At 43.9% G+C, this 71810-nt stretch overlaps 1 protein-coding gene across 1 annotated transcript; it reads right to left on the bottom strand.

Moving 5' to 3' along the window:
* Positions 1-17339: 17339 nt before the first annotated feature.
* GDA (guanine deaminase) lies at positions 17340-56121 on the bottom strand. Its single transcript, XM_054178814.1, has 14 exons — positions 55999-56121; positions 50579-50667; positions 48063-48234; positions 45515-45602; positions 44239-44344; positions 39720-39747; positions 36495-36602; positions 35246-35353; positions 32499-32596; positions 31698-31765; positions 31091-31237; positions 19706-19824; positions 18623-18650; positions 17340-17628 (listed from the first exon to the last, which is right to left on the bottom strand). The coding sequence occupies exons 1-14, from the start codon at positions 56119-56121 to the stop codon at positions 17558-17560; spliced, it is 1353 nt and encodes a 450-aa protein (XP_054034789.1). The 3' UTR covers positions 17340-17557.
* Positions 56122-71810: the final 15689 nt, after the last annotated feature.

The raw sequence follows: 71810 nt of genomic DNA, 5'->3' as shown, positions 1-71810 counted from the left end.
CCAATTTCAGTTCCAACTGGGCCTTTGCCTCTCTAATTTTATTCCTACATAATCTAACCACTTCCTTGAACATACCTCAAGAAGCCTTCCCCTCCTTCCAAAGGTGATACTGCCTCTTTTTTCCCCTTAAATCCTCCAGGAGTTGCTTGCTCATCCAGGCCGGTCGCCTTCCCCACTGGCTCATCTTTTGGCACATGGGGACCGCCAGTTCCTGTGCCTTCAAGAGCTCCTGTTTGAAGTAGGTCCAACCCTCCTGGACCCCTCGGTTCATGAGGGTTGGTACCCAGGGAATTTTACGAATAAGTTTCTTAAAGAGGCTGAAGTTTGGCCTCTGGAAGTCCAAGGTGAAGGTTCTGTTCGTACTCCTCCCTATCTCCCTGCATATTGAAAACTTCACTATCTCATGGTCACTGCACCCTAGGCAGCCTCCCACGGTCACATCCCCCACTAGCCCTTCCCTATTGGAGAGCAGCAGGTCAAGCAGAGCCTGACCCCTGGTAGGCTCGCTTAACAGCTGCGTCAGGAAACAGTCCTCCATTCACTCCAGGAATCTTCTGGACTGCCTCCTCTCTGCTGAGTTAAGTTCCCAGCAGATATCTGGCAGGTTGAAGTCCCCCACGAGGACAAGATCTGATGATCTTGAAACAGCCTCCAGTTTTTTGTAGAATAATTCATCAACCTCCTCATCCTGGTTGGGTGGTCTATAACAGACTCCAACCAGGATGTCAGATTTGTTGGGCTGCCCTCTGATTTTAACCCATAGGCTCTCAATTCCCTCTTCTTCCACCTCATGTTCTGAGGCAGAAAGTGTCTCCCTAATATACAAAGCCACCCCTCCACCTCTTCTCCCTCGCCTATCCCTCCTAAAGAGCCTGTAGCCCCCCAGTGTAGCACTCCAATCGTGCCTGTTGTCCCACCATGTTTCTGAGATGGCAACTACATCATAGTTGCCCTGGTGGATTAGGACCTCCAGCTCCTCTTGCTTATTGCCCAGGCTGCATGCATTGGTGTACATGCACTGCAGCTGGGCTCCCAACCTCTCAATTGACCCTACCTTGTGCCCTACTCTTACCTCTGCAGAGGGACCGATGTCTTCACCCACCCCCTTCAGACCTAGTTTAAAGCCCTCCTAATGAGCCCTGCCAACTCCAGTGCTAGGACTCTTTGCCCCTTCTAGATAAATGCACCCCATCAGGACCTAGCAGGTCAGGTGCTGTAAAAGTTGCCCCATGATCAAAGAAACCAAAGTTCCTCCGCTGGCACCATCCCCTGAGCCACTTGTTGATGGTGTGGGTTCTCCCGTTCCTCTCAGTGTACTCCCCTGCCAGTGAGGGAACTGAGCGGAATATCACTTGAGCTCCTGCCCCATCAATCAATTGCCCAAGGGCCCTGAACTCCTTCTTAATTGCCCTGGTGCCCTTCCTGTCGATCTCATCACTCCCAGCCTGTATTACCAGTAGAGGGTAATAGTCAGAGGGACTGATGAGCTTGGGGATTCCCCTTGCAATGTCCCTTACCTGCGCCCCGGGTAGAGAGCAGACCTCCCTGTGGGATGGGTTGGGACGACATATGGGTCCCTCAGTACCCCCCAGGAGAGAGTCCCCAACAGCTATAACCCTTCTCCTTTTCTTTGTGGAGCTGGTCGTTATAGCTGGTGGGAACTGCTTGGCCTTAGGCTTGGCCTTAAGCTGCTCCCTGGAGCTGGTTGTTACAGCCGGCGGGTACCGCTTGGCCTTGATCTCCCCTCTGGATGGCTGCTCCTCAGCCCTCTCATCCCCACCACCCTCAGCCTGCAGGGCCTCATACTTATTATGCAAGGGCAGCGGAGGAGGAGGAGAGGGCCGGGGTGGATTTCTCTTGGCACCCTTGGCAGGGACCCGTGTCCATCCCTCTCCATTTTCAGGGGCCCATCCCTCAGCAGGGGAGATCTGCAGACCTTCTCCCACAAATCTAACTCCCTTTCGCTTTCCCTTATTGACCTCAGCCTAGTCACCTCCTCCTTCAGCTCAGCCACTTCATCCTTCAGCTCAGCCAGCAGGCTGAGGAGAAAGTTCACCTGCTCACACCTGACACAAGTGTCCTCTCCCTCTCCCTCTCCCTCTATTCCAACTGCCAGGCTGAAGCACTCTCTGCAGCTGGCAGCCTGGACTCCAGCATGCTGGAGAAACAACTCTGTCTGGGTAGATGCTGTTTTTCTACCCTTGGTCCGAGTAATGAACATGGTGCAGTGTATGAGTGAAAACAAAAACAATTTTTTTGTGTGTGTTTTTTTTTTTTTTAAAGCAGCCAAAAGGCTACCGAGCCAAACTGGCACCGCCCGCACAGCCCAGCTGGGATTTAAATCTCCCGCGGCTGACGGGAGATTTGTTACGATATTCCCCTCCGTGTCCACCAAGGAGTGGAGGTTGTCCTTGATCCTCCTCTTGCTATTAATATATTTGTAGAAGGATTTTTTGCTGTCCTTCACAGCAGAGGCCAGTCTAAGCTCTAAATGGGCTTTTGCCTCTCTAATTTTTTTCCTGCATGACCTAGCAACATCCTTAAACATTCCATGGGTTACCTCTCCTTTGTTCCAAAGATGATACATCCTCTTTTTTTACCTTAATTTGTTCAGAAGTTTATTGCCCATCCAGGCTGGCAGTCTACCCCTGCGGCTCATCTTCCGGCACATTGGCACAGCCTGTTCCTGCGCCTTCAAGAATTCTTTCTTGAAGTAGGTCCAGCTCTCCTGGACCCCTTTGTTTTTAAGGGCTGTTTCCCAAGGAACCTTCTGAGTTAGTCTGCCCTCTGGAAGTCCAGAGTGGAGGTTTTGTTGCTGCCCCTCTAGCTTGACTGCATATTGAAAACTCAATTATTTCATGGTCACTGTACCCCAGACAGCCTCCAACCACCACATCTCCCACCAGCCCTTCTCTATTGGCAAAAATAAGGTCAAGGAAAGCCTTACCCCTTGTAGGCTCGCTCAGCAGCTGGGATAAGAAGCTATCCTCCATACACTCTATGAACCATCTAGACTGCATCCTCTGTGCTGTCTTAAGTTCTCAGCAGATATCAGGCAGTCACCCATAAGAACAAGGTCTGGCAAAGATCTTGAGATACCCTGTAGCTGCCTATAAAATAATTCGTCAACCTCTACATCCTGGTTGGGTGGTCTATAACAGACTCCAACCAGGATGTCTGCCCTGCTGGTCTTCCCTCTAATTTTCACCCACAGGCACTCAACCTGATCATCCTTGATCTCTAGTTCCATGTTGTCTAGAGCCTCCCTAATTTACAGTGCCAGCTTTCCACCCCTTCTCTCTCACCTGTCTCTCCTGAAGAGCCTTTAGCCATCAGTTTAAGGACTCCAGTCATGTGAGTCATCCTGCCAGGTTTCTGTGATGGCACCTACATCATAACTTTCCTGCTGTAACAAGGCTTCCAGCTCCTCTTGTTTATTGCCCATACTGTGTGCATTAGTGTACATGCAGTTCAGCTGGGCTGCTGGTTTCACCCCTGACTCCAGCTTACCACCCTCAGACTTCTGTCTATGGGGACTGGTTTCAGCCTCTTCCCCCTTCAAATCTAGTTTAAAGCCCTGTTGATGTATCACACCAATAAATCTGGTAATAAAGACACATCAAAATCTGTAATTTTTTATTCTGGAAAAAGAGTGCCTGAAATAGCATCATGCATCCTAAGCAGAGTTTGCAAACCCCTTGTGGTGGGTTGAGAGAGAAGGCCCAGCTTCCCCTTCCCCACTAACTAGGAATGGAAAAAAAACCACAACTAGCTCAGCCAGTGAAGCAAAAGGGAATGCTGTATTTACAAAAGCAATTTGGGACGCAGGGAATTTATGTACACAAATATACAAGATTTACAATATATACAGAAATATACAGCAAAGAAACAAAAACAGGAACAAGACCCCTGGCAGAGGGGGGTCCCCCTCTCTCTCCCCCCTACCTCCCTTTTTCCCAAAGAGGGTTAGAAAGAGACAGAAAGCAGTTATAAGGAAAGAAGAATTTTAGTAGCAAGAAATATTAGTGCCAGATTAAGCTTAAGATCGTACTCCACCTACCTACCAATGAAATTAGTTTAGAATACAGCATATTTACAAAACATTTAGCCAGCACTGTCCCTTTCTTAAAGGCACAGCCTCAAACACACCCCTGCAATGAGTGTGCCTAAATTCCCCAGGGAGGAGGTGAGTTCTATACATTTCTATCAATTTTCCATGCATTTTGCTCCTCACTGTACTTCATTATATCTCAGAATATATATCTCTTTGCAAGAGACCTCAAAGATCATCCAGTCCAACACTTGACCCAGCACTGAAGGGTCAACACTAAACCATGTCCCTAAGCACCAGGTTCACACAGCACTTGAACACCCCCAGAGGTGGTGACTCCACCACTGCCCTTGGCAGACCATTCCAATGTTTGATAACTGTGACAGGTTAGGCTGTGCCTTTAAGAGAAGGACAGCTGCAGAATTCTCTAGCTTAATGTTTAGGTGTAAAAAGGAAAACAAAGATTAATTGTAAATGAATTTCATTGGTGTCTTGGTCCGGAGAGGGAAGGAGACTCAGTTCTTTTGAATATTCCCGTGTTGTGAAATTAATGGCACAAAGCGAGGCCAAAATATCAACAGCTAGACTATTTATTATATAAATAAAATGGAAATAAGAAGGGGAGAGGGAGAAGATAGAGAGGGAGGGAGAGAAGAGAGAGAGAGAAGAGGAATCATATTACCACACCCCTCACCCACCCCAAGACAGTTTGAGTCTGTGGAGGAAAGGTGCTGGGTTTGTAGAGAAAGGGTGCTGAGGCTTTGGCTGGAGATGCGATGTGATCCCTCTGGGCAGCCTGGGTCTGTAGTTCTCTACAGACAGCTCCATGAGTAGCAGCAAGCAGGACTTAGGACACGGAGAGAGGGTTCAGTCTGCTTCCTTCCTTCTCAGCGGCATGGTCCTCCTTCAGCGTTTTTCTCTCTGCATTTTTCTTCCTCTGCGTTTTTCTTCCCCCTGAGCCAGTAGTGGTCAAGTATTTTATACAGTTTTTAGTCCTTAGGTATGTGTCCGAGCATTGTCCCTCAGGAATTCAGGAGCCAGGAAATCATAAGTATCCAGATATCGTTCCCCAGGAAGTCTTTTTGTGTATTCATGTGAGTTTGGACAGTGGTCTGGATGGAGGTGGGGGGGGGCTCCGCCTCCTTCCTCTCCATCTCCCTGCCTACCCACTTATCACACATCAGGAGACAGGTGGAGAGTCCATTGACTCATCACTTTCCCTTCCTGGGGCTATCTGATAGCTGTCTTGAAGGCGTGATGGCTGGGTCCTTGGGTCATTGTTATAGGCCAGCTGCAGTCCAGTGTTATCAGATGCAATCGCAAGGTGAATTGCATCCAGGATTGGTACTGTCTGGGCAAGCAGCAAGTGATTTTATCTTTGTTGAGTCACACCAGAAGTAGACTCTTACAATTGGTCAGATGTGAGATGTACCATAGCAAATATCTCTCACATTGTTTTCTCTCGATCACTCCATCTTCAGGCTGTCTGACTTTTTGCTTTTTAGCCAGAGAGCATGCAACTGACCTTGGAATGAAACTGATGAGATAAGGAAACTAACTTTCTTAGCAACTGCTTTGAGCTAATGAATTTCCCTTAACATCCTTTTCTCTCTCTTTTTCCTTTTTCACCTAATTAACTACTAGGGGAAAGGGGAGGAGGGGGAGAGAGGTTTGGGGGGAACCCAAGTGGGGATTCTCCACGGGAGGATTGGTGTTTGTTTTCTTTCCTGTAAATTCTTGTATAATATTGTAAATACTGTATATTTTGTACATATTCATTGCATTCCATTGTAGAGTGTAGTTCTGCTTGTAAAATACAGCTTTCCATTCACTTCTCCAACTGAGTTTAGCTGTGCTTTATTGTTAGTGCATGTGGGCTAAAGCATCACACCACTACAATAACCCTTTCAGTGAAGAAGTATTTCCTAATATCTAGCCTAAACCTCCCCTGATGCAGTTTGTAACTATTTCCTCTAGTCCTGTTGCTTGTCATCAAGGAGAAGAGACTGTTCCCTCCTCACTCCAGCCTCCCTTCAGGTTGCTATAGAGAGCAATAAGATTTCCCTTCAGCCTTCTCTTCTCTAGACTGAACTGCCCCTACTCCCTCAGGTGCTCCTCATAGGCCATGTGCTTCAAGCCCTTCATGAACCTTGTTGGCTTTCTCTGGACACGCTCCAGCACCTCAATATCTTTCCTATACTGAGGGGCTCAGAACTGAACACAATACTCAAAATGTGGACTCACCAATGCTGAGTACAAGAGGATGGTCACTACCTTGTTCATGCTGGCCACAGTGTTTCTATACAAGCCAGGATGCCATTGGTTTTCTTGACCACTGATGACTCAGGACACACCAGTGACTCATGTTCAGTCAACTGTCAACCAATACCTGCCAGGTTCCTCTCCAAGCTGCAGTTTTCCAACCACACATCCCCAAGTCTATAGCTTACCTATGAGGTAAGCTATAGAGGTCTATGAGGTTGTTGTGACCCAAGTGCAGAAGCTGGCACTTAGCCTTGTTGAACTTCATACAATTAGCCTTGGCCCATCAGTCTAACCTGTCCAGATCCCTCTAGCAGGTTGACATAGCCACACAGCTTGGTGTCATCTGCAAACTTACTAAGGGTGCATTTAGTCCCTGCATCCAGATCAGTAATAAAGATATAGAGGAAAGGGCACAGTATGGAACCCTGGGGGACACCACTAGTGACTGGGCGCCAGCCAGACTTAACTCCATTCACCACCACTCTTTGGGCCTAGCCAGACAGGCTTTTATCCAGTGCAGAGTGCACCTATGCAAGCCTTGTGCTATGAATTTCTGAAGGAGAAAACTGTGGGAGACAGTGTCAAAGGCTTTACTAAAGTCCAGGTAGACAATGTCCACAGCCCTTCCTGTGTCCAGTAGGCAGGTCACCTTGTTATAGAAAGAGATCAGATTAATCAGATAGGACCTGCCCTTCATAAACCCATGCTGACTGGGACTGATCACCTGGTTATCTTGTGTGTGCCACATGATGGCATTCAAGATGACCTGCTCCATGACCTTTCCTGTCACCGAGATCAGACTACAGTCCTGTAGTTCCCTGGATCATCCTTCTGGCCCTTCTTGTAGATGGGCATCACATTTGCCAGCCTCCAGTCAACTGGGACCTCCCCAGATAGCCAGGACTGTAGACTGGTGAGTGGCTTGGTGAGCACATCTGCCAGCCCCTTAAGTACCCTTGGGTGGTCCCATAGACTTGTGCATATCTAAGTGCCATAATAGGCTGTTGATAATTTCCTCCTGGACTATGGGGGCTGATTTCTGCTCCCCATCCCTGTCTTCCAGTTCCAGTGGCTGAACCCTCAAGAAGCAGTTGGTGTCACTGATAAATACTGAGGCAAAGAAACCGTTCAGCAGCTCAGCCTTTCCTTTTTCTTTGGTTACCCCGTTCCCTTCTGCATCCACTAATGGATGGATGTTCTCTCTAACTCTTCTTTTACTGCTGAGATATTTATAAAACCACTTTTTGTTATCTTTAATGACACTGACCAGATTGAGTTGTAGTTGAACTTTGGCTAATTTTCGCCCTACATATCCTTGCAAGAGCCTTGCACTCTTCCTGAGTTGCCTACCTCTACTTCCACAGCCAGTAGACTTTCCTCTTCTTCCTGAGTTCTACCCAAAGCTATCTGCTGAGCCAAGATGGTCTTCTGCCCTGCTGGCTCATTTTCTGATGTACAGGGACAGCTTGTTCCTGTGCCATGAAGACTTCCCTCTTGAGGAATGTCCAGCCTTCTTGGACTCCCTTTTCCTTCAGGACTATCTTCCAGGGGATGCCACCAACCAGTCCCCTAAACAAATCAAAGTCTGCCTTCCAGAAGTTCAAGGATGTAGTTCTACTGACTCCCTTCTGACTTCACTAAGAATAGAAAACACCATCTCATGGTCTCTGTGTCCAAGACAGACACCAACCTTTACATCTCTTACTAGTCCTAGAATTCATCTTGTGGGTCTTCCTCAATCTATATGAGCTGTCTACTGAGGGGATGAAGGAGAATATTACTTGTGCTCCCACTCCCTAGACCAGCTGACCCAGGACCCTGAATTCCCTCTTGACAGCCCTCAGTTTTCTTTTTTCTAGTTCATCATTACCTACCTGGAAGGTCAGTGGGCCACACCAGGGTGGGGAACTCTCTTGCCACATCCTTAACTTGGGTCCCAGGGAGATAGCAGACTTCCCTGTGGGATGGGTCAGGATGGCAAATCAGTCCCTCTGTCCCTCTCAGAAGGGAATCACCACCACCATAACCCTTCTCTTTTTCTTGGTAGAGACAAGTCTTGATATGTGGTGCTGATTGACTTACCTTTGGTAGCTCCTTGGGATCATTTCCATCTTTGTTACTGTTTGACTGTCTCTCAGAGTCCAGAGTCCCATACCTGTTATGTAGGGTCAGCTGGGAATGTGTAGGAGGCCATGATGGGAGTCACCTGCTGTGCAAAGCAGGGACCTGTTTCCATTCACCCTCATTATAGAATCACAGAATGGCTTAGGTTGGAAGGGACCTTAGAGATCATCTACTCCAACCTCACTGCCATGAGGAGGGATGCCTCTCTCCTAGACTTGATTGCTCAAGGACTCATCCATTATGAGTTCTGACTGATGGTTTGAGTATGTTTTGGGGAAACCAGGACATAACTCCACCAGTCTGTCTCTGATGCACACTCCCTGATGCTTCTCAACCTGCTCACCTGCTCTTGGAGTTCAGTTACCAAGTGTAGGAGCTTGCTGTCTTTCTCCTTCAAAGTCAAACACAGAAACAGATGAGGGCTCATGTAAACACAAGGCCTCTTTATTTTGTTTTAACAATACATGACTTCCCATTTAGCATTATCAAAACCAAGCAGAACAGTGGAAACCACACATAGTGTTTTTCCTCATACATTGTCCTTCCTTGAAACTACACGACTACAAGAGGAAAGATAAATTCAACAATAACTCCAGTTAGGCTTTTTTTTCAAAAACAGAAGAACCAGAGCCTATGCACAACAGGTGATGAGCAAACAAAACCAAACACCAAGGTTCAGAATCAAAAAAGCTTAGTCCAGTGAGATGAGAGCTCTCCTTTGGGAAAAGAAAGTTCATCTTAAAGCAAGGGCTGCAGACTTACTCAGCTATGGAGTACATGCAACCACTTTTTAAAAGTTTCATGAGCAACAGCTGTTAAATGAACACACAATCCAGCTTCGAAGCCACAAGGCCAGACAGAATGCAGAGATCAAAGCCTTCAGTTGTCTCTAACACTGGTCCCTTTTACTGAAAGCTTCTTTCCAGGGAGATTTTGTACCTAAATATGCCTAGGAGTACTTGGCTAAGCAAGGCTTTAGTGACTTAAGTGCTGATCAAGGTATAACATGTTTTTATCAGCTGCTCACAGTTTACATCCTGATTTTGGTTGGGTTTACCTGTTACCAGCTATTCATGATATTAAGCCAAATCACTGAGTCTAAGAGCTGTTCAAACATAACAACATCTAACTGATGGGACAGGTATTTTGAGTGGAAGTAATAAGTGGGTGGGTGCATGCAAGATTGTCTTTTATCCTTACTCTTCTCCCAACTCCAATCATTTAGCATAGTAATTTTCAAACTAAAACCAGCTGGATGAGAGACCACAATCTAGATCCACAATCAAAGCAAATAAATACTTCTGTGTCATGACTGGGGGAGGAAGTGTGAGTCTAGACATGAGTATTGCACTCACTTCTACACAACTGACTGCCACTGCAGAAGCTACATGGAGCACACTGATTCAGGACATTTCCCAGGTAAGAATTTCCACTGGAGTTCCAGGAAACTGACCTCCAAAACCATTGCTCAGCATTTTGAGAAAAACTATCAATTCTATTGACTTTACACAATAGATCATTATCAATACTGTTGATGTCCTCATGCTTCCAAAGAACTGTTTTTGTTGTTCTTGTGACTGTTTTTACTACAGTGAGCACTGCAAATTTCCTTGCTTCTCTGTCCAGATGAGCACAAGTGCAACAAGTTATTGCACATATAGTACAAGGGCTTAAAATCCCAACTTTAAGCCAAAGTTCCCCATACCTAGAAGTTCATTATTAGGTATAGGAACGTGCTGTGCTCTCTGCAGTGTGCATAACTTCAAAACAAAATTTTGTAACAGCTTCTTTGCAGTTACTCTAGTCGCACCAGACGCCGTGTTCCTGTGTCAGACTCAGTTATCACTACAGCTCTAGACAGATGACAGCAGATGATGTTTGGGGGATGCAGGAGCAGAGATTCCTTCCTGGCAGTGGCCCAGTTAATGCCAAATGGTTCATAGGACACATGGAGATAAAGCAAAATATGCCCCTGTGTTAGGCTTCTTCTGGAATTGTTACAGGTAATTTTTATTTAAGTCTTGAAGTAGAGGTTGAAAGATTGAAAATTGTTATGTAGTTATGTTATGATTATATACAATTAATTTGGTTTACAGTGATAAGCATATAAGTAACTGCTTTAGTATCTGCTTACAGGAGGAATGAGGTACTTCATTCAACAGTACACTGCCTGAAAACATGCCTTTTCTGAGCATTTCCCTACTAAAAACTCTGATGCGTCATTTTGTTTTCAAGCATTCTTCTGATCTAGCTTCTTTCTACACCACATTCTGCTACTCACTTTTTAAAATCTCTTCATGAATAATTTTTTTGCCAGTCCTTTCTCAATGTTTCAAAATCTCTTAACTCTTAAAAAAGGTACTTTCTACTTCTATACTATCATTTTAGAGATGAATTGACCATTGCTACACACAGGGCTGCAGACAAAGCAGCACCACTAATTGATGCAAAACCTATTTTAAAAGCTGCCAATTATGATGTGTTTGGAAACAATCTAAAAGTATTTTAGAACAGCCTGTCTGAGCATCATTGTTAATATCTTTACCATTTTTAACTGGGATCCTCTTTGAAAGAAATTTGGCTTTTTAATTTTTAAGACTTGTTTATTAATTTTAAACGTATAAACAAGAGTTGTTACAATTTTGTTTGCTCAGTATAACAGCAAGAGAAAAAAAGTATAACATGTTTAGCATGAAATATTTTAGCTAATCTGTATTGCATAATCATAATTAAAAGTTTAAAAATATATATTTGCAAATTTTTTAAAATCAGAACAATACTATTCATATCAGTTTTCACAAAAACATTTTAATTTCTTCATTCATAAATGAATAATCAGGCACAGACTTTTAAACACGGTCATTTTGACATGTTTTTCTTCAACAAGAAGTCACAAAATAACAGAATGTTAGGGATTGGAAGGGACCTCTAGAGATCATCGATTCCAAGCTCCTTGCCAAAGTTCACTTAACTGAACATTTTCAGTACAGTTAACAAATAGACAATCTTTTCCCACACAGCAGAGAGGAGGCAGTCTAGAAGGTTTTTTAGAGCGTATGGAGGACAGCTTCTTATCCCAGCTGCTGAGTGAGCCTACGAGGGATCAGGCTTTCCTTGACCTTCTTTTTACCAATAGGGAGGGGCTGGTGGGAGATGTGATGGTTGAAGGCTGTCTGGCATCCAGCAACCATGAAATAATTGAGTTTTCAATACACAATCAAGCTAAGAGGGGCAGCAACAAAACTTCCACTCTGGACTTCCATTCTTCTTCCCATTTAGAGCTTAGACTGGCCTCTGCTGTGAAGGACAGCAAAAAATCCTTCTACAAATATATTAATAGCAAGAGGAGGGTCAAGGACAACCTCCACTCCTTGGTGGACACGGAGGGGAATATTGTAACAAAAGATGAGGAAAAGGCAGAGGTACTTAACACCTTCTTTGCTTCAATTTTTAATAGCAAGATAGGTTGTCTTCTGGACAACTGGCTTCCTGAGCTGGCAGATGGAGTCAGGGAGCAGTAGAGTTCCCCTGTGATCCAGGAGGAAGTAATTAGAGACCTCCTTAACCACTTGGGTCCCCACAAGTCCATGGGACCGGATAGGATCCATCCTAGGGTGCTGAGAGAGCTGGCAGATGAGCTGGCCAAGCCACTCTCCATCATTTTTCAGCAGTCTTGGCACACTAGAGGGATCCCAGAAGACTGGAAGCTGGCCATCGTGATGCTCATCCACAAGAAGGGCTGGTTGGATGAGCCAGGGAATTATTGGCCTGTCAGCCTGACCTCAGTGCCAGGCAAGATTATGGAACAGGTCATCTTGAGTGCAGTCACACAGCACTTACAGGATGGCCAAGGGATCAGGCCCAGCCAGCATGGATTTAGGAAGGGCAGGTCCTGCCTGACCAACCTGATCTCCTTCTATGATCAGGTGACTGCCTGGTGGATGTGAGGAAGGCTGTGGATGTAGTCTACCTGGACTTCAGCAAGGCCTTTGACACTGTCCCCCACAGCAAACTCCTGGCCAAGCTGTCAGCCCATGGCTTGGACAGCAGCACTCTGTGCTGGAGTTAGGAACTGGCTGAGGAGATAAGCCCAGAGAGTGGTGGTGAATGGTGCCACATCCATCTGGCAGCCAGGCACTAGTGGTGTCTCCCAGGGATCAGTGCTGGGCCCAATCCTGTTCAATACCATTATTAATGATCTGGATGAGGAGATTGAGTCCATCATCAATAAATTTGCATATGACACTAACTTGGGAGCAGATGGTGATTGGTTAGAGAGTAGAAGAGCTCTGCAGAGGGAACTTGACAGGCTGGACAGATGGAGGAGTCCAACAAGTCCAAGTGCCGGGTGCTGCACTTTGGCCACAACAACCCTACGCAGTGCTACAGGTCTGTGGTCGGAATGGCTGGAGAGCAGCCAAACAGAAAGGGACCTGGGGGCACTGATTGACAGCCAGCTGAACATAAGCCAGCAGTGTTCCCAGGTGGCCAAGAAGGCCAATGGCATCCTGGCATGCATCAAGAATAGTGTGGCCACCGGGCACAGAGAAGTCATTGTGCCCCAGTATTCAGCACTGGTTAGGCCACACCTTGAGTCCTGCGTCCAGTTCTGGGCCTCTCATCTTAGGAAAGATGTTGAGTTGCTGGAAGGTGTCCAGAGAAGGACAAAAAAGCTGGTGAGGGGTTTGGAGCACAAGCCCTATGAGGAGAGGCTGAGGGAGCTGTGGTTGCTTAGCCTGGAGAAGAGGAGGCTCAGGGGAGGCCTTATTGCTCTCTATAACTACCTAAAGGGAGGTTGTAGCCAGGTGGGGGTTGGTCTCTTCTCCCAGGCAACCAGCATCAGAATAAGAGGACACAGTCTCAAGCTGCACCAGGGGAAGTTTAGGCTCAAGGTGAGGAGAAAGTTCTTCACAGAAAGCACTGTTAGTCTTTGGAATGGGCTGCCCAGGGGGGTGGTGGAGTCACTATCCCTGGTGGTCTTTAGGAAGAGACTGGATGGGGCGCTTGCTCCCATGGTTCACTTGATTAGATAGTGTTGGGTGATAGGCTGGACTCGATGATCTCAAAGGTCTTTTCCAACCTGGTTAATTCTATTCTATTCTATTCTATTCTATTCTATTCTATTCTATTCTATTCTATTCTATTCTATTCCCCGTCTATAAGGCTGATTGAACAAACCCCACAGAATAAATATAAACATTAGGCCAAGGAAATATTTTAAAGTGCAGAACTATACTTGCAAATACGAATAACTGAAATAATGCTGCATAATGCATAGGCAATACTTACTAGCATTTCTCTAGTAATCAAAATCTGAAGTGGCACAGACATCAACATATAACTGTAATTCAAATATATTATAATAAATAAGTGCTCATCTGAGCACAAACTACATTAAGTGTACTTTTCCAACCAGAAAGTTTTCCACAAAAATACCTTTATCTTTGCCTCGTCTGAGCAGTGTGCTAACATTAAACACAAAGGCACATTAAGAAGCAAATATCCCATACACAATCTGGAAAGAGCACTAATGTGGAATGACATCTGGGAACAGTTGTGTGTACATTTTTCCAGAGGTTTTATGTTAGTGTTTGGTTGCCTGGTTTTTACTTTCTTTTCTTTTCTTTCTGTTTTCTTTTATCTTTTATTTTCCTTTTTCTTTTCTCTTTTCTTTTCCTTTCCTTTTTTCTTTGCTTTTATTTTTTTTTCTCTTTTCTCTTCCTTTCTTTTTATTTTCTTTTTTCCTTTCCTTGTTTTCCCAGAAGAGGGAGGAAGTGGGAAAGAGGTTGCTTGTTGCTTTAATTTGTCTTTAGATACTAAGTTCTGTGACAGTAAGGATGGAGTGGGAATAGTACAATAGCCTTCATTGGCATTTTGGTCTGAGACTGTAGTGCTGTTCTAAAGCAAATTCCCAATCACTCTTCCTTATTGAACCTTTGTTCAGCTTGCAGAGTGGAAACTTCAGAGGAAACTGCACTGGAGGCTCAGCTACGTGCCAGATATACTCTAGCCTCTTAAAGTGACATTAAGAGTCTAAATCAACTATTTGGCCTGCTTCACACTGCATTTGCAGTGGGGACATTTATCCAAAGAAACAGGCTACTTGTAGTCTTAAGGAGCAAATAGTGATGAAGTACAAGTCTCAACAACAACTACTTCCATCTACTGATCCTCCCCTACTGCACCAAGTAGAGTCCCAAGGATCAAAGCTTCACAGGGGAATTATGACTTTCCAAAAAATGCTTCAGAGAAGGTTGGCTTCTACATTCTCTGTATCTTCTAAAACCCTGAAATTACCATCGTCCACTGAACAAGATCTGGGCCTAATTCAGAGGACTTCAACTTTTTTTCCTGGCATTCGTCTTTCTCCATTCAATTCTCTTTATGATGCTGGTGTTGAAAGTACTTCCCAGTTTAGTTGTTATATTAATTCCTCCAATAGCTTACTCTCACATCAAATTCAGGCTTCTTTCCTTTACCCCTAAGGAAAGCATTTCCTTTACACCTTAGCATTTTGTATAATGCTTTCCATCTTGGTCCTTGCTCCTCCCAGGCTTAGGCACTGCAGGCAGCTCACAGCACCACATGTAGGCCAAGCTCTTCCTCCAGGTCAGATCCTTAAAAAGCTGATTCTCTATTTCTAGGTCTGCATAGTGTCTAAGTACACTACTACTAAGTACTAAGTACACTAGTAAAGCTACAATCAGAAAGTTGAGTTCCTACCTTGTGTCTGAATACAGTAAGTATTCAACTGTCCGTGATGTAGCCAATATTCAGATACAAAGCTCGCTGGGAGCAGTTATCATAGGGAGTCCCTTTGTATTACAGTGTTAAACTTCTTTATTCTGAGTTAGCAAATAAGCAACCCCTCTTCCTGTAAATATCTTTTAAGAAGAAATGCTGAATCTCATTTTTTACAATATTTCAAAATCACAGGAATCACAGGAATCACAGGAAAACAATGAAGTAAGAAGCAGTTCAGACTACCACTAAAGTGCTGATTTCATTCATAGCTTTGGAAGTGATGAAGTAGGGCACAAACATACACTACACAAGGCTGTGCAATCTTTCTCCACCTTGAAAAATATTCTTGCAGAAAAGCCAAAGCTGAAAACCATGCAACACTTTAAAAATCATTTCAAATAGTAACTGGGAGGATTAAAACATGTGTCTCACAGATCTTTGGTTTCAGGATGTAAAATCTGGACAATTAGATTCATGTCAGAACTCATGATGAAAAATGCTCCCTTGATCAGGAAACCAGGCTTAAGAGCTGAGGACTATATTTGCCAAGCAATGGTGCTGCTGTATAGGTGATTGGGACAGATGCTAAACAAAATGCTTATATTCCACACTGATGGAATGTAGAAATCTTAATCTTTAAGTCATGATTCCTAAGGAACTATTGAATATAACAGATATGGAAGCTGTCCCTTGACAAATACTTGGCACAGTGCAGTGCCCTGTGAAGACACCTGAGTTAGCTCTCAATGAGCAACCACATAGATGCACTTGGGTGGTGTCTGCATGCCAATATCCCCTGCTGTTCAATTTTTTAAGAAAAAACGAACAACAAAAAAACACTAACTAAAAGACTAGACTGCTTTAAGTATTGGAGCTAGCTTATACATTTCTACTTGACAATATACTGTCTCACATGCATGTGACCTTAAAAAGACATAAGCTCTGAAAATGCTTTTAAAATCAGAGTTGAGCCAAGCACTGTTTTGGAAGCAGACACAAAGTGAGCCTTTGGTGCAGTGACCCCCTTGTTTTGTGTACCAAGAGAAGTCCTGTGCCTTTGTATCACCAGGCAGTCAGATACAAGTGTGAAACAAAACTCAGTGTAATTAAAGAAGTCTGAGGCAGATCTTAAAACCATATTCAACACATTTGTACTAACTTAATACAATATTGTCTCTAATGACACTGAAATTAGAGCTTACATTCTTCTTACATTCTTTGTGTTGCAAAACATAATAAAGAAACAAGAAGAAATCCCTTCTTCAAACTATCTTTAAAAAAAAAAAAAAAAAAAAAAAAAAAAAAGGAGGCAGAAATCTCTGAAAAAGCAATAGGCTTTAACAAAAGGGCTTTTTTTATTCTTCACCTGGAATTGTAGAGGCCTGTAATTATGGTTGCCATGTTGAAAGGCACAAAAGAGCATGTTGGAGTTGAGCTGCTTTTTCCAGCAACAATTTCTACCTCAAGCCAAAGGTGACAGTGTCCAGTTGGGAGCAAATAAGCTTGGGAAGGTTCTGCAGGAGGCTGAGCTAGATGAAGCACTCTCTCTAGTCTGGAAAAAAATCTCTTCCTTCTTTTTGACATTGAGTAGCCTGCTCAGAGGATAGATCAGGCTAACCACTTACAGACTTAGGGAGAAAAATCTCAGGAAATACAATTTCAGTTGACAGCATCACAGAACAATGCAGCAATTCTCTCCCAGCCCATCGTGCTGTGACTGATACCAATGTTTCTTATCTGGTTCTTCCATCACTTCTTTACTGTCTGTCTAGGAATGACAAATCTGAACCCTTTGACAATAAAGACTCTTGATTATTTTTAAATACAGCATTCTTACCTAATTTTGCTTTCAAAAATGTTTTAAATAAAATTATTACTTAAAAAAAAAAAAGAGCTCCAAAAGGAAACTGAAAAAAATTTCTAAATGCCCCAAAATATCACTGATTTTTCCATACTTGGCGTTTGTATTACAGAAATTGCATTCTTCCGTGATACTCATTATCTGCAAAATCCATTTACTATCACTAGCTTTTATAAAAATTTAGTTGTGTTAAAGACAATGAAAGTTTTGTTGCTCCTGCTAATGCTTCCCATGCTGCTATTATAATGACAAGTGGGTGTCCTCTTTAATTAAGGTGCTTATCAAATGCACACATGCTATTTTCACAGAGAAATTTAAATATCCATTTCATCTAGAACTGTGGCAATTTTGGTAAAGTAATTCTTGAAAGGTCTGACAAAATTTCCAATGTCTGCAAGTTTTAAAACATTAAACAAAACAAAGGTATCATTCCTGATGATCAGGCACTGCATTTAATCAATCGTTTTCAAATGCCAAATGATCACCAGAGTAATTTGCAAAAAGAAACAGACTTATACTGAACTTGAAAAAGGGACCACTTGCTTTCCAGCCACATATACTTCAGAAATATTCCGATCATCACCTGAAATAACATGGCCAAAACAGAGATTTGATTATAAATCTATGCACTGATTTAAATGATGCAATCTACAAAATCAGTTTTGGAATATATAATTTGTAGTGACTAGGGCTAAAAAAATTATTTAGAGAGAAATAGTCATGATACCACAAAGACCACTGGATGATTAAACCACTCATGCTTTTCTAAAGAAATAAATGGCATTCAAGCACTGCAGTGATGTCATACATTTTTTACATGCTTTGTAGATTCAAACCCTGAAAATGTTATCTATTTGTACAGAAAACACTCTGTTAAATGGCATCTAAACTAAGTCAGGTACCAGGCAGCAGTAAAGCTGGCTTACCTCAGCCAGCTCCTCTAAAAGGCAAAAGCCTAATTAAAAAATGGCACAAATATGGCCAGAGCTAGCTCTACAAAGCAGCAAAATAGGCAGCACAGTTCTTAGTCCAGACAATGACCTATGAATAATATCTGTTTTCTTTGGGGGCTGGGATTGTTTGGGTTGGGTTTTGTTTGTTTTAAAGGCCATCTATTTTGTCTGGGAGGAAAAAAGTCCAGAATGGCAACTGTTCTGCAGAAGTGCTCTGAGCTGAACTGGTTCTGAGCTGGTGATCAGCAGGTCAGTAGTACTTTACTGTGAAATATGATTTAGATCATACTGTAGATAAAGGCAGGTGTGGTAACAAGTCTAACAATCTTGTTGCAACTATATCCCAAAGAACAAAAGTTAAACTACATAAATGTTACTCAGTGTTCATAGGCAAGTGTTAATAAATGTAGGTAAATGTATATTTAATTAATGTAAATAAAATTAATATTAATAAATGGTAGCATCTTCATGTTTATATAAAATGTAAATAAATATATGTAATTGGTTTAAACACACATTTATTTAATCACATATAAATAAATGTATTATTAACCCCCCACAGTAATTTAGGCATATTTTGATGTACGACACAAGAAGAATACTTTATGTAGGCTGAGAACATACCTAGATATAGGAACTTCTGAAGAGCATCCTATAAAAAAATGGGAGAAAACCAAATTCAGAAAGCAGTATCTGCTATCTCAGATTATAATTATCTGAAGTTTGAAAGAACTGATAATTTTCCCAAATATTTCTGCTAATGGTAAAATCAAAACTTTATTTGTACTTTTGGTAAGGATGCCGTAGGTTTCAGGAATAAAGTGCTTCGCAAGTCTAACAGTATAAATAAATATATGCCTGAACCACAAAACTTCCACTTCTTTTTTAGAGTTCTTAAATTCATTTACATATTGAAAAGGAAGACTTAAGATTTTATGCTATTATAGTTCTAAGAACTGTTAACTGAAAAGGTTTGCACTTATAGTGGAAAATGTGGGGGTTTTCCAGAATTACTTGAATTAGGAAGAAGATTTTTCATTTAAAGAATTAGTTCGAATTCAGATTATTGTGTCCAAAATGGATTAAAGAACAGTTGCCTCATCACTTATGCCTGCATTTCTAATTAAATGGCAACATTCAAAATAGATATGGTGATAGTCTGTCCCAACAGTAAATTCAGCTGCATTCATTACTTTTTTTTAATCATAAAAGATTGGATGAGAAGGGATACCCATTGCATAGTGCCAAAACTGTTTATTTGTTTGCATTAAAACTGTGCTTTTGATTCAGATCAGCTATCTTGAGCTTTTGTTTAAATTTACAACATCAGTGCAATTAAGGAAACCGAGCCTTTATTGGGGAACAGGTTACCATTTTTGAGATTGAACTCAAAGTGTTAATTAAAACTAAACTGCTTTTTCTTGGATTCCATTTGTCACTGCAAATAGCTAACTCTAGTTGTTATCTTGGGCTAATAAAAATGCATTAAAAAAATGTTGCAAGCATTTTGCACATGAGGATGTAGAACTGTCACTGGGGACAGCAGGATCCAAAACAACCAACCACTGAACATTTTGGCACAAAACACAGGCAGTAATGATGTAGTACTGCTGTTACTGCAGTGACTCCCCAGAATTCTGGCTGTACTGTGGACCTTCCCCATTTCACTTCCAGAAACTTTGAGATCATGAATCATGTTCTGATTACCTCAAAATTATCAGCAGAGAACAAGTCAAAAGGGCTGTCTGAAGCCTTTGTGTTGATAAGTAGTGCATCAAATTCTTTGCCAACCTCAAAGTTTCCAATCACGTCATCTAGTCCTAAAGCTGAGTAAGAAAACAAGCTCATAAACTCATCTTCAACACAAGCCTCTTTCCACCATACAGAATCAGATGCCAACTTACCTGAGAAGCTCATTTAAAAAAAAAAAAAAAAAAAAAAAAAACCTACAATAATTTAGATGATTACAAGAAAAAAAAAAAAAGAGGAGAGGAGGAGAGGAGAGGTTCGGAGAGGAGAGGTGAGGAGAGGTTCGGAGAGGAGAGGTTCGGAGAGGTTCGGAGAGGTTCGGAGAGGAGAGGTTCGGAGAGGTTCGGAGAGTTTCGGAGAGGAGAGGTTTGGAGAGGTTCGGAGAGGTTCGGAGAGGAGAGGTTCGGAGAGGAGAGGAGAGGTTCGGAGAGGAGAGGTTCGGAGAGGAGATGTTCGGAGAGGAGAGGTTCAGAGAGGTTCGGAGAGGAGAGGTTCGGAGAGGAGAGGTTCGGAGAGGAGAGGAGAGGAGAGGAGAGGTTCGGAGAGGTTCGGTTCGGTTCGGAGAGGAGAGGTTCAGAGAGGAGAAGTTCAGAGAGGAGAGGTTCGGAGAGGTTCGGAAAGGTTCGGAGAGGAGAGGTTCGGAGAGGAGAGGTTCGGAGAGGTTCGGAGAGGTTCGGAGAGGAGAGGTTCGGAGAGGAGAGGAGAGGAGAGGTTCGGAGAGGAGAGGAGAGGTTCGGAGAGGAGAGGTTCGGAGAGGAGAGGTTCGGAGAGGAGAGGTTCGGAGAGGTTCGGAGAGGAGAGGTTCGGAGAGGTTCGGAGAGGTTCGGAGAGGAGAGGTTCGGAGAGGAGAGGAGAGGAGAGGAGAGGAGAGGTTCGGAGAGGTTCGGAGAGGTTCGGAGAGGAGAGGTGAGGAGAGGTGAGGAGAGGAGAGGAGAGGAGAGGTTCGGAGAGGAGAGGAGAGGTTTGGAGAGGAGAGGAGAGGTTTGGAGAGGAGAGGTTCGGAGAGGAGAGGAGAGGAGAGGTTCGGAGAGGAGAGGTTCGGAGAGGTTCGGAAAGGTTCGGAGAGGAGAGGTTCGGAGAGGAGAGGAGAGGTTCGGAGAGGAGAGGTTCAGAGAGGAGAGGAGAGGTTTGGAGAGGAGAGGTTTGGAGAGGAGAGGAGAGGAGAGGTTTGGAGAGGAGAGGAGAGGTTTGGAGAGGAGAGGAGAGGTTTGGAGAGGAGAGGAGAGGTTTGGAGAGGTTTAGAGAGGAGAGGAGAGGTTTGGAGAGGAGAGGTTTGGAGAGGAGAGGTTTGGAGAGGAGAGGAGAGGTTTGGAGAGGAGAGGTTTGGAGAGGAGAGGTTTGGAGAGGAGAGGAGAGGAGAGCTTTGGAGAGGAGAGGTTTGGAGAGGTTTGGAGAGGAGAGGTTTGGAGAGGAGAGGAGAGGAGAGGTTTGGAGAGGAGAGGAGAGGTTTGGAGAGCAGAGGAGAGGTTTGGAGAGGAGAGGAGAGGTTTGGAGAGGAGAGGTTTGGAGAGGAGAGGTTTGGAGAGGAGAGGTTTGGAGAGGAGAGGAGAGGTTTGGAGAGGAGAGGTTTGGAGAGGAGAGGAGAGGTTTGGAGAGGAGAGGTTTGGAGAGGAGAGGTTTGGAGAGGAGAGGTTTGGAGAGGAGAGGAGAGGAGAGGTTTGGAGAGGAGAGGAGAGGTTTGGAGAGCAGAGGAGAGGTTTGGAGAGGAGAGGAGAGGTTTGGAGAGGAGAGGTTTGGAGAGGAGAGGTTTGGAGAGGAGAGGTTTGGAGAGGAGAGGAGAGGTTTGGAGAGGAGAGGTTTGGAGAGGAGAGGAGAGGTTTGGAGAGGAGAGGTTTGGAGAGGAGAGGTTTGGAGAGGAGAGGAGAGGTTTGGAGAGGAGAGGAGAGGTTTGGAGAGGAGAGGAGAGGAGAGGAGAGGAGAGGAGAGGAGAGGAGAGGAGAGGAGAGGAGAGGAGAGGAGAGGAGAGGAGAGGAGAGGAGAGGAGAGGAGAGGAGAGGAGAGGAGAGGAGAGGAGAGGAGAGGAGAGGAGAGGAGAGGAGAGGAGAGGAGAGGAGAGGAGAGGAGAGGAGAGGAGAGGAGAGGAGAGGAGAGGAGAGGAGAGGAGAGGAGAGGAGAGGAGAGGTTTGGAGAGGAGAGGTTTGGAGAGGAGAGGAGAGGAGAGGTTTGGAGAGGAGAGGAGAGGAGAGGAGAGGAGAGGAGAGGAGAGGAGAGGAGAGGAGAGGAGAGGAGAGGAGAGGAGAGGAGAGGAGAGGAGAGGAGAGGAGAGGAGAGGAGAGGAGAGGAGAGGAGAGGAGAGGAGAGGAGAGGAGAGGAGAGGAGAGGAGAGGAGAGGAGAGGAGAGGAGAGGAGAGGTTTGGAGAGGAGAGGAGAGGAGAGGAGAGGAGAGGAGAGGAGAGGTTTGGAGAGGAGAGGTTTGGAGAGGAGAGGAGAGGTTTGGAGAGGAGAGGAGAGGTTTGGAGAGGAGAGGTTTGGAGAGGAGAGGTTTGGAGAGGAGAGGTTCGGAGAGGAGAGGAGAGGTTCGGAGAGGAGAGGTTCGGAGAGGTTCGGAGAGGAGAGGAGAGGTTCGGAGAGGAGAGGAGAGGTTCGGAGAGGTTCGGAGAGGAGAGGTTCGGAGAGGAGAGGTTCGGAGAGGAGAGGAGAGGTTCGGAGAGGAGAGGAGAGGAGAGGTTCGGAGAGGAGAGGAGAGGAGAGGAGAGGTTCGGAGAGGAGAGGTTCGGAGAGGAGAGGAGAGGAGAGGAGAGGAGAGGAGAGGAGAGGAGAGGAGAGGAGAGGAGAGGAGAGGTTCGGAGAGGTTCGGTTCGGTTCGGAGAGGAGAGGTTCAGAGAGGAGAAGTTCAGAGAGGAGAGGTTCGGAGAGGTTCGGAAAGGTTCGGAGAGGAGAGGTTCGGAGAGGAGAGGTTCGGAGAGGTTCGGAGAGGTTCGGAGAGGAGAGGTTCGGAGAGGAGAGGAGAGGAGAGGTTCGGAGAGGAGAGGAGAGGTTCGGAGAGGAGAGGTTCGGAGAGGAGAGGTTCGGAGAGGAGAGGTTCGGAGAGGAGAGGTTCGGAGAGGTTCGGAGAGGTTCGGAGAGGAGAGGTTCGGAGAGGAGAGGAGAGGAGAGGAGAGGAGAGGTTCGGAGAGGTTCGGAGAGGTTCGGAGAGGAGAGGTGAGGAGAGGTGAGGAGAGGAGAGGAGAGGAGAGGAGAGGTTCGGAGAGGAGAGGAGAGGTTTGGAGAGGAGAGGAGAGGTTTGGAGAGGAGAGGTTCGGAGAGGAGAGGAGAGGAGAGGTTCGGAGAGGAGAGGTTCGGAGAGGTTCGGAAAGGTTCGGAGAGGAGAGGTTCGGAGAGGAGAGGAGAGGTTCGGAGAGGAGAGGTTCAGAGAGGAGAGGAGAGGTTTGGAGAGGAGAGGTTTGGAGAGGAGAGGAGAGGAGAGGTTCGGAGAGGAGAGGAGAGGTTTGGAGAGGAGAGGAGAGGTTTGGAGAGGAGAGGAGAGGTTTGGAGAGGTTTAGAGAGGAGAGGAGAGGTTTGGAGAGGAGAGGTTTGGAGAGGAGAGGTTTGGAGAGGAGAGGAGAGGTTTGGAGAGGAGAGGTTTGGAGAGGAGAGGTTTGGAGAGGAGAGGAGAGGAGAGCTTTGGAGAGGAGAGGTTTGGAGAGGTTTGGAGAGGAGAGGTTTGGAGAGGAGAGGAGAGGAGAGGTTTGGAGAGGAGAGGAGAGGTTTGGAGAGGAGAGGAGAGGTTTGGAGAGGAGAGGAGAGGTTTGGAGAGGAGAGGTTTGGAGAGGAGAGGTTTGGAGAGGAGAGGTTTGGAGAGGAGAGGAGAGGTTTGGAGAGGAGAGGTTTGGAGAGGAGAGGAGAGGTTTGGAGAGGAGAGGTTTGGAGAGGAGAGGTTTGGAGAGGAGAGGTTTGGAGAGGAGAGGAGAGGAGAGGTTTGGAGAGGAGAGGAGAGGTTTGGAGAGGAGAGGAGAGGTTTGGAGAGGAGAGGAGAGGTTTGGAGAGGAGAGGTTTGGAGAGGAGAGGTTTGGAGAGGAGAGGTTTGGAGAGGAGAGGTTTGGAGAGGAGAGGAGAGGTTTGGAGAGGAGAGGTTTGGAGAGGAGAGGAGAGGTTTGGAGAGGAGAGGTTTGGAGAGGAGGAGAGGAGGTTTGGAGAGGAGAGGTTTGGAGAGGAGAGGAGAGGAGAGGAGAGGAGAGGAGAGGAGAGGAGAGGAGAGGAGAGGAGAGGAGAGGAGAGGAGAGGAGAGGAGAGGAGAGGAGAGGAGAGGAGAGGAGAGGAGAGGAGAGGAGAGGAGAGGAGAGGAGAGGAGAGGAGAGGAGAGGAGAGGAGAGGTTTGGAGAGGAGAGGTTTGGAGAGGAGAGGTTTGGAGAGGAGAGGAGAGGTTTGGAGAGGAGAGGAGAGGAGAGGAGAGGAGAGGAGAGGAGAGGTTTGGAGAGGAGAGGAGAGGAGAGGTTTGGAGAGGAGAGGAGAGGAGAGGAGAGGAGAGGAGAGGAGAGGAGAGGAGAGGAGAGGAGAGGAGAGGAGAGGAGAGGAGAGGAGAGGAGAGGAGAGGAGAGGAGAGGAGAGGAGAGGAGAGGAGAGGAGAGGAGAGGTTTGGAGAGGAGAGGAGAGGAGAGGTTTGGAGAGGAGAGGAGAGGAGAGGAGAGGAGAGGAGAGGAGAGGAGAGGTTTGGAGAGGAGAGGAGAGGAGAGGAGAGGAGAGGAGAGGTTTGGAGAGGAGAGGTTTGGAGAGGAGAGGAGAGGTTTGGAGAGGAGAGGAGAGGTTTGGAGAGGAGAGGTTTGGAGAGGAGAGGTTCGGAGAGGAGAGGAGAGGTTCGGAGAGGAGAGGTTCGGAGAGGTTCGGAGAGGAGAGGAGAGGTTCGGAGAGGAGAGGAGAGGTTCGGAGAGGAGAGGAGAGGTTCGGAGAGGTTCGGAGAGGAGAGGTTCGGAGAGGAGAGGTTCGGAGAGGAGAGGAGAGGTTCGGAGAGGTTCGGAGAGGAGAGGAGAGGAGAGGTTCGGAGAGGAGAGGTTCGGAGAGGAGAGGAGAGGTTCGGAGAGGAGAGGAGAGGAGAGGTTCGGAGAGGAGAGGAGAGGAGAGGAGAGGTTCGGAGAGGAGAGGAGAGGAGAGGAGAGGAGAGGAGAGGAGAGGTTCGGAGAGGAGAGGTTCGGAGAGGAGAGGTTCGGAGAGGAGAGGAGAGGTTCGGAGAGGAGAGGAGAGGAGAGGAGAGGAGAGGTTCGGAGAGGAGAGGAGAGGAGAGGTTCGGAGAGGTTCGGAGAGGAGAGGAGAGGAGAGGTTCGGAGAGGAGAGGAGAGGAGAGGTTCGGAGAGGAGAGGAGAGGAGAGGAGAGGTTCGGAGAGGAGAGGAGAGGTTCGGAGAGGTTCGGAGAGGAGAGGAGAGGTTCGGAGAGGAGAGGAGAGGTTCGGAGAGGAGAGGTTCGGAGAGGAGAGGAGAGGTTCGGAGAGGTTTGGAGAGGAGAGGTTCGGAGAGGTTCGGAGAGGAGAGGTTCGGAGAGGAGAGGTTCGGAGAGGTTCGGAGAGGAGAGGAGAGGAGAGGAGAGGAGAGGAGAGGTTCGGAGAGGAGAGGAGAGGTTCGGAGAGGAGAGGAGAGGAGAAATGAAATGAAGAGAAACAGTGAAGTATATAAGAATACTCTTCCTGCTAAGCCAACATTAGATTTAATTGTTTAAACAGTTTAAACAATTTTGACACGTTGAATAAACTTACTACCATAGGAACATATAACAATATGATTTAAAAAAGAAATGTGCAGAGAGAATAACTAAGGGTAATTAATGAGAACAAAGAACAATATGGTGTGAAAGTACAATCATAGCCAGATCTGAAGGCTTACCCACCTGTAAGGCTAGCCCTGTAGTCTGTTATTTAGTTTTATTATTTCAAAGCTTGATTACAACCTCTGATATTCTGGTCTACATAACTGAAAATCTAGTCTGATCTTCAGTGACTGGGTGCATGCAAGCACTTAGAATACCAAAAAATAAGCCTGTGGAAGTAGTTACTCTTTGGAAGTAATTTCAAACAGACTTAAGTTGTGCAAAGTATCCATGCATTAAATCAACACACTGGAGTAAAAACTAAGTTATCTTATCTATCTGCAAATAATTTGTTCACCTGTTCTCACCTGTTCAGGATTCAGTGAAGTGGCAGGTAAATACCTGTGAAACACCTGAGTAGCAGGTATTTCACAATACTTTAGAGATGTTTAAACTCCTTCAAATAGTGCGATATTTTGACTGACTACAAGTTTCAGCAAAACATAAGCTCATGGTCCTTCAGGTTTGAGAGCAGACTGCAATTTTTACATTAAACACAAGAGGGAGACAAGTACTTAGGAGTCTCAGCAACACAGAAATCGAAATTTTGGCAAACTATACTTGCCCAGGCTACTGGAAGGCTGTATGAAAAAAAAAATACAATCAATCCATGAAAGTGATTCAATGAGGATAAAACAGCTCAAAATCGATATATAAAATAATAGCATTACTAAGTAAACCTCATGACTGAGATAAAACAAGCACAAGTTAGCTAGAAAAGGAAACCACACACAAGATTGGTATTTTTACAAGTTTTCCTGTCTATACTTCAGTTAATTTATTCTCATCTTTTATAAGAACTATATATAATGTGGGGATCATGCTTTTCCTCCAAGTGCTGGTTGCTGAGAAAATGAAGAGGGATGCAGGGTTCTCAAAGACAATGCACCAAAACACCCCAAGGGAATCAAGGGGTATTCACCTAAAAGGGCACCAGGGCCAGCCCAGCTGAAGTACCTCTATGCAAATGCACACAGCTTGGGCAACAAACAGGATGAATTAAGGGCCACTGTGCTGCTGGAAAGCCATGACATAGTGGCTATTACTGAAACTTGGTGGGATGATTCCCATGACTGGAACATAGGGATAGATGGATACAAGCTCTTTAGGAAGGACAGGCAGGGAAGGAGAGGCGGGGGTGTTGCACTCCATATCAATGACTATCTGGAATCAGTAGAGCTCCACCTGGGGAAGGATGATGAGCTGGTTGAGAGCATAGGGGTTAAGATTAAAGGGAAGAGAGGGGAAGGTGATGTTACTGTAGGGGTGTGCTACAAGCCACATGACCAGCAGAACCAAGCAGGTGAGGCCCTACATAAGCAGATAGAAGTGGCTTTGTGTTCACAGGCCCTGGTCCTCATGGGGAATTTCAACCACCCTGACATCTGCTGGAGGGACAACACAGCAAGGCACCAGCAATCCAGGATGTTCCTGGAATGCATAGATGACAACTTCCTCTTCCAAATGGTGGAGGAACCAATGAGAAAAGGTGCCATGCTGGACCTTGTTCTCACTAACAGGGAAGGGCTGGTGACCAATATGAAGCTCAGGGACAGCCTTGGCTGCAGTGACCATGAAGCAACAGAATTTAAGATCCTCAGGGCATCTAGGAGGATGTATTCCAAGCTTAAAACCCAGGACTTTAGGCATGCAGACTTTGATTGGTTCAGGGATCTGCTGGCCAAAGTATCATGGGGCAAAGCCTTAGAGGGAAGGGAGGCCCAGGACAGCTGGTCCATGTTCAAAGATCACCTTCTCTGTGCCCATGAGCAAAGTATACTGACAAAGAGGAAGGCAGGAAAGAATGCTAGGAGACCTGCCTGGAAGATCAATGAGCTCCTGGACATGCTGTCACATAAAAAGAAACTCTAGAAGCAGTAGAAGAAAGGACAGCTGGAATGAGGCATATAAGGAAGCTGCATGAGCAGCAAGAGACCTGGTTAGAAGAACTAAAGCTCAGTTAGAATTAAATCTAGCCAGGGAGATCAAGGGGAACAGCATAAGTTTCTACAAGTACCTTAATGGCCAAAGGAAGACTAAGGAAGGTGTAGGCTCCTGCAGAAAGGAAAGAGGAGAACTGGTGACAAGTGATATGTAGAAAGCTGAGGTTCTCAATGACTTCTTTGCCTCAGTCTTCACTGACGAGGGCTCCAGCCACACTCTCAAAAATCAAAGAAGATAATTACAGGGGCTGGAAGAAGGAACTGCCCAAGGTGAGTGAACATCAGGTTTGTGACCATCTGAAGAACTTGAGAGTGTACAAGTCCAAGGGACCCGATGGGATACACCCACAGGTGATGAGAGAACTGGTGGATGAGGTCACTAAACTGCTCTCTATTATATTCCAAAAGTCATGGCAGTCTGGTGAAGTCCCCACTGACTGGACAAGGGAACCTTCATTTTCAAAAAGGGAAAGAAGGATAATCCAGGGAACTATAGGCAAGTCAGTCTCACCTCTGTACCTGGTAAACTCATGGAGCAGACCCTCCTGGAAATACTGCTGAAGCAGAAGAGGTGATTTGGTACAATCAGCATGGCTTCACCAAGGACAAATCATGCCTGCCAAACCTGGTGGCCTTCTATGACAAGGTCACAGTATCAATAGACATGGGGAGAGCAATCAACACCATTTACCTGGACCTGAGCAAAGCCTTCAACACTGTCCCACATGACATCCTGATCTCCAGGCTGGTACAGTATGGGTTTGATGGATGGGCCATTCAGTGGATAAAGAACTGGCTTGATGGCCACACCCAAAGAGTGGCTGTCAATGGGTCCATGTCCAAGTGGAGGCCAGTGACAAGTGGAGTCCCTCAGGGATCAGTACCAGGACCAGTCTTGTTTAACATCTCTGTTGGCCACATGGACAGTGGCATTGAGTGCACCCTCAGCAGGTCTGCTGACAACACCAAGCTGTGTGGTGCAGCAGACACAGTGGAGGGAAGGGGGGCCATCCAGAGGGACCTTGACAGGCTGGAGAGGTGGGCACAAGCCAATCGCATGAGGTTCAACAAGACCAAGTGCAGGGTTCCTGCATCTGGGTTGGGGCAATCCCAGGCACGAATATAGGTTGGGCAGTGACTGGCTTGAGAGTGGCCCTGAAGAAAAGGCCTTGGGGGTGCTGGTGGATGAGAAGCTCAATATGAGCCACAAGTATGCACTTGCAGCCTAGAAAGCAAATCACATCCTGGGCTGCATCAAGAGAAGCATAGCCAGCACATCGAGAGAGGTGATTCTTCCCATCTACACCACTCTCATGAGATGCCACCAGGAGTACTGTGTCAGTTCTGGAACCCCCATTACCAGAAAGATATGGACAGGCTGGAATGTATCCAGAGAAGGGCCACAAGGATGATCAGAGGGCTAGAGCTCCTGAGAGAGTTGGGATTGTTCAGTATGGAGAAGAGAAGGCTCCAAGGAGACATTATGGTGGTCTTCCAGTATCTGAAGGGGGCCTACAAGAAAGCTGGTGAGGGACTTTCTAGGGTGTTGGGTAGTGACAGGTCTAAGGGAAATGGATTGAAGCTATAGGAGGGTAGATTAAGATTAGATCCATCCTAGGGTGCTGAGAGAGCTGGCAGATGAGCTGGCCGGGCTGCTCTCCATCATTTTTCAGCAGTCCTGGCTCAGTGGAGAGGTCCCAGAAGACTGGAAGCTCGGCAACATGGATGAGCCAGGGAATTATAGGCCTGTCAGCCTGACCTCAGTGCCAGGCAAGATTATGGAACAGGTCATCTTGAGTGCAATCACACACCACTTACAGGATGGCCAAGGGATCAGATGCAGCCAGCATGCATTTAGGAAGGGCAGGTCCTACCTGAACAACCTGATCTCCTTCTATGATCAGGTGACCTGCCTGGTGGATGTGGGGAAGGCTGTGGGTGTAGTTTACCTGGAGTTCAGCAAGGCCTTTGACACTGTCCCCCAGAGCAAACTCCTGTCCAAGCTGTCAGCTCATGGCTTGGATGGGAGCACACTGCATTGGGTTAGGAACTGGCTGGACAACCGAGCCCAGAGAGTGGTGGTGAATGGTACCACATCCAGCTGGTGGCCAGTCACTAGTGGTGTGTCCCAGGGATCAGTGCTGGGCCCCATGCTCTTTAAAATCTTTACTGATGATGTGGATGAGGGCATTGAGTCCATCATCAGTAAATTTGTGGACGACACCAAGCTGGGGGCAGGAGTTGATCTGGAGGGTAGAGAGGCTCTGCAGAGGGACCTCGACAGGCTGGACAGATGGGCAGAGTCCAATGGCATGAGATTTAACACATTCAAGTGCTGGGTTTTGCACATTGGCCACAGCAACCCCATGCACTGCTACAGGCTGGGGTCAGAGTGGCTGGAGAGTGGCCAGGCAGAGAGGGGCCTGGGGGTACTGGTCAATGGTAGGCTGAACATGAGCCAGCAGTGTGCCCAGGTGGCCAAGAGGGCCAGTGGCATCCTGGCCTGCATCAGGAACAGTGTGGCCAGCAGGAGCAGGGAGGTCATTGTGCCTCTGGACTCAGCACTGGTTAGGCCCCACCTTGAGTCCTATGTCCAGTTCTGGGCCCCTCAGTGTAGGAAAGATGTTGACTTGCTGGAACATGTCCAGAGAAGGGCAACCAAGTTGGTGAGGGGTTTGGAACACAAGCCGTATGAGGAGAGACTGAGGGAGCTGGGGTTGCTTAGCCTGGAGAAGAGTAGGCTCAGGGGTGACCTTATTGCTCTCTACAACTACCTGAAGGGAGGTTGCAGCCAGGTGGGGTTTTGTCTCTTCTCCCAAGCAACCAATTCCAGAACAAGAGGACAAAGTCTGAAGCTGCGCCAGGGGAGGTTTAGGCTGGAGGTTAGGAAGAAATTCTACACAGATAGAGTGATTGCCCATTGGAATGGGCTGCCCAGGGAGGTGGTGGAGTCACCATCATTGGAGGCGTTTAGGAGGAGACTTGATAGGGTGCTTCGTTGCATGGTTTAGTTGATTATTTGGTGTTGGATGATAGGTTGGACACGATGATCTCGACGGTCTCTTCCAACCTATTCTATTCTATTCTATTCTATTCTATTCTATTCTATTCTATTCTACCATGAGGGTGGTGAGACACTGGAACAGGTTGCCTGGGTGGTGGAGGCCCCATCCCTGTAAGTTTTTAAGGCCAGGCTGGATGTGGCTCTGGGCAACCTGATTTAGTGGAAAATGTCCCTGCCCATGTCAGGCAGGTTGGAACTGGATGATCCTTGAGGTCCCTTCAAACCCTAACAATTCTGTGATTCTGTAGGTCTTTCTGATTGGTTTGATAAACATAAAAGCACTAATGATTAAGAAATCTGAGAATCTCGGCAAAGAAAATTTGCAACTCTGAAAAATCATTAAGATTCTGTTATGAAACTCTCAACATCACTATCAACAGTCTTCCGTGATGAACCTAGTATGAATATGATAGACCGAAGGGTATCTCTGCTCATGAGATATCATTTTATATTTCAGTCTGGCACAAGAAATTCTGTGAATTCAGCCACTTCTTAAACACAGGGAGACATAATATCAATGAGCTGTAATTCTCTGTGTGCACCCTAAATAAATTTCTTCTTACCTTGGCTTCCTCCTAGAGTGGCTAGTCGAAAAGCTTCCTCAAGGGTTAGTCCTGTTTCATTCATTTTATTGATCTGAAGGCTACTAGATGCCATCATCGTTTTCCTGATAGCATCAAGCATTGAAGCTGAATATCCACCAGCAACATCTAGAAAGGAACAGACTCTTAGAAGCAAGTTTTGGGAATAATTCTCTGTTAAATTTCTATGAGCTCCAGTTAAATATTGAAAAGTGGCTGATGTGGTAAACAAAAAGTTTTACTGGTAAGCACTGTTTCTGAATGCACAGCTCCTAATGAAGGAGCTCTTGCACACAAAGTCAGGTAAACAGAACATAACAGACCATCAGAACCCTGAAAAAATGTTCAAAACCTGTTTAGTCTCACACAGGATCAAAACATTCTTTATTAATTTTGGTTTTCTTTTTAAGTGCTTTCAGACCAGCTCTAGTTTTCAGTATTCTAGACTTCATTACTCATGAGTAGTAGGGGAAAAAAAACAGGTCCATAACTTAGAGGACATGGTGACTTTCAAATATGAAGAAATAGCCATGTTTTTGTATCTCTCAATGGTTTCCCCAAATAATTGTGTTCATAGCAAACTACTAACCTGTGCCTAGGCCAAGCTTCACATTGTGTTGCAGGACCTTTTGCACATTTAAGACACCACTGCGCAACCTGTATTGGAAGGAGAAATGCATGATACGAAGAAAATTTAGGAAGCATAGGGCTGAAAAGTTGTTTGATGACAAAGACACTCAAAATGTGTGCAATAACTTTGGTTTATTGAACTGGGATGAAGCATTTGCATTCATACATCTAAAAGATGAGGTTTTGATCACTAAAAATAAAGCCAGTTTTTATAATTTAAAAAATCCCAGTTTTATAGGTATCTGCTGAAATCAAGCTCTCGGTATACATGTAAAATACTCCAAATATGATGTAAAGTATATTCCAGGAGGTGAGAGGTCAATTCATGAGCTCCAGTAAGTCATCACAAAAGAAAGATATCAATTATGTTACAGAAAAAAAAAATACTGTTAACTTTTAGTAGCTTATTCTGGATGGATACCATACAGTTTCTCATTTCTGCTTAATGGAAAGCAGACTATATATCCTACTCCCATTTCCCCAAAAGATATGTATATGTTGTGGGGAAGAGAGATGGTTTGCATCTGCCATTGACAGAACAGTCCAAAGAAAAAAGTTTTTTCAAAAACTAAAGATCACAAGTCAGTCCAGAACATACCACACTGAAGAGGAGCATAAACGGTCATGCTCAATCCAGTATGTCACTTCTTGTGGGATGGGGTATCATGCACAAAACTTTGCAAGGGTAGGCTGAACTCAGGGTGTTATGGGAACAATAGCTTGAATTGTATGCTGCTCTTTTTCTTTCTTTCGAACTTACGAAAAATTAGAATTGGGGCAATGTGAAATTGCAGCTCCACGAAGACTAAATAGTTTCAGCTCTTCTTCAGAAAGGTAACAAGCATGAGCCATCACTGTCTAAAGAAAACCAGAATTACCAGTTTACACAATGTTGCATTTATTTCAGTGTCTGTGATTTTTGCTGCACTGCTTTTAGTAGCCAGGACTTCTGCTAACATCAAGGGAAATTACTGCACTTCTTGAATGAAGCTCTTGAAGTCCCCAGGGAAAAAATTCTCATTAACTTCAATATGCCAAACACATCATTATCTCTGTTTTTTTGTTTGTTTTTTTTTTTAATTTAGTAGTGTGAGAAGAGAGACTGCTTATTTGTGCTGTGACTGCTGTGACCTAAGAGCTTCAAGGAACAAAAGCAAGAACTTCCTAGTTGGCCTGGCACTACTAGTAACCTTGTCATTTATATTTCGTAGCTAACACAGAGATTAAGTACTGAGACTAGGAGTGTATCAGATACAATCGAGGACGAATGCACTCTTTGCAGGTTTCTCATTGTCTCTCTACAGGATTGCACTAAGTAGATATACATGTATCTGGAATATTCCTCAATAAAAATAATCTGGTTTGTTATGCAGTTTATTAATGACCTTTCTTTCTTGCCCTGCCTAGCTGATTTTGAAAATAAATTCACAAGCAGTATACAGAAAACACAGATGTAGAGGATCAATTCATAGGTGTGATGGGTTAGCGCCTTTTCCTGAAAACAAAGCTGGGTGGAGGGCTTGCGGGTACTTTACCCTCCCCTGCAGGGCGTTTTCCCCTAGGAAGCTGAGTCTGTTCCACTCCCCCCTCCCTGCCCAGCTAGGGTATAAAAAGCAGGACATCATAGCTGTTGGGTCTCTTTTTGGCTCCTGCCTCTGCTGGATGAGAGCTGCTGCATTTGCCCTCCTGCTCCTCAGCCACGTGGCCGGACCTGATCCTTCTCCCTGCTGCCTCCACACCTCCTCAGAGAAGGACTGGTTTTGTATTATTCTTTCTTGTCCCCTTTCCCATCCATCCTTGTTCCTTGCCCCTTGTGAACCTTTCCTGTTATTGTTATATATATATATATATATATATATACTGTTTAAAGAAAATTCTTCACCTCTCTACTTCCAAGCCGACTCCAGATTATTGTTTAGTGGATTTGCTCCTTAACCTTTTCTTTCCCCCTCTCTGTTTTGTGGGGAGAAGGGGAAGTGGGGGAGAGATTCTCAGCCTTTCCCCTATCTGGGCTTTTAACTCCCAGCTAAGGCTCAAACCACCACAATAGGACATATGACAATTATTCCCAGGCAAATCTAACAAAAGTTACCTCATATGCCAAAAGCCTACTCAAATGTAAGTGCAAGAGCTTACAATCTGCTGTTAAAAATGAGAATGGCACAGGGATTGTTTCCACTTAGCATCTCCTAATAGTAATATACTCTCGCCATCTCTACTTATCAGGATCAAATGTAACTGAGAATAGCCACTTCTTGTAAGGATACACACATGCTGGATGCTGAACCATATCTCTGCTGACCATTATCTTTTTAAAAATAAATAAATGTCAGCCACAGTTCTGAAAAATGTATGTTTAAAATATTAATATTATTTTGGTACTTAAGTTTTGGTGGTTCTGATAGGGTGAATGTCTACAGTTTTGTTGTTTAATAGAATACTTCCTTAAATAACCAGAAGCTGGCTCTAAAAAGTATTGGAAACCCTGATTTTCAATGACCATTTTCAGTTCTGTGCCTGTAAAATTGTGACAGAATTCAGTCCTATGATTTTTGTAGTGCTAATATTGTCTTTAGTACACTGACATAGCAAATCAGCCTACATATGACTGTGAAAGTGAACAAACATTAAAACTGTGCACCTGCTTAAGTAATCCATATTAATGTCTTAAAGGACTGTAAATACATTGTTTACTGGGGTACATTTTTGAAGACAGAAATTGCAGTTCAATACCTCATTCCCCAAAGAATTCCATGCTGCCCTTTTTGCCTCTGAAAATTGTCTCCTAAAATTTTAAGTATATTTAATTGATGTTTAAGCACTCCAACTGTAATTAGGCTGTTAATATTCACTCTTACATAGGCTCTCCACTATCTAAAAAAATGTGCTGTGTGCCTGGGATTCCAACCTATACTGATATGTGCCTGGATTTATCTTGCAATCATAAAACTTTGGTGAATTTCAACTTTTCAGGTCACAGTGCCTCTCAGTACGTGGTGAAATCAGCTAATGACATGAGAGTGGTTTTGGACAGTCAAAACAGTAAAGCATTCCTGTCTGTATGTGAGGTTCATACATAGAAGACTAGAGGATAACCTGCTTTTCTGTTGGAAACTGCCAGAACAAATCTTCAGGCAAAACCAGAAAGAACGAACATTTCAGTATAAAGGTAGTGCAGAACTGCCCAAGAATTACCATCTCCTACAGTCACAGCTTTACCTACTCTCCTTCTGAGTCCACTGCTCCAATTCTCTTTGGAGCCCTCAGAAAATGGACCAGGGATCATAAAATAATTCTATTGTTCATCTCCCCAAACATACTTAGGAAAAATGTGGGCTTGTTTCAATAGCTCGAACAACACTAGTGCAACAGATAATGTAAAATCAGTACTTTCTACAAAATGTCACTGACCTTGACAAAACACAAACTTTTCAGGTAAGTAGTTAACCATCACAATCTCTACATAGAAAAATCTAAGCTATATTGCGGAAGTTGTTGTGTATTTACCTTGCTGGTTAGCAGCTTGTTTTTATCATACAACTCAGTGTAATTTTGGTAGGCAGGAAATATGTTCTCCACAAGTTTGAGTTCCTCTTCATTCTCACTTATGTGACTCTGCAATATGAAAATATACAGCAAAGAGTGTTTTAAATACCATTAAACCTGACATTATAGCCTTCTGAGATGCCTACTAGTGCTAAACATATAATGACAGAAATGAGTATTTGTAAAGCCTGTAATTAGATCTAGTCCTCAGGTCCCTTTTCTTCCAAGAGGTCCTTGGGATCCAAAACAGTAGCTCCATTTGTTCCTTTAAAAGTGATTTAAAAAAAAAATAATAATTATGTTCCTGGATGGTCCACTCCCATAGTTTGCTGATATAATGTCCCACTTGGTATTTGACAAATGTTAAAATAATCAATAAAATAATACATATTACTGTGAGGTAAAAGGGCCAGCATACCACAGAGCAGACTCTGGGGTCAGGGCAACATATGGCAACAGATGGTGTTGGGTGATAGGTTGGACATGGTGATCTCAAAGGTCTTTTCCAATCTGGTTAATTCTATTCTATTCTAATACAGGTAGCTTCTCGATATATCTTCAGGCAGACTGATTAATTACTGGTCTCTGATAAAAATTTGGTCCTCCTGTGCTCACATTGGATCATTTATTTTCTAAATTCTCACTTTATAATGAGAAGAATAAAAAACTAACATAGGATAGCTTTAAAGCAATATATGCTGAGAGTACTGTAACTGAAAGAGAAACATCCCCAAGTTTCAACAGACCTAGAAGATATAAAATACATCTTTTTTTTTTAACATAGAAATTTCAGCACACTGGAAATCCTACAGCTATGTTAACCATGTTAAATAAGATACAAAGAGGATTAATTATTGTATCTACTGAAATCTGCTCTGTAGAGAAGCAGAAGGCAGAGAGACAAACATAACAACCTTGCACTGAGAGCAACCTTTAGCAATGCAAGGTTGCTGGAACCTATGATACTGGGTACCAGTCTTCTAGTGACTGGGACTTGCAGAGTTGTCCATCCTACCAGCTGTGAGCTTTCTCATTTCCTGTGCAGGTCACTGTTCTTGCTGAGTACCACTAGTAATTTCAGAGGAATGTAAATGACAGGCTCCAAGGTAAGAATATGATCTGAGTGTTTTGCTGAAATTCTGAAAACTCCCTGGTCTGCACGGTATCTTTCCAAACTGTTTAAATTCTATAGAGAGGCCTCAGAGCTTACCTGCACATGGAGATCACGAGCTTGCGCTAAATTGCCAAGTGCACACAGCAAATCCTCTGTGCAGGAAGGGCCAAAGCGGGGAGTTATTACAGGCTGCACCCTTGGATACTGAAAATATTAAAAAGATGTGATTGGCATCCTACATCTATATATCAGTAATGATAATTAAGACAAGCATTTACACAGCAATCACATTTTTTCTCCATTGCTTATTATTTACTGCATCCTTGCTAACTTAAAAGTGTATAGCAATTTCCTTATTTTTACTAGAAATTTCACTACAGAAATTGAGAATTGATGTTTTTTTCTTAAAACAGTTTTCATGAATGTTATTAAATTATTTTCATTTTAACTCTTTCATCAATTGACTGAGATTTTACAAGACTTCAGGAGAAGCACTGGATGCTTTTCCATATTTGATAAATTTTAAGAAACAAGTCAGTTGAATGGCAAGACATTTCTGAGTCCTGCTTTTATGAATATCAAAGATGTAATGATGAAAAATTGAATAGTTCCATAAAACCAAATGTGATGAAGAGCTTATTAATTTATTATATGACAATATTAAATACAGAAATTTTAAATTAAAATTAAAAAATAATAACCAAATAATCACTACTTCATAGACACATCCTAGTACACGATTGTGAGACATATTCCATAACTGGTTTCGTATGTACAATTTGAACCCAATTAGAATATTTACAGAATTAATTTCAATTACAGAATGAAGCTGCAATTCCAGCAGTTGTCCACTAGAGGGCAACTTGACAGGACCCTCGCGACTCAACTCTATACAGGAAAGTGTTACAATGTCAGAGGCTTAAACCAGAAATGTCACCTGGCTAGGCGCGGGCTTTAAATTGCATGTTAGCTAATGAAGAACACGTGAAAGATACACTGTGTATTTCGTTTGTAGCGAAGTTAGTTGCTAGGCTACGGTTAGCTGGGTGCTGCCCGTCTGGCTTGTTCCCAGGGTGGGTCCGGGGCTGGTCCTTTCCGGCGAGGAGCTCCCCGGGCTGAGGCTGCTGGTGGGCCCACGGAGGGGCTTCTCTCTGGACAGCGGCGGTGGGGGCCGCTTTCTCCTCCCGCGGCGGCAGGGGGGCGGGAAAAACGCAGACTCTTGCCAGTCGGCAAATTCCCTTGCAGGGCTCGGGTGGCTTCCTCGAGGCGGCGGTCCCTCCAGGAGCTACTGCTTGAGAGCGGAGGGGGCGGAGTAGTGTGGCCGCCGCGGGGCTGCTCCCCGACGGAAGCTCGGGGCTTGCAGGGCCGGCGCTGCTTCCCTGGACAGGTTTGTGCTGGCGGGCCGGAGGAGCAGTCCCACGGAGGCGGGCCGGCGGGGTGGTCCTGGGGGAGCGGCCCTGAGGGGGGGGGCGACTGTTCCTCTGGACGGGTGCAGTCGCCTACGACGCTCTGCGATGGGCCGGGCCGGGCGCTTTGGGGTTAGGCTGGTGCGGCGGGCCGGGGCAGAGTGGCGGCAGTTTCACCTTGCTTGGCTCCAAGGAGCTGGCGGAACTCTCTCGCGAGTAGTCCCGACTTTGATTTACCCTGTCGTTTACAGGCGAAGTGGGCAGCTCCCTTTCTCTCTCTGCGTGAGAAGGTCACGCAGGATGCGGCTGGGCGTTATTCCTGCTTTTACGAGATGGCATAGACTCTGTGGCTCGCTGTCAGCTTTATGGCTGTGGCAGATGTTTGGACTGCCGAGATTCAGGTTAGTCCTCCCCGACAACTGGGCAGTCTTACTCTCGGGGGTGCAAGTCCTCTTTAAGAGATGGCGGCTTTCTCACACTGGCAAATATGACGCTGGCGGTCGGAGCGTCCAGCGATGGACTCTCTTTTGCAGATTTCCGGGCAAACAGGCTCATCTGCCCTTCCTGGGTTGCTGGCTTCTCTCCGTATTGCAGAAGCCACTAGTATGCTTGGGAGCGGAGCTTGATAGAAGCAATAGCAAGGGGCTTAATAGCAAAGGCTTAAGCACAAAGAGCGGCGAGTTTACAAATCTCGGGCAAAGAGAGAGCGACTTGTTTACAACTTGGGGTAATCCTTCTAAGTTTCTCGAGGCTGGATTTGGCCAATGGGCAATCCTGTACACACAGCTTTAGCCTATGGAGAGCGTGAAACTAGAATTAGCCCTTACTTGGCAGTAGCACGAGTATCCCATGCAGTAGGCGCATGTTGTTTACCGCTTAGAAGATAAGTGGGGTTGTTTGTGCCATCTGGTCTTTGTGCCCCTCAGCTCTGGGCTGAGTACCCCTTCCAGAAAGGAGGGCAGAAGGGCGAATGTGGCCAAACATGCTGGGGCAAGTTTTACAGTATTTGAGGCATAATTCTGGTCATACGGTGCCTTCACAACATCAAAGCTTTTTTGTTGTTAAATCTCTTCACGTCTGATGGCGACGAATTGTTTCTATCCTTTCTAGACAAGAAGATTAACAATAGCACCAGATATGCTGCACAGTAGAAAACTTGTGCACCTTGCACTTCTGGATTAACTTTTTCATTAAAAACAGATAATGGCATCGCAACTCTGCCTTCAGCCACTGGCCATAATTGTGCATGTGACACCGGTAGGAGACAGTGTATAACAACCTGATTTGCCATTTCTAATACCATCTCCCACATACAAGTGTTTCAGGACTTCTGCAGATTAGCCGATTTGACTCTACTAGTATATATGATTTAGGCATTAAACTCTAGACATCTGTTCTTGAATACTTTGTTGCATTGAAAACAAAAGGCTGAGAAGGGAAGTATCCCAACTTGTAATATTAGAGTGTAAACTTCTATCTTTACATCAGGGGTGTTCTTTAGAACCACACTTGAAGATATGTGCTGACCCAAAATACTAATTTTGTAATAGGTTAGTAACTGTACTGCTAGCCTATTTATATATCACAGAGTGATTAACTGACTTCCCCCTTTCTCTAACATAGAATTGTCCTTTCTAGGAAGCAGAATATTTTAAAGTCACTAGAGGATATACAGAGAACATGACTGCTGTGCTCCGACCACACAAAACTAAATTTACACTGGTACAAGTTCATTTCTCAACAACATGGCAGAACATTTTTCAGATTGATGGTATCTTTCTCCTACACAGAAGGATGTGTGTATTTGTTGATTTGTCACTAAACCATCAGAGTTTGTCAGTGGAATTAACTATTTCATACATTCACATAGCATCTTCCGAATACAAAAGTGAATGCAAAGGAGAACTCTACTTACTTTCCTTTCCAGTAGTTCTTTAACAAACCTGGAAAAAAAATGTAGAGAAAATCAGTTATAAATCTGTCATCAAAAGCATATCTACTTAGATTCTATACTAAGCATTTCAGACGTAGACCTAATTTTTACACAAAGTTAGACCGGATTCTCAGATGAAATAAAAAGAAGCAACACAATGAAGTCAGAAAAATTATAACAAATTATGCTGGTTGTGAATTTGACCTTGACTATGCAGATTGATTATTTTTTTTCAATAGCTAGCATCAGATATGCCATACTTATGCTGAGTTCTCATTGAAAACCAAATACATGTTAACAAAAAAAACATAAAATCCAGCTGCAGCACATTTAAATCTGTCTATGAACTTGAATTACAGCATAAAATACCTCCCATTATTCAAAATCCTATTTTTAAAAGATGCAATATTTCATACCTCACAGCAGTTGCATATGTCCTCATTTACTTAATGGAGCCTTGATTTTCTGGAAATGCTTATATTGTTAGCATATAGACAATCTACCTTATGAAAACCCAGTATAGATATACTTGCTTTGTTAAATTAAAGAAGTTACTTCTGGGACCTCCACAAACAACAAACAAAAACACTAAGCAGTTGATATGGATAATGCAGATGAGTAAATAAAATGTCCTCTGATTTTGCAGGGTAAAAGTCATGTGCACAGTGTATGGAAATAATTTCCAAAAGCCAATTTGAGATGGGCTCTGGAAAGAATCTCTGTGATTTTTTATGTTATAGTTTGTATTCTGAAAAACCTTTAATTCTAACAGATACTGAATCACACGTGATAAATATCCTCAGATGGAAAGGAAAATAGTGCTGGGGGTCTAGATTCACAACACTGAGGCTGGTGCTAGATCACTGGCTAGAATTAAGAGGCTTAAGCTCTACTTCCAAAATGACCAAAAAAACTTCAGCTCATTGTTGTCTCCAGACAGCTGTTTCCCTTTTTTTTTTATGTTCTTTGAAAACCTTAGTGACACTGAATACTGAAAAGTATCAGCATTATTTTTCAAACTGAAATATCCTTCTCAACATTCCCTGTGCTTTGTTGGTTTATGTACCTCTCTATGAGGAAAGAAGCTCAGGTTCAAACCACTGTCTTCTGAGGGACCTCAACAGGCTGGACAGATGGGCAGAATCCAACGGCATGAGATTTAACACATCTAAGTGCCGGGTTCTGCACATTGGCCACAGCAACCCCATGCAGTGCTACAGGCTGGGGTCAGAGTGGCTGGAGAGCTGCTAAACAGAGAGGGACCTGGGGGTGCTGGTTGATGGTAGGCTGAACATGAGCCTGCAGTGTGCCCAGGCAGCCAAGAGGGCCAATGGCATCCTGGCCTGCATCAGGAACAGTGTGGCCAGCAGGAACAGGGAGGTCATTCTGCCCCTGTACACTGCAGTTAGGCTGCACCTCGAGTACTGTGTTCCGTTCTGGGCCCCTCAGTTTAGGAAGAATGTTGACTTGCTGGAGCGTGTCCAGAGAAGGACAAAAAAGCTGGTGAGAGGTTTGGAGCACAAGCCCTATGAGGAGAGGCTGAGGGAGCTGGGGTTGCTTAGCCTGGAGAAGAGGAGACTCAGGGGTGACCTTATTGCTCTCTACAACTACCTGAAGGGGGGTTGTAGACAGGCAGAGGTTGGTCTCTTCTCCCAGGCAACTAGTACCAGAACAAGAGGACACAGTCTCAGGCTGCGTCAGAGGAGGTTTAGACTGGAGGTTAGGAGGAAGTTTTACACAGAGAGAGTGATTGCCCATTGGAATGGGCTGCCCGAGGAGGTGGTGGAGTCACCATCACTGGAGGTGTTCAGGAGGAGACTTGATAGGGTGCTTGGCTGCATGGTTTAGTTGGTTGGGTGGTGTTGGATGATAGGTTGCACACGATGATCTTGACAGTCTCTTCCAACCTGGTTTATTCTATTCTATTCCATTCCGTTCTATTCTATTCCATTCTATTCTATTCTATTCTATTCCATTCCATTCCATTCCATTCTATTCTATTCTATTCTATTCTATTCTATTCTATTCTATTCTATTCTATTCTATTCTATTCTATTCTATTCATTGTGTTTCTGCAAATAGGCCAGATGAGGTAAGTACTCCTGATCCATGCTAACGGGACAGAGTTATCTTTTCAAAACGCTTGTGGCACACACTCACCCAAACCTGAGAAATATTTGTTAATAACACAAGCACATGAGAAAGGAGTTGGAAGCATGAGACAGGTATTTAAAATAAAGCTATTTAGATCACAACATTGTGAAGTTTTAGAAAATACCAGAAATTTTGCCATTTTAAGGCCTATTCAGCAGGGCTCATGCTTTATTACAAAAAAAAAAAAAAAAAGGACATTTACATGAACAAAAACTAATGTTAGTAGAGTGCCAGTGGCTAATGCTACGTGTTTTTAAACTGCCTTTAAATATAAACACCATTAGCAATCCATGACCATTTCTAATTTTTAATGGCACTTTGTGAGCATGACTTGCAAAAATAATGTGACAACTTTACGTAAGTGCCATTAGAGGATTACATAAGTGCCATTAGAGGATTATATTACTGTTATGTATTTTCTCTTTCTGCATGGTAACTGAAACATTTATACATGTAAACAAATAGCCATGTGAGAAAAGTTGCATTTCTGCTTGAGCATTTTCTGAGCACAGATGTGAAAGACAACAGAAACATAAGAGACCAGGCTGCTATTCTTCAGTCTCAGGACCCCTCCGATTGCCTTGATGTGATTCTCCTTCATTCTCTTATCTGCAAGTGACTAATTTCACAGGAGGAGAGAAGAACCATAGCATGTTTAAAGTGAGGTATATGAAATCTAACTCCTACAGCCTGAACACAGTTTTATCCTAAATGGAGGAAGGAAGTAGCTCTGTAGTTAATGTATCACAGTATCACCACGTTGGAAGAGACCTCAAAGATCATGGAGTCCAACCTGTCACCACAGACCTCGTAACTAGACCATGGCACCAAGTGCCACGTCCTGTCCCCTCCTGAACACCTCCAGGGACGGTGACTCCACCACCTCCCTGCGCAGCCCATTCCGATGACGAACGACTCTCTTAGTGAAGAACTTTCTCATCACCTCGAGCCTAAACTTCCCCTGGCGCAGCTTGAGACTGTGTCCTCTTGTTCAGGTGCTGGTTGCTAGAGAGAAGAGACCAACCCTTTCCTGGCTACAACCACCCTTCAGGTAGTTGTAGAGAGCAATGAGGTCTCCCCTGAGCCTCCTCCTCTCCAGGCTAAACAATCCCAGCTCCCTCAGCCTCTCCTCACAGGGCTTGTGCTCAAGGCCTCTCACCAGCCTTGTTGCCCTTCTCTGGACATGTTCAAGTGTCTCGATGTCCTTCTTAAACTGAGGGGCCCAGAACTGGACACAGGACTCAAGGTGCGGCCTAACCAATGCAGAGTACAGAGGCACAATGACCTCCCTGCTCCTGCTGGCCACACTACTCCTAATGCAGGCCAGGATGCCATTGGCCTTCTTGGCCACCTGGGCACACTGCTGGCTCATGTTTAGGTGGCTGTCAATCAGCACCCCCAGGTCCCTCTCTGTTTGGGAGCTCTCCAGCCACTCTGACCACAGCCTGTAGCTCTGCATGGGGTTGCTGTGGCCAAAGTGCAGCACCCGGCACTTGGATTTGTTGAATGGCATCATGTTGGACTCTGCCCATCTGTCCAGTCGGTCGAGGTCCCTCTGCAGAGCCTTTCTGCCCTCCAACAGATCAATATCTGCTCCCAACTTGGTGTCATCTGCAAATTTGCTGATGACTGTCTCAATCTCCTCATCCAGATCATCGATGAATATATTAAAGAGGATAGGGCCCAGCACTGATCCCTGGGGGATGCCACTGGTGACTGGCCTCCAGCTGGATGTGGCACCATTCACCACCACTCTCTGGGCTTGGCCCTCCAGCCAGTTCCTAACCCAACACATAGTGTTGATATCCAAGCCACGAGCTGACAGCTTAGCCAGCAGTTTGCTATGGGGAATGTTGTCAAAGGCCTTGCTGAAGTCCAGGTAGACCACATCCACAGGCCTCCCCACATCCACCAGACAGGTCACCTGATGATAGAAGGAGATCAGGTTGGAGAGGCAGGACCTGCCCTTCCTAAATCCATGCTGGCTGGAATGGTGGCAAAGGAACTGATTGCCATCCCACTAGCCCATGTAAGGTCACCTCCACACATAATGCTGTAAGGTGAAAAGAAGAGGCAGAAACAAGACAGTAGTGTACACGTATTTTTTCCAAACCCTAGAACTGTAACTTCTCTCTGTCTTTGGAAGAGCTAGAGAGAAAAAGGCTAGGGGTGCAGAGCAACTGTCTATGCAGGAATTGCCAGAACTGTATGAAACAATACTGTCAAAAGAAAAAAAAAACTTGTTTCTAATAAATTTATGCCTGCAAGTTCTTAGACAATTTCATGTTCACTTTTCAGATGTATCAAGAAGTCTTATTTCTAAAGGTTGCAACATCAATCACCTTACCTTTCTGTCTCTTGAACAGAGTCAGCAGTAATCTCTTTGTATTGTGGCACACTGTCATTCATATCCATGCAGACTTTTCCAACAAATGCTCGTTGACCAAATTTATCTGTTGAGAAGCATACAAATATAAAACTCATAATCGCCAGTTCTCAAAAACTGCTATCAAAGCCTGTACTGAAATCAAAATGGTTCTTGTCTCTAAGTTGGGACCATCCATATGACCTTTAAGGAAAGAGGGGGAAATAAAGAATTAAATAGAAGTTCTCTTCTTTTACAGTAGTATGCAACTTTATAAATGTTATAACTGAGGACTTTGTCACTGTAGTTTAACCACAACCTGAACTCATAATGGTACTGAAGAAGACTACTGCGGAGTATGAGAAACAAAAGCATCAAAACAGAGTAGCTGTAGTAGATGATTACCCTGAGCTGAGAAAAGGCACAAAGGTCTCAGTGAATCATCTGCCCTTATGAGAAAGGCATGAGGTTCCTAACATGCCTTCCACATGCAGATGGATGGAGAAAATTAACCAGAACTACTTCTAGCCTCTTTCTTGCGATAAATCCATATTAGTACTCAGAACTCATGTGTAAGACTTAAAAGGAATGCATATAATACTAAATGTTAAGCTTTATCTCTTTCGCCTACTTATACGTCTGAGTTATTGAATACAAAAGCTTCAAGGTTTTAGTTTTTTTTATAAAATCAGACAAAGTAATTTTTGGTGGAAACTGAGAGTCTGATTAGATTGTTCTGTTTTGGGAGCTGGCTGAGCCTTGAGCAATCCTGCAAGAATCACACTTTCAAATAGCAAGCATTTTGAACAGTGAACAGAAGGGAGGGATAAGATCCTGACACAACTGCCACTGTTCAGGTTTTGGAGTGTGTGTGGAGATTTCTTATGCTCATTCTAAGCTGAAACTTCAGAGTAGCAGGAAATGAATGTACTGGTTCTATTTAATCCTCAAATAGCAAAAAGCCAGATACAGCAAGCTGAAGAGTGACTCCAGCAGACCTAATTCAAGCTCAACCAGCAGCTGATTTGGGAATGAAGAGACTACAATACAAGCAGAAGCAACAGCAGGAGAGAGGCAGTTAAGTGTACAAGGATAACTAGGGTAGATTTATGAGACACAGTATGACAGATACAGATATAATTAATCAAAGCATATTAGTAGAAAGAAAAATGCCTAGCTAATCTAGAAGTCCTAAGCTCTGTTTCCTTCCACTAATACACTCTGCACAGTCAGAATCTTTCAAAACTGTTAGTCTTACCTATAATGTCAGCAAGAAGAAGAGAAGTATCTGTGTAAATTGTTGCAAAGTAGCAAGCTGTAGTCGTGCCATTCTTTAGAGTGCGTCTCTATAAAAAGAAATCTATTTCAACTGCCTGGGGAAAAAAAAAGTAGTCAAACTGCCAAAAAGCAGAACAGGCAGTCTGATTTCAAACTGCAAGAACATTTGGTTATTGTGAAATTGTTCAATAAAATGGGAAGGTAAAAATACAGATTTTTGCATTTCATAATTTTATTTTTTTTTTAAGTTTGAGTGTTTATAAATACAAAAATTCCTCTTCCAAATCCATATAGGATTTTAGCAATGGCTAAATCGATAGAAACCATTCTGCATTTCCTTCACTCAAACTGAAAATAAATTCTGGCTTCTATTTAGAAATGCAACCAACCAGTCATTTATGCTACTCTCTAGTTTTGAAAAGCTCTGCAATTTTCAGTGAAGCATGGTTTACCTAAGGTTAGCAAAGCAAGGCTTTAGAGAAAAAGTAGTGGTTTTTATTTGGCCACCTGATGTGACTGGGAAAAATACCCAAGCCTTCATGTGATAATTGTTATCCCTGAATACAAGCTAACAAATTATCAAAGTAAACTGAGAACAACTTCTCAGGGTGTCTTTTAATTATTTATTTAATTATACTACTTCAAAGGAGTCTGGTACCTGTTCATATTATATTTGGAGGACATAACAGTGAATGAAATTACATTTAAAGTTACATTAAGTCACGATGAAATTTATGGCTTCATGTGATCTTGAGACTAATTGCATATTATATTGACTACTTATCAAACATACAGGTATAAGTTATATTTTTGGACTCTAGCTATAATGTGAGAAATTGTTTTTCTCAATGGGATCAAAGGCAGGACAAGCAACTCAACTTTAGACGTGATGAAGCCAATCTCTTTGTTTTCCATACAATATTCAAGTTAGGGCCTATATTTTAAAAGTATTTAATCATTCCTAAAATGAGTCTCAAAAATAATGTCATTTGTCTTTATTAGCTTTTAAAATCCAGTATTCTTTACTTCTAGATTCCTAAAAACATTCTGTATAAAAACATCAATATGAATAATTTACCTTTCTAAAGCTCAAGCAATCAGAGGCAGTTCCAGATAAAATCTGGCAAATTTCAAATTACTTGTTTCATTTGCCAAGTATGGAAAGTGTTTATTTGAAATAAAATTAAAAAAACAAACAGGAAAAAAAAACACACCAAAACCCAAACAACCAAACTGTTTTCATTGCAACTCCAGAAGTGCAAACACAAATATGAAACAATGTCTGCTCCCTGCAGTTTTAGTTCTAACAGCTGAAGGCTATTATCAGCCCCAACATACAGTGCAGAGTAACTCATTCTACAGAATCTGGGAGTGAGGACATTTTCCTGATCTTGTCCTATTTGATACACAAGGGGAAAGCATAACCTTTGTGTTGAAGCTCCTACAAATACCTTCCATCTCTCACTGGCAGTTCTTCTCCAGGTGATGTTACTAAACATCTTGCACAGTAAGCATTTCAGCTGTGCTGATGCCACCCAATCTAAACTGATGGAGACAGTAAGAGTATATTTAGGCACACAGCTGGAAGGTGAGATCACTTTTACATTTTTATTAGCTGAGGGCTTATGTGCTCATCACTGCAGTTTATGACCAAGGTGCTGCTCTATTTTTTTCATTAAGCAGATGGCAGGAAGTGGTTTTTTTTCCTTTTAATTTGTGTAGCAAGGATGATATAGCTATTTATACCAGATTCACTATGCTGTTATTTTGACAACACATTGCCACAGTTTTAGATAAATGCAAGGCAACTTATGGCAGCTAAACTATTTAATTTGTACAGATATTTCAGTCCACATATTGAATGATATGTTTCAATTATAAGACAGCATCAGTACTCTGCAATATTGCTGCTTATTGTTCAAGTGTATTTTATGTTGCTCAGAACTGGTCTAGCTCAAATACAGTCTTGCTCTTTGTGCCACAATACCACTGATAGACTTGATCTAAAGCCCCTGTAGTAAAAGACATTAGTGCTACAAGGATTTCACCTGTAGAAATATCTTCCTGAAGAACACAAACCCACCCCAAATTTGTTACCTTTTTCTTTTTGCAGAAAAGAAAACACACTTTGATCTTTTTTTTCTTCTTTTTTTTCCTTTTTTTTCTTTTTTTTTTTTTTTTTACCATGCTTCGTTATTTCTGCATGAAGGTTATCAGCACCTGCTGACTATCCCAGCTCTGAGAGTGCTCTTAAGTGTTGGCCTTTGTACTCAGATATCAGAAAAGATGATAAACAAGTTTGTGGTTAACCATATGATCAAATGTACTGTCTTACCAGCAGCAACACAACAAGACTAGAACTAGTATGGAAAAAATTGGCTGACAATTTAAAACAGTGGCTGTATGGTGGCTACTTGGTTTTCATGACAATACCACATGCTCCACTATTTCTACTGATCTTCTGAAAACACATGTATTTCACAAATATGAATGTTGTCATGTAGGTAAATGACATTTGCAGTACTTACAACAACTCTGGTGTACACTTCTTCTGCAAAATCTCTGTCTTTGTATTTGGCTTCTGTTGGGAATGTATAGGTAGTCAGCCATTGCAAAAGAGGTAGATCTACTCTTGTACCAGCAAATGAATACTGAGGAGCATGAATGTGTGTATCAACCATTCCTGGCATGAAGAATTCACTAGGAGAAAAAAAATAATTATAAGAATCAAAGCTGTCACAAAATATTCCACAGTAAGTGGCTTTGCTTTAAACAGTATATTTGAGCAAGATCCACCAGAATAAATGGCAAGTACAGATTAACCTTCCTCTTCCAGCATCAGACTATCAGCTCCTATTGTACCTCTACCCACATTCCTTTTATGGTATAAAACAGTTGAATAATAACTTTTACCCAGATTTATATATAACTGAGAGAAATGTAATTTAAAAGCAAGATTAATCAATTTATCTTTAATATTTAGCCAGACTAAATACCAACAAATAAAGTCAAACTATATAATAACTAAAATTACTCCACCATAGAATGCACTTGAAAAAGTGAGTCCATGTGGGCAGAGTCTTGCTTCCCAGTATAGATGTATGTGGAGTACCTTTAGATTCCAGACCATTGTATTTACAAAATTGCAACTTTCTATATCCTACATTTTCTCTACATTACATTATATATATGTATGTATGTATATATATGTATGTATATATATATGTTTAATTGATCACTTTCCATGTTTAATGGAGGACCAGCCACTGTGACTACAATGCAGGCACAGACAATAGTGAAAAAAAACTGTGTGCAACCTCTTGACAGGAAATGTATACTTATAATGGAACTGTAATATTGATGGTTGTCATGTAATGTTCATGCAATAACAGGGATGCATATATTAACCTTGTCAGAACATTTCTGTAATTATTTTGTTTTGTTCAGGAACTCCATACAGTTTAAAACTACTCTCACTCCTTTCCCCTTCTCCCTCACTACTGGATAAACAGTGAGTTTGTCTCTCTCTAGTTCCCCTTCTTCCTGTTTTCCATCATGTTAGACATACTGAGAGATCTTTCTCAGTCTGATCCATATTCCCAGTTCCTTCCATTTTCCTCAGACTGTTTCAAGTGAAGAAAACATCTGATGACTCATATTCTGCATGAATCAGAGATTTTTTAAAGCTGAACACTGAAACAATGCAGCATCTCTACACTGTGAGCCACAAGTTGTTTACAGTTGCGCTACTACATGCAGAGCATAGTGGGTGTAATCCAAAACTGTTTCACCTTCACCTGAAAGTGGTGAAGGAAAAGTCTAAAGGAGAACTAAATACTCTGGCTACAACATAGTTATAAATATAAGACTGTGTTTTGAAGGTTTGAATCTTGTAATTTTGTTATTTTTTTATTAGGGAGTGTGTCTGTCCTGGTTTGAGCCAGAACAGAATATACTTTTCAGCTCAGTCTCTTCTAAGTGACTGCACTTTCTGAACTTACAGCATTATTTTCACAGACAATGTCTGCTTCTGGTGATGAGAAAGCTTGATGTTTCTAATTAGTACCAATGTTTGGTGGTATGCACACCAAGGTGACTGCTAAATCTTGAGTACTAGATTGGGTGTGTAGAGTAAAAGATCACACTTGCAGAGAGGAGAGGACAGAACAGATGACCTTCAACTGACCAACAAGGTACTCCATTCTATGTACATCATATTCAGTATAAAGCTTAGTCATCACAAGGGTCAAGCTGTCTTAGTCAATGACCAGCCTTCAAGCAGAGCTCTGCGCATTCTGCCTTCGATCCCAGTCTGAGGGTTTCCAAGTCCAGTTACAGAATCCAGCTCCTGAATTTGGTTCCCATCTGCCACTGAGTCCAGTCTGGGACATCCCCAATGTCTGCCCCACAGCATCAGTGTTAACATAATTTTATCAGGAGGGTTGGGTTGAATATAGGTTTAGCATATATTTCAGTTTATTGTTATTACTTTCATTAATTTAGTTTTAGTTTACTAATTTGTCTTTATTCCTTATTCTCTTTCTCTTCCCTTTGAGAAGGGAGAGGGGTTAATAGAGTGCATCTGTCACTCACTTAATGGCCAGCACAGCCCTTTACATCTGCAGCATCAGTATTACTTACAGTTACTAAGACTACGGTTTAGAGTTAGTTAGGCACAGCAAAATGGATACACAACATAATCTCAAAAAAAATCAAATAATGTATTTCTGAAAACACAGAGCAGGTCACATATGAAAACTAAATACAGCAATTTTTTTCCCTGCAGTGTAAATCACTGAGCATAATTCAGCCATAGCTAGAGTCCCAAACCAAGGAATGGAAAAAGCACACAGACTGTGTATCCTTCAAGTCCCATCTAGGACACAGGCAGCTCTTGGGTCAAGAGGTCTCACAGAGCTGAAAGGGAATTTAACACATGAGACTGGGTTTAATGTGCTCCCTATCAAAATGTGTTCACAGAGACTTGCATTACTTAGCTCAGAGAATAAACATTTGTTGAAATTAATCTAAACAAAACACGTACTGGTTACTCAGTTCTCTTATGTCAGACGTTTTGAACCCCCATTTCATAGCTAATTCCTCTTGCTGCTCAGTTTGTTCCAAAAACACAATCTAAAGGAAAGAAAACATAGTTAGACACTTTAAACCTGTATTCCTTTATATGAAGGCAAGATGAGTCATACCTTAGAGCAGAATTTACACACATACTATGAAGCTATAGATTTGCATTTAAATAGTTGTTCTTCCTGACTATGAAGCATGACTTTGAAAGACATACAATCCAATGAATAAGCAGACTGACTTTGCAACTTGTAAGAAAACAATTTGTTCTGAAGCAGAATAGAATAGAATAGAATAGAATAGAATAGAATAGAATAGAATAGAATAGAATAGAATAGAGTAGAATAGAATAGAATAGACCAGGTTGGAAGAGACCTTCAAGATCATCATGTCCAACCTATCATCCAATACCACCTAATCAACTAAACCATGGAACCAAGCATCCTGTCAAGCCTCGCCCTGAACACCCCCAGCTACGGTGACCCCACCACCTCCTCAGCCAGCCCATTCCAATGGGCAATCACTCTCTCTGTGTAAAACTTCCTCCTAACCTCCAGCCTAAACCTCCTCTGACGCAGCCTGAGACTGTGTCCTCTTGTTCTGTTACTAGTTGCCTGGGAGAAGAGACCAACCTCCGCCTCACTACAACCCCCCTTCAGGTAGCTGTAGACAGCAATAAGGTCACCCCTGAGTCTCTTCCTCTCCAGGCTAAGCAACCCCAGCTCCCTCAGTCTCTCCTCATAGGGCTTATGCTCCAAGCCCCTCACCAACCTTGTCGCCCTTCTCTGGACACGTTCCAGCAAGTCAACATCCTTCCTAAACTGAGGGGCCCAGAACTGGACACAGTACTCGAGATGCGGCCTAACCAGTGCAGTGTACTGGGGCAGAATGACCTCCCTGCTCCTGCTGGCCACACTGTTCCTGATGCAGGCCAGGATGCCATTGGCCCTCCTGGCTGCATGGGCACACTGCAGGCTCATGTTCAGCCTACCTTTCCACCTGACTGCTCTCCAGCCACTCTGACCCCAGCCTGTAGCACTGCATGGGGTTGTTATGGCCAATGTGCAGCACTTGGATGTGTTAAATCTCATGCCGCTGGACTCTGCCCATCTGTCCAGCCTGTTGAGGTCCCTCTGCAAGTAATACATGAGCAGAACCTCACAGATCTGAAAGTACACTGACATTCCTGTCACATAGCACCCGTACTACTGGCAGTACAGTCATTCATCGTGGAGGTGTGCAATAGCCTTATGGGAATGCAATTACAGTATTCAAAACAAAATGGGCCAAATTAATTGCTTTGCCTAGAACTAACTGCCACTGAGCTAAGTGTTTTCTAATTTTCTGTTTGTGTCATTAATGTTGGGGGCTTTTTAAATTTTTTAAGTGCCTGAGAAAAGAAATTGAGGAGGGGAATGCAGATTATCTTTTCATTTTCCAAAAGAAACCAAAAGCATGCCTAAGATCTTTTTTATTCCAAATATTTCAAATAAACTACAACCTGGAGCCTAACTCAGTCCCATTTGACTGAGGACACTGACTGTACCACTACTGAATTTCTGTTGTCAAGTCAGAGTTTTATAACATTTTGGTCATTTTTAATTTTTAAATTCCATGATATTTTATTCTAGAGTTTTACTCTTGGTAGACAAAGTCTCAACTCTTTAATTCTCCAATCTGGCAACTACAGGCATGGTAACTTGGCAAGAAACAGAGTGGGGAGTCCAGAAACTGCGATGCCTGCCACAGGTTCCAGGTGGTATCTGGGTTTCTGCAACACATGAAAGAGTAGAGGACAGTGCTGCCTCCCCAGGGTAAGGGCTTTCAGGAATTCCTTCCAAAACACAGTTTCCACTAAAAGCCAAGCCATGGTCTTCTAATTGGTATAAGAGCTCACTCCTCTAAATTCAAGGAAGTAATTTTACTGCTCTCAGCATCATCCTACTCATGTGAAGATTCCCATATTGAGGACCTGTATCACCCTCAAGACAGCAGTTTCTAAAGCAGCAATTTAAAAATATGTAAAGGCAGGATCAGACTTGTCAAAAAACAATAGGACGGAAGTTAGGGACAAGATCAGGAGGACCAAAAGAGCACACCCATTTCTTTTTTATGTGTATGACATTACCTTTGCCATTTTCTATTTTTTTATACAGGGAAAAAATAGGAAAAGGCAGCTAAACTGTAGACAAGAAGTTTGTGGTTGCCTGTTTATTTAAAAGTAGATATGGCTTATATGATTTACATTGTCTAGAGAGCAGATGTTTGAAATTTTTTGTCAGAAAAAAGCCCACTAAAATCATACTATATAAATAAAAAACACACCAACAAAAACTGCAAGAATATTGGAGTCCATTAATATTTCACATGAAGAAGTATCTCTCTTTTTAAAGACAAATATAGCCAGCCTAATTAGCTATATATCTGCAGAGGGCTTAGAATAGAATACTACTGAAATTTCTCATGAGCAATAAACAAAATGTCTCTCACATGCTGAAGTCAAAATGGATACAGAATGAGTAATGCTAGAACTGCTGGGGGAAAAAAAAAAAAGGGGGGGAGGAGGGGTAGGGAGAGAAAGAAACATCATGCAATACCAGATGGTAAATTCTAGAAACAGGCGTTGCCATGGAAAAGAAGTGGCTATTATGTACTCTTAGGGTAGACAAATAAAACACTTCAATCACAGAAGAATTAAGAAAATATGTTTCAAGGGACCTAGACACAGGAAATCAAGCCTAAACATGAACCTGGACTGTTACTGTCAAATGCAGCTGTGGATGAATCAGCAAGACATCTATATCCTTTTCAAACAAAATTCACAGCAGAACTCCTTGGTCATCCTAGAGGTGTTCCCCATTGCTTTAGGATACATTTGCTCTGGCCATCTTTCTAACACTGAAAGCTTTAATGTCTTTAAGGTACCAGCCTTGGACATTTGCTTGAGTGTTTGCTTGTACATTCAAAGTAACCAGTCTGGTGTACTGGTTGGGTCTTTACACATGACAGCAGCATTTTCCTCCTAAAGCTTGCTTTTCATCTATAGGCAAAGAACAGAGTTAACATTTCATCAGTGGCCTTTACCAGCCAAGTGCTGTGGCATTCAGTGGTGGTCTGAGGAGTGTTTCTGCAATGTTGGTTGCATGCTCCTCCTATCCACTGGAGAACATGGACCTAGCATGGACTCACACTGGAGAACAGGACCTAGCCATTCACAAAAGCTGATGTGTTCACCCTGTCAGAGACCAAGCAAGACTTTTCCATTATGGAGGCAGCAACATTAGGCAACAGAAAGATATCTATTTACTCAAACTTAATTATTTGGGAATAATACTGAAACAGTTTGGATATAAACAGAGACAATAAAGGTGAGCACTTTTCTAACTACCATGTCCTTGAAAATTCAAGTCTTCCATGACTCTGGTGGATGTTCTGCATGAGGTTAAATTGCATGTAGTAGGCTAAAGGGTACCAAAACTCACCCACCATATTGAACCCTAGAATACAAAAACATTGGGAATTTGTATTAGCAGAAAATTCGAGTCCTTGTTACCATAATCTGGTGGACATTTTATTTTTGGATGACAGTATTTTACTGGAAAACATACTTTTTAAAAAACAAGTTAATGGGGTTGTGCCAGTATGTGCAAGGAATACAATACCCAGTGAATCATTGTCACTAGGAGAAGGGAAGAGAGTGACTGAAAGCACACATCCCTACAAATAGTTTACTAAGATACCTATTTTTCAAGAAAAGTCTGGATGCTGATGATCTGGAAACTGCCACAAGAAAGTGGAATGAGGTATGAGTTTCAGCCTCCTGCACCTGAGTTACATAGACAGAACTCTTTTTTTGTTCAGCTCCATTGTTTTCAGTTGACATCAACCAGTACACAGTTGTGTAAGTTTTCATTCCCCACTTATACACCACAATACAATTTCTCATTGACTTTGCCATGCCTTACACCAGACTCAAGAGCTATAAGAGGGCTTGAAAGAGGCCTTCATGGACCTATAGGAACAGAGAAAATAAACTCTGCAAGTATCTCAGTGCATACTTTCCCTGATACAGAATCACAGAATGAACCAGGTTGGAAAAGACCTTTAAGATCATCAAGTCTAACCTATCACCCAACACCATCTAATCAACTAAACCATGACACTAAGTGCCTCATCCAGTCTCTTTTTAAACACTTCCAGGGACAGTGACTCCACCACCTGCCTGGGCAGCCCATTCCAATGGCAAATCATTCTTTCTGTGAAGAATTTCTTCCTAACATCCAGCCTAAACCCACCCTGGTGCAGCTTGAGACTGTGTCCTCTTGTTCTGGTGCTGGTTGCCTGGGAGAAGAGACCAACCCCCACCTGGCTACAACCTCCCTTCAGGTAGTTATAGAGAGCAATAAGGTCTCCCCTGAGCCTTCTCTTCTCCAGGCTAAACAACCCCAGCTCCCTCAGCCACTCTTCACAGCATTTGTGCTCCAGACCACTCACATTGAAGCCTGATATTCATCAGCAAGACAGAGAATTACCTCTTAAAATTATATATAGGGTATCTACGTATGTTACTGAAACTATAAGAAACTGGCAGTCTACCTACACAACATGCACTGTGAAACAGTTTCTGCTGCGATATTAAGGGAATGATTCAGCTTCCTTGCCAGAGCTGGTTCTGCATTATCGGTTAAGCGCCATGCTCCTTTTGAGCTTGGCTTGTACCACTAACATGCCAACACCATCACCATTCTAACTCTGTATGGATATATGCCATGGTTTTTCTTGTGACACGAGATAAAAATGCTGCACTCAGAAGGCTGTGCTTGAGTACAAGGCACATACTGCAATTTCCCACAATCGTTATTTTGATACTAAGAGAATTAAAAACGGGGTTGTGAAACAGAAAGGAAACTGAAAGCATGGCCGGTCCCCGAGCGCTGCTTATTTGGAAACATTTAGCATACTTCAAGAACAGATTTAGGGTCCCTTGTCCACCAGTGTCAAGGATTATCCCCAGAGCCATTCCAGTTATCGCCATCATCTTGCAAGCATGAATTCCCTTCTCCTAGGCTCCTTCCTTTGGTAGACAGACACCGTGTACTTCGAGTGAGAAAATTTTCCACTTTCTTCCTTAGAGAGCCCAGGGTACGGCTCTGCCCCTCGCCGCTGCCGGTCGGAGCTCGGGACTGAAAAGGATCATTTTCACCCTGAGCCAGGGGTGCACTGGGCGCGAGCGGGACACCTGGAGACCACTGTGCCGGTGGCAAGAGAGGAGCGGCTCGGGACGGCAGCTCGGGCACCACCCCCGCACCTCCCACACACACCTCCCCAGCAGTCCGAACCAGCCGCCCCTGCAACAGCCCTTCCCTCACCCCCCATGCTCACCACCCCGCTGTCGTCCACCCCCAGCAGGTGTCCGTGGAGGACCTCCATGGGCGCGGAGGTGCTGGAGTGCACAAAGGTCCCCCTGAAGACGTGGGCGAGCGGCGGGCGCTGCGGCGAGCCCATGGCGGCGGCGGCGGGAGGGCTGGCGCGTTGGCGGCCGCCGACGGTGCTCCCTTGGCCGCGACAGGGGCGGCTGAGAGCTGTCACCCTGCGGGCTGCCGCCCCTCGATGTCTCCCGCTGCCGGAGGCGGCTTCCTGGAGCTGTCACCATTTCTCCACCCCCTGGTGACTTTGTCTTCGGGGAGTGGTTTCGATGAAGGCTAGGCCGCCCCCTCCCCCGACTCTACCGAGCAGTTGGTGTCCGCGGGGAGCCCGGACGTAACCGAGGTGCGCGGCCTGCCCCTGCGTCCCAAACCCTCAGCCTCCCCCACAGCCTGAACTCTCCCTACCCGCGCTAAGCGGTGTAAAAGCCTGGAGCAAAAGTCCGATGGGTTTTGAGGACCCAGTTAACTGTTTGGGAAGTGGTGAGAGATCTGGCAAATAACCTTTGCAACCAGCCCGCAGGTTGTAGCCACTTTAAAAGTTTCATTTACAGGCTGAGTTTGTAAGCACTGTGCCTGGAGCATTAGGAAATTTACTGGACGTTTTCAGGGGAATAGACCTGATTTTGAAATATTGTAAGCTTTAATTTTGAGATGGCAATTACTTCATTCCCCCTCTTCTGTGGTACTCAGTGCTTCAAGATGAATTGCTCGAGCCGTCTCCTCAATCTCCAGCCTTTGTACTGCAAGTTAATAGAATATGGGAAGAATATGCCTGCCAAAGTAATAGCTCTACCAGAAGAAAGTAGCCAAGTGCCTCATTCAGTGAAGATGTAAAAAGCTACAAAAGCTTCACAAAATGAAGGATAGAGAAAAAATATTTTTGCTGACCCAGGGAACTGCACTTCCAGGACTATATTCTGCTCCAACAACCTAAATCACATATTAAAAGGATTGCTAGTGAGAATACTGGGATAGAACTTCATGGGGCTAGAATGATGTCCATCAAGGATAACACCATGACTGTCTTCTTAATTTCCAGTAGAATAGAATAGAATAGAACAGAATAGAATAGAATTAACCATGTTAGAAAAGACCTCCACAATCCAACTGAGTCCAACCTGTCACCCAACACCGTCCAATCAATTAAACCATGGTACCAAGTGCCTCAGCCAGTCTCCTCTTAAACACCTCCAGTGATGGTGACTCCACCACCTCCCTGGGCAGCTCATTCCAATGGGCAATCATTCTTTCTGTGAAGAACTTCCTCCTAACATCCAGCCTAAACCTCTCCTGATGCAGCTTGAGACTGTGTCCTCTTGTTCTGATGCTGGTTGCCTGGGAGAAGACATCAACCCCCACCTGTCTGCAACCTCCCTTCAAGTAGTTGTAGAGAGCAATAAGGTCACCCCTGAGCCTCCTCTTCTCCAGGCTAAGCAACCCCAGCTCCCTCAGCCTCTCCTCACAGGGCTTGTGTTCCAAACCCCTCACCAGTTTTGTTGCCCTTCTCTGGACACATTCCAGCAAGTCAACATCTTTCCTAAGCTGAGGGGCCCAGAACTGGACACAGTACTCAAGGTGTGGTCTTACCAGTGCCGAGTACAGGGGCAGAATGACTTTCCTGCTCCTGCTGGCCACACTGTTCCTGATACAGGCCAGGATACCATTGGCCTTCTTGGCCACCTAGGCACACTGCTGGCTCATTTCACCTATTATCAACCAGTATCCCCACGTCCCTTTCTGCCTGGCTGCTCTCCAGCCATTCTGACCCCAGCCTGTAGCACTGCATGGGGTTGTGGTGGCCAATATGTGGAACTCGGCACTTAGATGTATTAAATCTCATGCTGTTGGACTCTGCCCTTCTGTCCAGCCTGTCAAGGTCCCTCTGCAGAGCTCTCCTACCCTCTAACAGATCCACCAACGCCTTTCTTTATCAAAGTTGCCACATGATGAATGAACTTGGCACCAAGGGCACTGACACAATCATTCTCAAAGCTGGATTGCAAAATTTGTCATTTCATAGTTTACCTTTAAAAGACCTTTGTACTTTCCACTGTGCTGATACTATACAGATGTATAGCAGATTATCTTACCCACATACACTCCAGATCAATGGTAAGAGGAGAGAAAGACATGGTGGAAAAGCACAGAATTAATTCCATTTTAGTCTTACAGGCAGGTCACCAGCCTTTATCCTGCCTGCTTTGCATAAGAATGCTCCAGCTTGCCATGAGGGAAGTTTAAAAAGTGGTGAACTTACTGCTGCCAGCTGAATTATCTTAACTGGACTTTGCTATCAGGTTAAGTCATAGCATCCAAAATAAGTTCAATATGTAAAAGTGACTCTTCAATGCTGATATTTGCAGTTTCTTGTGAGTAGTTTGTGTTGCTTAATAAGACTTTTAGTGAGATAAAAATGGCTGTTTTAAGACACATTGAAGGTTTTTGCTGTATTTCTAAGCTCTTTCATATGAGAGGCTAGTAAAAAAAAAAAAAGAAAATAAAATTAACTGGTCTGCGAGAAGAAACTGTCATGAAGATCTTTCATGAAGTTCAGTTTGCTTACAACTTTCTAACACTTCTGACTTCCTTGAACTGGAGTGTTAAAGTATTTAAAAATAGTGTTGTAAGTTTTTTAGATTAGTACTTGCAAGAGTGCTGTTAATAGAGGTGTTTCTCAGTATGATACTACTGTGCTTACTAGGGCAGTTGAAATGAGCTGTGACCTCAGGTCAGGAAATCTTTCTTCTGCTGTGTGAAGCTTAAGGGATGAGGGAGTAGAACTGAGAAACAGGGTGAGCAGAGACCAAGCCCTGCAGAGGTAAGCTTTCTTACGGCTTCTGTGAACAGAGAAGTGAAATTAACTTCCCCCAGTAATAGCTACAACTCTTGTCTCTGCCCTCCTGGCAGCAGCTACCTGAATTTTCCACTGTATGCTTCCCTCACCAGTATGCTGGCCTATGTATTTGTGGCTTTATTTAAATCAGGCTACCTAGCCTTTGACTTCAAATTCTGAGATTCTGTGCTGGCTGCTACCCAGATACACATACACTGCTGTGCCAAGTAATACTTAGCAGAGGAGAGCATTGATTTCTGAGAAACCCTTTGGTTGCATTTGGTGGGGATTTGGGCATCTGCAGTTTCAACACTGGTTATAAGTTAAACATCATAGGGATTTTCTCCAGCTATCTCTCCACAGGAGATAATAATTAATCCAGTCAGTATTTATACTTCACAAGAAAACCAAAACCACTGAGTTTCTCCCTTTAGCATATTTAGGAAGCAATGTCAATAACACATGATAAACACCAGAAGTAAAACAAATTGCCATAAATGGGTTCCAAACACTCCGAAGTTGCATAATTTCACTGTTAAAATAACTGGAGTTCTCTTCTGCTTATTCCAGATGTCATATGGGAGAGCATGGGAGACCCAGAAGAGGGCTTGTGGAAGAATGGTTGATACCTGTTCACAGTATCATAGTATCACAGTATCACCAAGGTTGGAAGAGATCTCAAAGATCATCAAGTCCAACCTGTCACCACAGACCTCATGACTAGACCATGGCACCAAGTGCCACGTCCAATCTCCTCTTGAACACCTCCAGGGATGGTGACTCCACCACCTCCCCACGCAGCCCATTCCAATGATGAACAACTCGCTCAGTGAAGAACTTTCTCCTCACCTCCAGCCTAAACTTCCCCTGGCACAGCTTGAGACTGTGCCCCCTTGTTCTGGTGCTGGTTGCCTGGGAGAAGAGACCAACCCTCTCCTGGCTACAACCACCTTTCAGGTAGTTGTAGCGAGCAATGAGGTCACCTCTAAGCCTCCTCTTCTCCAGGCTAAGCAACCCCAGCTCCCTCAGCCTCTCCTCACAGGGCTTGTGCTCAAGGCCTCTCACCAGCCTTGTTGCCCTTCTCTGGACACATTCAAGTGTCTCGATGTCCTTCTTAAACAGAGGGGCCCAGAACTGGACACAGGACTCAAGGTGCAGCCTAACTAATGCAGAGTACAGGGGCACAATGACTTCCCTGCTCCTGCTGGCCACACTATTCCTAATACAGGCCAGGATGCTATTTGCCTTCTTGGCCACCTGGGCACACTGCTGGCTCATGTTTAGGCAGCTGTCGATCAGCACCCCCAGGTCCCTCTCTTTTTAGCAGCTCTCCAGCCACTCTGACCCCAGCCTGTGGCTCTGCATGCGGTTGCTGTGGCCAAAGTGCAGCACCTGGCACTTGGACTTGTTACATGCCATGCCATTAGACTCCACCCATCTGTCCAGTCGGTCAAGGTCCCTCTGCAGAGCCTTTCTACCTTCTAACTGAATAACATCCGTTCCCAACTTGGTGTCATCTGCAAACTTGCTGATGATTGACTCAACCCCCTCATCCATATCATCAATGAAGATGTTAAAGAGGATGGGGCCCAGCACTGATCCCTGGGGGATGCCACTGGTGACTGGCCGCCAGCTGGATGTGGCACCATTCACCACCACTCTCTGGGCTCGGCCCTCCAGCCAGTTCCTAACCCAGCACAGAGTGTTGCTGTCCAAACCACGAGCTGACAGCTTAGACAGCAGTTTACTGGGGGGGGGACAGTGTCAAAGGCCTTGCTGAAGTCCAGGTAGACCACATCCACAGGCCTCCCCACATCCACCAGATGGGTCACCTGATCATAGAAGGAGATCAGGTTGGAGAGGCAGGACCTGCCCTTCCTAAATCCATGTTGGCTGGACCTGAGCCCTTGGCCATCCTTCAGGTGTGCAGTTATTGCCACCAGGATAATCTGCTCCATAATTTTCCCTGGCACTGAGGTCAGGCTGACTGATCTGTAGTTTCCAGGTTCCTCCATCCAACCCTTCTTGTGGATGGGGATCACACTGGCCAGTTTCCAGTCATCTGGGACCTCACTTGTGAGCCAGGACTGGAGGAAAATAATGGAGAGCGGCTTGGCCAGCTCATGTGCCAGCTTCCCTAATCCCATACACCTCTTGGTTATTTGCAATAGTTGCACATACACAACATGGCTCAAGATGAGGCCTTGGCCAACTGTGAGAAAATGAGTCATTCTTCTAAAATACTGTAGCAAGCTCACATCAAGGTATGTTTACTTTCACTAGGATACAATGGAATAGGCAATTCACCTACTGTTGTGACTGGCTCACTTTTTTTTTTTTTTTTTTCAAAATGACTGAGGATATGGAGGGAGAAATTTCTTACAAATTACAAAATCTTTTGTTTGAAGAGCATTATAAAATAAATTGGAATGTGAAAAACGCCTTGAAGTCATCATACCTGGATTAACAACTTTACATTAAAGTACATAATCACTGTACTTTGGCTTACAGCTGCTAAAAAGAAAAGTCTGTCTCAGCATTCTGTAACTCTTCAAACTCTTTGTCTTCTAAATCATAGTCTTCTAGTCAGTTAGAGGAGTGAGTCTTCAGGCTGGGTCCTGAAGCCAAAGAACTTCAGGAGTAGAAGAATAACCAATCAATGTACTTCTATGAGCACTGGGACAGATTTTAGCAGGATTAGAGTGTCTTCACTCTCATTACTTTGCCTTTATGAACTTTTTTCCACTTGGTATACTATACAAAGCAAGAACTCAAGTGTTAGGGTGCTTAGGCTGATCCTGCAGCTTCTGAGAAAAAGGAAAAAAGTAACTTGTTTCTCTCCTCACACTTTAAAAAATGGCTGATGTGGCACATGACTCCAAACAGAAGCTCCTATTATCAGGATTCTGCTGAGGTAAACGAATGGTCTTACAAGATTTTATGCTAAAAATGTACTGTGACAGTTTAGGCTGTGCCTTTAAGCTAGGAGCTGTGGTTGGTGTAAAAAGGAAAACAAAAGAAAGACAATTCTAAAAAATTGCATTGGTGAGATGAGTGGGATGTAATCTTACGATCCTATATCCTGTTCTCTCACTCACTCTGTCTCTTTCTACTGGAATGTACGAATGCTGCCCTTGGACAGAGACTGCTTATCAGCAAAGTCAAGATAAGTAAAACTGACTTAATGACACTTTGAGCTAACTGAAATTTCCCCTGACATTTCTCCTCTTTTCTTCTAATTAACTAGAGGGGGAGGGGAGGTAGACTTTGGGAGGAGGTGAGGTGGAATCCTCCTGCCCAGGAAGGATTTATGTGTGGTTTTTTCTCTTTGTAAATACTTGTATAATATTGTAAATCCTGTATATTCTCTACATATTCAGTGCATTCCATCATTGCTTGTAAAACACAGCTTCATTAGCTTCTTTGACTGAGCTCAGCCAAGTTTTTGTTGATGTCAGTGGGTTAAACCATCACATTACACAAAATAATTGGCTTTCAACATGCGGCTAAAAATAATTGGATTCAAGATGTGGTGCAAGATTTGCTTGACTTATTTCTTCTCTGATTAGGGAAGCAACATGAAGGTGTTTTGGATTCTTAGACATCTAATCTTTTCTGCTTTAAGTGTTGTAGTGTATAAGTATGCTGTCAGATTCCTTTGTGATAATTGTGGGAGCTTAGACTGGCCTCTGCTGTGAAGGACAACAAAAAATCCCTCTATAAATTTATTAATAACAAGAAGAGGGGCAAGGACAACTTCCACCCCTTGGTGGACACGGAGGGAAAGATGGTAAAAAAGATGAGGAAAAGGCAGAGGAACTTAACACCTTCTTTGCCTCAATTTTTAATATCAGGGTAGGTTGTCTTCCAGACAGCTGGCTTCCTGAGCTGGAGATGGAGGCAGAGAGCAGTATAGTTCCCCTGTGATCCAGGAGGAAGTAGTTAGAGATCTCCTGTTGAGGAATGGCTTGAACTGCAGGGACATGGTTCTATGGAACAGCTGCTTGAACAAAAAGTGTAGGCCGGACTCCATCTTGTTGTTTACTGCTTACAGTAAGCTAGTGTGCTGATGCAGCAAGGCCACCATAGCCTTGTGGCTGTGCTTGCAGCTGCTTGCAAGATAACAGTATGTGAAACAAAGTATATGTTAGACAAAGGACTACTGAGAAAGAACTTGTGAAGTTGCATGTAGGCCTAACCGCAAGGAGGTTGAACATTATAATGTAACCCTGGACTAATAGCCAATAGAATAATGACATTTGTGCATATTTAGCTGAGATGCTTTATAAGCCATGCTTTCTAACAATAAAGTTGAAGCTTGCTTATCAATCATATTGATTGCTGCGAGTCTTTCCCTCACCCCCCTCGCCGATGGACTTCTCTTCCCGACATATGGCGCCCGAACACAGGGACATGAAGGCTTTATAGGAACGGAAGAGTATCCGACGGCTGCTTCAGCGGGCTCAGGGTCTATGGCTGCTGGAGGAAGGAGGAACTGGTGAGGCCGGAGTGCGTCGAAGGGTATTCCCAGGTCTGTGCAGCGATCGACGGGCAAAAGTATGAACCCGACGCTGGCATAGGGGGTTCGTACCGTGCCTGGGCAAGGATTCACTAGGAGGAATTCTGCTCGCCATCCGGGTAAGGGCTACCGGCTCAGGTTCAAGGCTGCACTTAAGGAAATAATTAGGAAGGAAATCCCCCGGGGGTATGGAGAGCGAAGTAGCCCTTTTAATGTTTCCTTGAGAAACGAGGCTTGCTTTATTTAGAACAATTAGGGAAGTCTGTGACACAGAAGAGCTTTAAGGACACCAGCGTGGAAGGACGAATACTGCTGATTATGGAAAAAGAGGTAGAGTTCTCATTGCGTCATTGTTTTTTAGAAAAACAAAAGGCAGACGTATCATCTAAGATAGTTATTGGGCTTAGTTATTTTGATGAAATTTGTTGGAGAGACTATGGAAACAGACTGTGGGACTGGGTCACTATCAAGCTGCAAAAGCCGTGGAGAGAATGCATAAACTGTATTAAAAAATATAAGCTAGAACAGCGAATGGCTGCTGCAGTTGCAGCAACTTTGTCAGGACAAGAAAGAGCCCCAGTTCTATCTGAGTTGCAGCCGGACGATGTGTTTGAAAAATATCGACCGATCGACCGGGGCCGCCCCCGATACATCTTGCGGCGGCCACATCGTGTTTTGCTAGCTATCACTACTGTCTGCACCCAGCGGGGAAAAAGACGAGAAAAGGCAGCTCTCGGAGGACCACAACACCGACAGCGAGGAATTCAAACAGCGCCGACTTTGCTTAACGGCCTCTCTGAGAAACAGCGGAGCGCTTGGGGGCTCGCGGTGACGGCGTTCTTACCACCGCACCCCGCCCGCCAGCCCTGCCGGCCCCCGCGGATGCCGACGGCTCCGACCAAGGCAGTACCGGCTGACGGCACCACTGATACCGGCAGCACTGACAGCAGCAGCAGCCCAGCGGCGGCCGCTTGCCTGGCCCCCACCCTTTCCCCCGCAGAGGCTCGCAGCAGCGACCCCCCTTTCCCGGTGGCTTCAGCCGCGACTCTGCTCTGATTTAAAGCAACAGTGCTAATTTTCTCATTCCTGGTTGTAATGTCTTTCAGAGATTTGCTATTTAGAGTTTTGCTAAGTTTTTGTAATAAGAATGATGAATGGTACGCATTTAGTATTTGTGGGTAATTAATGCGTAGTGGTTGTACTGAGGTGTGTGTACTTAGTGATGAGTTCACCTTGTGAGATTTTCTTTTGGTTCGAACCTTCTTGTCTTTGTTTTTTGTGTTTGCCTAGGCATTTCAAAGGAGCTCCATGTAATATTCTAATAATGTTAAGGTTTGTAGTGAATAGGTATTAACTTTCTAAGGTATTCTTTAGCTAATGTAAGGTTTTTAGATTTCTTTCTTAGACATAGACTAAAAAAATTTAAAAAAAAAAATAAAAAAAAAAGGGGTGTGAACAACAAAGGTAACAAGTGCAAAGAACAAAAAATTTTAAAATGGTAAACAAAAAGGTGACAAGTGCAAAGAAAAAAGTTTAAACATACAAAATGTAACAAAGGTATAAAAACTCTGGATACAAAAAATAGAGTACTAAATAACAGAATAAAGTACTGAATACCAGAATAATAAACAAGAAGAGCAACAATAAAAATAAAAATATTAAAACCAAAATATGACAAGCTAAAAAATCATAAGGTTTGCTGACAAAATAGCTGTTAACAAAAGCGTAAGAATTGCTAGTAATAAATAAAAAATAAGGATTATCAAGACTACTAGATTAAAACAAAAACTCTATAAAAAGAAGACCTCAAGGAAGTTAAAATGCACAATAATAATAAAAGGAATGAATAGAAAAGCCGGTTACAAATATAATAAAAAGGCAAAAATAAAAAAATAAAAATAGAAAATAGATTAAATGAACTAAACATGCAAAAAAAAAAATTGAAAAATATAAGAGCAAAATAAAAGATTCAATACTAGGTTAAAAAAAAAATAATACATTAAAGTTAAAAATAAAAAGGTGATTAGTATAACAAATTAAAATACAGATTAAAAATTACAATGACAAAATACAAATAATAATTAGGAAAGTAGACAAGAAATAAATTTTTAAAAAACAAATGACAAGTAGGTCGCCTCAAGCCTTCTTTCCTGCTACCTGCGATCATCGCAATAAACAACGGCAGAGGAATCAAGACCATGAGGACACAGCATTGCCCATGAAGCTGAACATCAATCATCTGGGATCATAAACATCATTCAGAAGAATGTACCATGGCACCATGTGAATTAGGACTGAATATTATGGTTGTTTGATAACTTTGTCTTTTCTTTTTTGTTAACTAAGTGTGCCTCTGAATGCAGACATCCTAGGAGGTAAAGTTTCATCTTTACATTTCGCCAAACAAAAATTGAACCAAAACAAAATCAAAAAAAAAAAAAAAAAAAAAAAAAAAAAAAAAAACGGGGGGGGGAATAGAGAGAATCCCCCCATAGCAGAAAAAAAAATAGCTCATGGTAACCCTAGAGATGCTGTAACCCTAGAAACATCAACCCTAGAAGTGCTGTAACCCTCTCACCACAAGACACACAGCACAACTGTCATGAAATGACAACCAGCAAACCTGCTTAGCACTGACCTCAACGACTGTCACGATGACCCAAGATGTCAACAGAAAGCATCTAACTTCTAACTGAGTGTCGTGACTGCTTAACTGTTGCATGGATGTTAAGAGATTGGAATTACTAGGATGAGCAAAAACACGTTATTTTGTGTAATTTTATATTGGGCAAAGCAATGAAGCTTTTTGGTCTTGCTGTTTGCCTGCAGATTTCTGCCTGTGAAGCTAGAGCCTGGCCAGATCTACCTTTACAGATTAAAGAAATCTTGCTACCATTAAACAATTGATGATTCTTGACCATCCTAGAGAAAATAAGAATGCAACATACCCCTAAAGCAGATTGTAAAAGATAGTGCTAAGGATTGCATTTGTGTCTTAATGTCTGTGTGCAAGCTGTTCAGGCATAATCAAGTCTTCTCTGTCTACAAGAGGAGTGAAATGTAAAGATCGGAACTGTTAAGATCTAAGTTCTTCTTTACAATGTTTGTTATCTTTTACCATGTATTATGCTAGTTTTGTTAGAACATTGTAACTAGTTTAACTTAAGCTTTGTGCCTTGTATCAGTCTGTTAGACATGCTGTGTTATGGAACTTTTGTTTTTGCTATATAGCTTAGTTTTAATTTGTTTGCTTTTGTATATGCAAGTAATATCTTGTATAAGATGAGAACAACTCTTATGACCAAATGCCAGCAACGAGTAGTGTGAGCAATCTGGCAGTGTAGGCCTAGAGCCTGATTGACAAAAGAAGCTTTTAGGTTTTTAGGTATCATTGTATTAATTTTTGAATATTGTTAAACTTGTGTATAATTGTATCATGCAAAGTGACAAAGGATAACCTCCAAGGCCTTATTTGTACAAAAGAAAAACGGGGGAATTGTTGAGGAATGGCTTGAACTGCAGGGACATGGTTCTATGGAACAGCTGCTTGAACAAAAAGTGTAGGCCGGACTCCATCTTGTTGTTTACTGCTCACAGTAAGCTAGTGTGCTGATGCAGCAAGGCCACCATAGCCTTGTGGCTGTGCTTGCAGCTGCTTGCAAGATAACAGTATGTGAAACAAAGTATATGTTAGACAAAGGACTACTGAGAAAGAACTTGTGAAGTTGCACGTAGGCCTAACCGCAAGGAGGTTGAACATTATAATGTAACCCTGGACTAAGAGCCAATAGAATAATGACATTTGTGCATATTTAGCTGAGATGCTTTATAAGCCGTGCTTTCTAACAATAAAGTTGAAGCTTGCTTATCAATCATATTGATTGCTGCGAGTCTTTCCCTCACCCCCCTCGCTGATGGACTTCTCTTCCCGACAATCTCCTTAGCTGCTTGGATCCCCACAAGTCCATGGGACCGGATGGGATCCATCCTAGGGTGCTGAGAGAGCTGGCAGATGAGCTGGCCAAGCCACTCTCCATCATTTTTCAGCAGACCTGGCTCACTGGAGAGGTCCCAGATGACTGGAAGCTGGCCAACATGGTGCCCATCCACAAGAAGGGCTGGTTGGATGAGCCAGGGAATTACAGGCCTGTCAGCCTGACCTCAGTGCCAGGCAAGATTATGGAACAGGTCATCCTGAGTGCAATCACACAGCACTTACAGGATGGCCAAGGGATCAGGCCCAGCCAGCATGGATTTAGGAAGGGCAGGTCCTGCCTGAACAACCTGATCTCCTTCTATGATCAGGTGACCCACCTGGTGCATGTGGGGAAGGCTGTGGATGTAGTCTACCTGGACTTCAGCAAGACCTTTGACACCATCCCCCACAGCAAACTCCTGGCCAAGCTGACAGCTCATAGTTTGGACAGGAGCACTCTGTGTTGAGTTATGAATTGACTGGAGGGCCAAGCCCAGAGAGTGGTGGTGAATGGTGCCACATCCAGCTGGCAGCCAGGCACTAGTGGTGTCCCCCAGGGATCAGTGCTGGGCCCCATCCTGTTCAATATCATTATTGATGATCTGGATGAGGGGATTGAGTCCATCATCAGTAAATTTGCAGATGACACTAAGCTGGGTGCAGGTGTTGATCTGTTAGAGGGTAGGAGAGCTCTGCAGAGGGACCTCGAGAGGCTGGACAAATGGGCAGAGTCCAATGGCATGAGATTTAACACATCCAAGTGCCGGGTTCTACACATTGACCACAACAACCCCATGCAGTGCTACAGGCTGGGGTCAGAGTGGCTGGAGAGTAGCCAGGCAGAAAGGGACCTGGGGGTACTGGTCGATGGTAGGCTGAACACGAGCCAGTAGTGTGCCCAGGCAGCCAAGAAGGCCAATGGTATCCTGGCCTGCATCAGGAATAGTGTGGCCAGCAGGAGCAGGGAAGTCATTATGCCCCCTGTACTCAGCACTGGTTAGGCCACACCTTGAGTCTTGTGTCCAGTTCTGAACCCTTCAGTTTAGGAAAGATGTTGAGTTGCTGGAGCGTGTCCAGAGAAGTGCAACAAGTTGGTGAGGGGTTTGGGGCACAAGCCCTGTGAGGAGAGACTGAGGGAGCTGGGATTGCTTAGCCTGGATGAAGAGGAGGCTCAGGGGAGACCTTATTGCTCTCTACAACTAGCTGAAGGGAGGTTGTAGCCAGGTGGGGGCTGGTGTCTTCTCCCAGGCAACCAGCATTAGAACAAGGGGACACAGTCTCAAGCTGCGGTAGGGGAGGTTTAGGCTGGAGGTTAGGAAGAAATTCTTTATAGGAAGAGTGATTGGCCATTTGAATGGGCTGCCCAAGAAGGTGGTGGGGTCACCATCATTGGAGGTGTTTAGGAGGAGATTTGATGGGTGCTTGGTGCCATGGTTTAGTTGATTAGATCGTGTTGGATAATGGGTTGGACACGATGATCTCGAAGGTCTAGTCTAGTCTAGTCTATCTTATGTATACATTGTACCTGTGGTTTAAGTATAAAATTTACCTTCTCTATGATTGATTTTTGGGGTTCTTTTGGCTTAAGAGGTCCAGGAATGTGACTGCCACTACACTGCCTATCGAAATACATGAGTTCAAAATCCCAGTAGGTGAGAGAGTAATTCTAAGTGATGGCTGGGATCCAGAAGTGATTTATTTGATGTGTGTGTAATCCTGCTGCTGGTAATAATTAATGTGATCTTGTTAGTAGCTCCGCTATGTGAAAGGAGGGTATCCAAGACCTGTTTCATTTTTAAATGTAGACCAAGGCAGAGGAAGAACAGTTCTAACTCAAAGCCAGAGATTTCTAGTGATGAAGAGATAGGGGAAGCAGTTAGACCTGAACAGGCTATTGGTAAGGCATCTCTGAATGGGGCTATTGGTAATTCTGGCAATCAGCCAGGGGCAGTGGCAGATCCTAAGATGGCAGCCACAATGTCCTCAGCAGCCATTAGAGAGGCAAAATCATTGGCAGGACCAGAAGTGTCCTCTGCAGCAGCTGTTTTGTCTCAAAACCTGTTGGCTTCTGTTAAGCCTGCTATGAACTCAAACACAGCTCAAATTAAGCAAGTAGCAGCTTTAGATAAGAGAGGCAGACGCAAAGCTGATACAGGAGCTGACTGGGGAGAGCAGCAGAATTCCTCTGCTGGTGAGGGACCTTCTGTTAAAAAAGATCCTGCTGAGGAGGAAGAGAAGGTTTGCCATGAAGATATAGCTGTGTTATTGAGACCATGACTGGATACTGGAGATGCAGGACAGAATACAGATTCTGGTAAGACAGCAACTAATGGAGGTGCTTCTGAGCTTAAAGAAATCCTTAGGAGAGTAGCAGCAGAAGCATGGGGATAGCCACTTCAGGCAGATGACACAAATGATGAAGAGGATGATATTCAGACTGCTAGTGCCCCCAGGCAAGAAATAAGGCATGTGAGGAAGGATTACATCAGAGCAGAGAATGAGCCAATTCTAACTTGGCTTGGCAGATGTTTTGATACAGGCACACCAGCTCCAGTTGTGGGAGACAAGTCAGCATCTAAGCTAGGAACTCTCTCAAAGGGTAGTGGAATAGATAGACATCTAGGCAGGTGTCTTGGTAAGGTTTCTCTGTGGACACACCTTTTATTGGCAGCTCTTATGAGATACCTATCCCGAGATGGCCTTCTATGGAATCCTAAACTCTGGAATACCATGGATCAGGGAATTAAGCATCTGAGAGAGTTTGCTGTGAGAGAAGTGTGATCATGGCACTCTGAATCCTGATGAAATTCCTGTAGGAACTGGTTTTGCCTAAAAGCTCATCAAACTTGACTTCTGTGCCCTGAATGAAGTAACTCCATCTATAAGTGCAGCAGTACCAGATATGATGGAACTCCAATATGAGCTGGAATCCAAAGAGGCCAAATGGTATGCTACCATAGACATTGCTAATGCTTTCTTCTCTATTCCCATAGCAGAGGAATGCAGGCCTCAGTTTGCTTTCACCTGGAGAGGAATCCAGTACACTTTTAACAGACTGCCCAATGGGCTGGAAAGGTGGTGCTCCAGAACACATCCAGTTCATCAATGATATCATCGTCTGGGTTAAAACTGCTGAAGAAGTCTTTGAGAAAAGTAACAAAATCATTGACATTCTTCTGAATGCAGGTTTTGCCATCGAGAGAGACAAGGTGAAAGGACCTGCCAGAGAGATCCAGTTTTTGGGAGTGAGGTGGCAGGATGGACACAGGCACATTCCAGTGGATGTGGTAAATAGAGTCTCTACCATAGCAAATCCCACGAACAAGCAAGAAACTCTACGTTTCTTGGGGATAGTGGAATTTTGGAGACTGCACATTCCTGGATACAGTCAGATTGTGAAACCTCTGTATGATGTGACTTGAAAGAGGAACAGTTTCCAGGGGGGACCTGAACAACAAGCAGCTTTTGACCAGATAAACAAGAAGCAGCTCAAGCAATGGGTCTGTGACCTGTCCAAGATGGTCCAGACATTACAAACATTTTGTACACGGCTGCAGGTGACAATGGTCCAACCTGGTGCTTGTGGCAAAGAGCTCCAGGTGAGACATGACGACATCCTCTTGGTTTCTGGAGCTGAGGTTACAGAGGTTCAGAGGCAAATTATACTCCATCAGAAAAAGAGATTCTAGCTGCCTATGAAGGAGTGAAAGCTGCTTCTGAAGTGATTGGAACTGACTCACAACTTCTCTGAGCTCCTAGATTACCAATTTTGAATTGGATGTTCAAAGGCAAAGGTTCTACACCACATCATGCCACAGATGCCACATGGTCCAAGTGGATGGCTCTGACAACACAGAGAGCTTGAATGGGAAATCTTGAAAGACCTAGTCTGGTGGAGGTGATCTCAAGTTGGCCTGAAGATACCAACTGTACTAAACCTCCAGAGTAACTCATGCTGAGGAAGTTCCTCCTTACAATGACCTTTCTGATGATGAAAAGAAATATGCTTTGTTCACAGATGGGTCCTGTTGTCTGGTTGGAAACAAGCGAAGGTGGAAGTCTGCAGTGTGGAGTCCAACACGCTGTGTTGCAGAAGCAAAGAATGGGGAAGGAGAATCCAGTCAATTTGCAGAGGTAAAAGCTGTCCAGCTAGCTCTTGACATAGCTGAATGTGAGAGATGGCCAAAGCTTTATCTCTACACCAACTCATGGATGATAGCCAATGCTCTGTGGGGTTGGCTAAAGGACTGGAAAAAGAACAGTTGGCAGAGTGAAGGAAAGCCTGTTTGGGCGGCTGAACTGTGGCAGGTGTGATGGCTTAATGCCCATCCTGGAAGCCCTCCCCCCCTGTTTCCAGGATGGGCATTAACCCATCACAGGCAGGACATTGCTGCTCTAATCAAGAGAATTCCAGTGAAGGTGAGACACATTGATGCTCAC

The sequence above is a fragment of the Dryobates pubescens genome, chromosome Z, assembly GCF_014839835.1.
Source record: "Dryobates pubescens isolate bDryPub1 chromosome Z, bDryPub1.pri, whole genome shotgun sequence".
Taxonomy (NCBI): domain Eukaryota; kingdom Metazoa; phylum Chordata; class Aves; order Piciformes; family Picidae; genus Dryobates; species Dryobates pubescens.
The sequence above is the reverse complement of the archived record's forward strand: the minus strand, read 5'-3'. Positions and strand labels throughout refer to the sequence as shown.

Excerpts from the sequence above, each read along its gene's own strand:
- GDA (XM_054178814.1), bottom strand. The coding sequence starts at position 56,121 with ATGGGCTCGCCGCAGCGCCCGCCGCTCGCCCACGTCTTCAGGGGGACC. Across the intron at positions 45,603-48,062 it reads AAGTGTACACCAGAGTTGTT|AGACGCACTCTAAAGAATGG; the intron begins GTAAGTACTGCA and ends TTCTTTTTATAG. Across the intron at positions 32,597-35,245 it reads ACAAGCTGCTAACCAGCAAG|ACAGTGATGGCTCATGCTTG; the intron begins GTAAATACACAA and ends GGTTTTCTTTAG.